Below are 72,089 nucleotides of genomic sequence, written 5' to 3' on the forward strand. Positions count from 1 at the left end.
GACATGATCTAGTGAGGGTGTGGTGTGTGCACCTACCTACACTAGTTGTTTCTACTAAACCTCTCTGGTAGTTGTAGTCAGGGTGTGTTACTCCCTTCAACCTACAACTACTAAGTCCAGTAGGACTTAAGTATTATAATCTATGTTATATGTACCTAGACAATATCTGTGTGATCTTTCAATTTAGTATCTTAAGATTACAATGGTATTACAACAGCAAGCTCAGATCCCACCGCTGCCACCAATGTGAGAAGTTGGCCTGATGTATGATGTCAATAGTTCTAGTGTACACCTTATATCAGTCCAAACAACCCTTATGGTGATTGGTTGTAAAGTCAACCTTATAGACCAGCTATCCTAGTGGTAGCATGGACAAGAGCAGTCTTAGGCTAAACTCTGAATGGCATGTGAAGCCAGCTGTGATACCATATATAATCCCTTGAATACCAAATGAAAGGACACCACAACAGATATATATATAAAATAAAGTGTATTTATTCTAGTCAAACCCTCAGCACTCTTTATGAGATTAGAGGTAAGTACAACACAGTCTTATTTAAGCATACATTAAGTCACACAGGTAAGTAATACAGTTAGGCCCTAGGGGCCACGCAAACCATATACTAAGTAAGTGGTATAAGGACCACTGTCACGGAAATAGGATAGGCCTAGGCCTAGGGAATCGCTGGGGCTACACTATACTACCAAAGGTTAGGCAGTGGGAGGCCCACGGGATTCAGGTGCAGAGTGGAAACACTCACGCGTAATGCGTAAAAGTCACTAGCAGTAGTACAGTTTAGAATTAAATAGATTTAGGACACTTCCGGAGTAGCTAGGAAGTCGAGACTGGAAAACTAGACACTAGGATAGTCACTATCCTGATGAGCACCGGAGTACCCAAGTTACCTAGCCCACAGGCTGCGGGTGCATAGGGGCGAAGTTGCGTCGGGTTTCGTCGTCGACTCCTATGGATGCCTGAAGAAAGATGCTGACAGGCAGTCAGTTAAGAGTGTCCGGTGGATCCCAAGGCTGGGATCAAGAAGAGAGGAGACCTGCAAGCAGAAGGGACAGAGTCAAGGTCACTAGCCAGTGACCACGTGGAACCAGGAAGGAACCAGGCGATGTCGTGAAGATTGCAGGTGAAGGTGAAGCTTGTCGCTGCAGCCACGAGGACCAGGAAGCGTCGAGAACGACCAGGACCAGGAGGCGAGCTGTCCCACGAAGGCTCTTGCTGTCGGCGGCGTCGAAGTTGGACTAGGACTCACCAAGCCTTGGCAAGCGGAACCCACGCAGAACGAAGGACTTGCTTCTGCTGCAGACCAGGAAGGTCTGGGATGCTCCTCTTTTTCAAAGGAGCAGGAGCCAGTCTGGAGGAGCCAAACCAGCGCTGAAGATTACGGGATGCGTCGTCACAAAGGCCACTAGCCAACGGGCAAGCAACCGGACAGACGCGGCAAGCAGGAACATGCAGAAGGGCCCCACGCAGGACTCGTGGAGTGTGGGGGGCTGGTCTTCGGTGCAGACGGTGCTTGGGGTTGGGGCTTCTCAATCCCCGGTGCACAACTTCGAGGGTGCCTCAGAAGCTGCGCTTGAAGATACTAGCCACTTTTCCCAGGTAGCCGGTCCCACGTCTCTCGTCGCCTCCACGGATCTCAGCTCTGCTGTGGATGTGGATCAGGGTCGGAGAAGTCTGGAAGTCAAGGCTCTGGTCGGGCTCTGCAGTCGGTTCCTCGTAGAACTTGGGCAAAGCAAAGGGTAGTCTCTTGATGGTGCCTGTTTGCACAGGGTAGCCACTCCTTGGCCACAAGGGAGATTCTTCAGTCTTCTTCTTTTGTCGAATGTCGAAGGTCCAGAGTTTCTGTTCAAGTTGCAGGTTCAGGATAATCTAAAGTCTTGAGGCCCAACTCCCACTCTTATACTAATCTGGGGGGCTGGGATACCTGCTAGGTCACGCCTTATGGGTGGGACCTGGGAGGGGGTGGTTACACCGACTTCCCTTTGTCCAGTTTCGCGCCAGAGCTGGGGCTGGAGTGCCCCAGCGCCGGTTTGAACTGGACTATGCAAGGAACACCTTGTGTGCCCCAGGCATGTCTCATTCCTTTCAGCCCTCCCTGCCCCAATACACTAAAGTCTTTCTGGGGAGGTGCTAGCACCTCCCCAAGCGGGAAACCTATTGTCCAGGCCTCCCTTGCCGGGATCACTCCCAGCAGCAGGAGGTCAGACTTGTGTCTGTGGCAGCAGCATCCATTTTGTGATGCTGAGGCTTTGGTTAGAGTTAAACAGCAAAGTAGGATTTTAACATGTCTCTCCCTCTAGAAGGGAGGAATAATATCCTCATCACCAGAAATGGTATGGGGGTATTATTCCAAAGTGTTAGACACCTTACACGACAGGTTTTGATACAGCCAAACCATAGTTACCATAACCGTTTAAGATTATAAGGCACTTTAAGAGTATATGGTAGGCTATATCATAGAACAGCTATAAGGACATGGTTCCGAAAGCTGCAGACAGGCTCAGCTCATGCTAGAGCACCATCTCACACGTTACCAAGCACTCTGCCTCCAGGATTGTTAAGGCCTGCCATAGGAGTGGCTGATAGGTACACATGTGTCTATTTTAAGGGTAGATATAGGTATACTATATCTAAGCAAGGGGTGATTACACGACCTTGCCCCAGCTGAGTGATCAGCCAGTTGTGTCTGATTGGAAGGCCAGACCAGGGGTGGCATAATACATGCTGCAGCCCCTGGGAGGCCTAGGGTACAACCTATGCCCTGGGTACCTAGGGTACACTGTACAGGGTCCAATAAGGTGATCCTTACCAATTGGTTATGTACCTAGGGTACATGGAGTCCATTTTAAAGAGAGAGCAGACAGCCTGAGACCCTGAATGGCAGGATCTCAGGCCAACTAAGTCGAAAAACCAGCTAGACACTAGGCAAAAAGTTGGGGGTAACCATAGTCAGATATCCACCTTCCTACACCCCTGCCCCCCTTTCCACTGCCCTCCATAGTCTGTTGTGCTGCCACGGCCCTTCCTGCCTGCTCAGTGTGGATAAATTGTTGCCTTTGCACCCTCCTACCTGCCTTCAATTTTCAGAGTCCGTGCCCCTGGCCTCTGCCTAAGACTAAAATAAGGACATATTTTCTGAGTTTTCAAATAGCGACAAAGCACTTTTAAATTATTTGTTATCTTTATGTTTTTTTATCCAGTTGACCACTTGATTAAATGTTGCACTTAGGGGAGAGGATGTGGTGTTACTTCCAGAACTGCAGACTTTGCAACTGGGGAACCAGGTTGGAGTTTCTGCTTCAGCTCGACATTCTGTGATTCTGGTCAAATCACTTAGTCTCCCCATGTCTACAACCAAAATGAATTTGTTCTTGTGTGATGTAACCAATGCTCATGTAAAGCACTCCAATACCTGACAAGTCTGCACTATATAACACTGCAAAAACACAAAATAATAAGTGTTTTGCACACTTCTGTCATTGGGCTATATTTGGGCTACATCTGGGTGATTTTGGGCTACATTTGGGCTCTTTTGTCTCCGGTGGCCATCTTGGGAGATTTATTTGTTATGAAGTTTCCTAATTTCCTCATGTATTGCAGTCTCCTCAGTAGGAAATGCTTTCAGTGTTTTACTTTGATTCCATCATGAAGGTATTCAGATATGTCACACATTTGCCATAAATTCTGAAAGTTAGCACTCTAGTTGCTCATTAGATCACTGTAGTAAAACTACTGTTCACCATGGAAGTCTGCTCCTGGTATTAAAAGTGCATGTTTCAGTCTGCATGTCAGAATTTTTTAATGAAATAGAAGAGGATTTGAGAAGTCACTCAAAATGTGCCCTCATTTTCTTTCTTCAGCATTAATCATCATTTCTATGGCAAAATGAACCCCCTCATTGTGTTCCTTTTTAAATTAAATGTTTTAAGTGTTACCAGTTTATTCCAATCAAGATGGCTTCAGGTGTGCCATACTTTTGTCATAATGAAGACAGTAAGCGCTCTAGTTGTTTTTAAGAACGCTCTGGGACATTCTGTCATTGGGCTATACTTGGGCTACATCTGGGTGATATTTGGGCTACATTTGGGCTCTTTTGTCTCTGGTGGCCATCTTGGGAGACTTATTTGTTATGAAGTTTCCTAATTTCCTCATTTACTGCAGTCTCCTCAGTAGGAAATACTTTCAGTTTTTTACTTTGATTCCATCAAGAAGGCATTCAGATGTGTCACACATTTGCCATAAATTCAGAATGTTAGCACTCTTTTTGCTCATTAGATCACTGTAGTAAAGCTACTGCTCTCCAGGGAAAACTGCTGCTGGTATTGAAAGTGCATGTTTCAGTCTGCATGTCAGAATTTTTTAATGAAATAAAAGAGGATTTCAGAAGTCAAAATGTGCCCTAGTTTTTCTTTCTGCAGCACTAATCATACTTGTTATGGAAAAATGAACCCCCTCCTTTTGTTCCTTTTTAAATTAAATGTTTTAAGAGTTACCACTTTAATCCAAGCAAGATGGCTTCAGGTGTGCCATACGTTTATCATAAGTAGGACTGTTAGCGCTCTAGTTGTTCTTTGGAACACTCTGGGAAGCTGCAGTAGAACACAAAGGAATCAACTGACAGTTTCTGCCCTTGTTGGATGTACATGTTTTACAGAAAATAAGCTCTCAGTTTAGCTTATAGATCCCCCTCCAAACCTATGTGGGAAAAGCATGAAAAAATATTTTTCTCTCAATCATGATATCCCAGCAGAAGGCTTTTTCACATGGTGAAATCACCTTAGAACATACCACAATTCCTAAAATGAGTATGGTACCATCAACAAATGATTTATAATGTAACTAAAGTCTTAAAACCTTCTATTAACTGCAATGCTTTTTAATGAGGTGCTATCATGTATATTGGTTCCAAGATGGCTGCCAACACTTCTTGGATGAAGTGCTGACAGCCAATCAGATCTCAGGATGAGATGTGTGGTTAGGCTCCGCCCACATATATATATGATTTTACTCTCGATTTTCTCAGGAACTACTGAACAGATTGACACCAGACCTGCAAAAGGCACTTCCCTGAGCTGAGGACTACCTCTCTGCCAAATTTCAAGTAATTCTGTTCAGCCGTTCGGGCTGTACCTTGGACTAAAGGTCCCTATGGAAAATTGCATGAGGAAAACGCGTTTTGGGACCCCCCTTTTTTCTCAGCCCCCGCTTGACGAATCCCCCCGAGACTTTCAGGGTCGGAGCGGAGCGGAGCGCCCCACCTATTTTGAAAATTTCACGAGGATTGGTCAACCGGCGCCAAAGTTATTCCAAATAGAATGTTGCGGATTTCCTATGGAAACACGGTCCTAACTATAACTATCTACTGGCGACCGCCAGTAGATAATATATATATATATATATATATATATATATATATGTAGCGCAAGGAAACCCTGGAGGTTTTCAGCGCGGAGTTCCTGCTTCTTACTTTGGGCTGGCTGCCTCACTCTAATGTGCCGAGGAATCCCTGGTGCTGGGCATCGTGCAACATTGTTGCTTGACGGTGAGGATTCTCTGCTGTGATACTGTTGGTGACTGTGCCTCTATGCCCGGTATAAGACTTCATTAGCTCCCCTCCTGTTAGACTATATGCCACATATCACTGCTTGTTCCTTTGCTGCGACCGGCGTTTGGTGTTCTCGGAGAACTTTGCATCCTATTGGCAACAATGTGGCAACATTATGTTACTCACAGTGAATCTAGCATAGCGCTTCAACGCACAGGAACTAAGAGGTGTTTGTGGAACACGCATTTGTTGTTTCACCCGACAGGAAACAGAAACATTCTTTGAAGGAGCGCAAAGTTATGTGTTTAATACTTTTTTATTTTGCTGTAACACCCACCCTGAACAGACTGTTGTGTACTGATTTTTCTGTTTCCATTCACATTGATCAGTTGGGCTGTAATATTGTCAGGATGTAGTTTTTTGCAATTGAGCAGCGCGTCAGGCAATGTTATTTCATTGAAAGGTCATTATGGCTTGAGATCAATACTGCAATATGCTAACATGTCCAAAATGTGTGTATATATTACCTACTGGCGGTCGCCAGTACGTAGTTATAGTTAGGACCCTGTTTCCATAGGAAATCCGCAACATTCTATTTGGAATAACTTTGGCGCCGGTCGACGAATCCTCGCGAAATTTTCAAAATAGGTGGGGCGCTACGCTCCTACCCTGAAAGTCTCGGGGGGATTCGTCAAGCGGGGGCTGAGATAAAAGGGGGGTCCCAAAACGCGTTTTTCCCATGCATTTTTCCATAGGACCTTTAGACACAGCTACAGCCCGAACGGCTGAACAGAGTTACTTGAAATTTGGCAGAGAGGTAGTCCTCAGGTCAAGGAAGTGCCTTTTGTAGGTCTGGTGTAAATCTGTTCAGTAGTTCCTGAGAAAATAGCATTTAAATCAATATATATATCTGAGCCAGCTTACGGTGCGCTTACCGTGCGCTTACCGTGCGCTTACCGTGCGCTTACCGTACGCATACGGTGACGTGCGCGAGCGCGATTCTGATTGGCTGTTAGATCTTAGTAAACATTCGAATCGGTCGAAACCAGGAAGCGGCGGCCGCCATTTTGTGTGTTTCACTCAGAAAAAAAAGGGTGATAACTTGAAAAGGGGGCAAGGAAGAGAGTTACAGACCCCCTAACATTTGAAAGGGGGTCAAAGAAGGACAGAAAAGTACAAAAAAAACATTTCTTAATTTAAAAAAAAAATCGCGGGGTACGCGTACGGTAAGCTTACCGTACGCGTACGGTAGAAAAAAAAATAAAAAAAGAAATAAAATTCAGATTTAAGTGTTTAGATATTAGGGGGCTCTAAAAAGAGCCGTTGTGTTTATGAAGTGATTTGATTTTTTAGTGGTACCTACAAGTAAGTGCCGACGCAGAGTCTAAGGTTCAAGAGGAAGACTCTGTTCCCTTCATCAGTGAAGTGTACACCATCTCCTCTATAAATGTCTTGCATGTCGTAACGCAAGTTGTTGTTGTAAATGGAACCCATACCATAGTCTCGGAGGAAAGCAGAAACAGATTTGTTGACGTGCTTTCTTGCTTTGTCAATCTGCGGACAAAATTGATTGGACCAGTTCCATTTTTGCCTTTGGCATATGTTAGAATACACAAAGGCAGTTTTAGGGAAAAGTGAAAACAGTTGTGCAAAGGTGTCCTTCATAAGCATTTCCAGACCTACCCCAGTCAAAGTGCCTAGGTCATTGCCACCACAGTGCACTATTATGAGGTCAGGGTGTTGGATTTGCATGAAGGATTTCACCAATGGCATCAATTGGTGCCACTTTAACCCTCTCTGACCAATCCATTTAATGTCTACATTTGGCAAAGCAAGGTCTCTCACCATACCTGTTTTCTCTGCATACTTTTCACTCCAGAAGACATAGCTGTGTCCTACAATCCACACTGTGAACATCTTCCAAGGAGATCGGGGTGAACTCAAGAGGTGTAATTCAGTAGAATGGTAAAAAGAAATGAAAGACAGTTTGGAAATGGAGGCATACATATTTTTTTTTTTTAAAAAGAACTGATTGGCTGTTTCATACCATTCTACACTAAAAACTAGGCTGTATGTGTAAATTTATAGAAGCATGTTTTGTATTGGTACAGAAAAATGTGTTACCAAAGAACAGTACTATGGATTTGCTGTTAGGTTTGAAAAGTCAAGCACTCCTGCTCTTTGGAAATGAAACATTGTGTGGTGAACTTCTGACCTAACTCTACACAGCAGTGTTTCAAGAGCAGTTGCTATGGTAGCAGGCAGAAGTCAAGTTGGGGGAAGGGTACTAGGCTGAAGTCAAGTTGGAGGAAGGGTACTGTTGGAAAAGGGTTGGTTTTCAACCAATAGAAATGTGTGATTACATTTGAAAAAAAGGGGGAAGCACTGAGATTTGAAACTAACATGTATATGTGTGGAAAAAGAGAGGGAAACTTTGCCATTATCTGGTTCTGCTGAGAGGAGAGAGGTGTACAGAACAGAGATCCTGGCTCTGATAATCTGCTGTTTGAGTGCCACATTTCTTTCACAACTAACTAATTTTAAAGGTGAGTTAAGAGTTTGAGAGGGGATGTATATGGTAAATTAAGAAATGAATAATAGAATTGGAATTCCTTTTGTTGAAGTTGTGTTTATCATTTTGTGTTTTGGGAGAAATTTAAATGTGAGGAACATGTAAAATAATATGGACTATGTTTTCACCATAAATTAAGGTGTACTGGTATAAATGAGGAATACTTTTAGGGTTTGAGGTTCCAGTCAGTAATGCAAATACATTCAGCATCACTGAGGCTGGTTGCCCTTGCTGGAGTGTAGTCAGTCACCCAGGTTACACATGTTGCTGGTCTCAGAAAGCTGTTTGGTATTGCTCTGGTGATTTTACATTTGCATTAGATGGAAAGGGGGAGCTATTTTTTTATGCAGAAGCAGACTCTTAGCACACACCCAGCTGCTTATCCTGTGGAATCATGCACAGTATTCACAACCGAGTGGGGTTTGAGGTTGCAGTCAGTAATGCAAATACATTCAGCATCACTAAGGCTGGTTGCCCTTGCTGGAGTGTAGTCAGTCACCCAGGTTACACATGTTGCTGGTCTCAAAAAGCTGTTTGGACATGTGCTTTTTTCAGAATATGAAAAGTGGATTCAAAATGTGTCAGACTGTAAAAGTACTTATCACTTGCAAAAAAAAGAGTAGTAAGTGTGCTTTCAAATTGGCAAAGAAATTTCGTTTTCTGACTAATATGAAAACATGACTCTGTGTGCAAAGAGTATTTACAGACAGAGATTTATTGCGTATTACTCTGGTACTTTTACAGTTGCATTAGTAGGAAAGGGGGAGCTATTTTTTTCTGCAGAAGCAGACTCTTAGCACACAGCCAGCTGCTTATCCTGTGGAATCATGCACAGTATTCACAACCGAGTGGGGTTTGAGGTTGCAGTGAGTAATGCAAATACATTCAGCATCACTAAGGCTGGTTGACCTTGGTGGAGTGTAGTCAGTCACCCAGGTTACGCATGTTTCTGGTCTCAAAAAGCTGTTTGGACATGTGCTTTTTTCAGAATATGAAAAGTGGATTCAAAATGTGTCAGACTGTAAAAGTACTTATCACTTGCAAAAAAAAAAGAGTAGTAAGTGTGCTTTCAAATTGGCAAAGAAATTTCGTTTTCTGACTAATATGAAAACATGACTCTGTGTGCAAAGAGGAATTATAGACAGAGATTTATTGCGTATTACTCTGGTAATTTTACAGTTGCATTAGTAGGAAAGGGGGAGCTATTTTTTGTGCAGAAGCAGACTCTTAGCACACACCCAGCTGCTTATCATGTAGAATCATGCACAGTATTCACAACCGAGTGGGGTTTGAGGTTGCAGTCAGTAATGCAAATACATTCAGCATCACTAAGGCTGGTTGCCCTTGCTGGAGTGTAGTCAGTCACCCAGGTTACACATGTTGCTGGTCTCAAAAAGCTGTTTGGACATGTGCTTTTTTAAGAATCTGAAAAGTGGATTCAAAATGTGTCAGACTGTAAAAGTACTTATCACTTGCCAAAAAAAAGAGTAGTAAGTGTGCTTTCAAATTGGCAAAGAAATTTCGTTTTCTGACTAATATGAAAACATGACTCTGTGTGCAAAGAGGAATTACAGGCAGAGATTTATTGCGTATTGCTCTGGTAATTTTACAGTTGCATTAGTAGGAAAGGGGGAGCTATTTTTTTATGCAGAAGCAGACTCTTAGCACACACCCAGCTGCTTATCCTGTGGAATCATGCACAGTATTCACAACCGAGTGGGGTTTGAGGTTGCAGTCAGTAATGCAAATACATTCAGCATCACTAAGGCTGGTTGCCCTTGCTGGAGTGTAGTCAGTCACCCAGGTTACACATGTTCTTGGTCTCAAAAAGCTGTTTGGACATGTGCTTTTTTAAGAATCTGAAAAGTGGATTCAAAATGTGTCAGACTGTAAAAGTACTTATCACTTGCCAAAAAAAAGAGTAGTAAGTGTGCTTTCAAATTGGCAAAGAAATTTCGTTTTCTGACTAATATGAAAACATGACTCTGTGTGCAAAGAGGAATTACAGGCAGAGATTTATTGCGTATTGCTCTGGTAATTTTACAGTTGCATTAGTAGGAAAGGGGGAGCTATTTTTTTATGCAGAAGCAGACTCTTAGCACACACCCAGCTGCTTATCCTGTGGAATCATGCACAGTATTCACAACCGAGTGGGGTTTGAGGTTGCAGTCAGTAATGCAAATACATTCAGCATCACTAAGGCTGGTTGCCCTTGCTGGAGTGTAGTCAGTCACCCAGGTTACACATGTTCTTGGTCTCAAAAAGCTGTTTGGACATGTGCTTTTTTAAGAATCTGAAAAGTGGATTCAAAATGTGTCAGACTGTAAAAGTACTTATCATTTGCCAAAAAAAAGAGTAGTAAGTGTGCTTTCAAATTGGCAAAGAAATTTCGTTTTCTGACTAATATGAAAACATGACTCTGTGTGCAAAGAGGAATTACAGGCAGAGATTTATTGCGTATTGCTCTGGTAATTTTACAGTTGCATTAGTAGGAAAGGGGGAGCTATTTTTTTATGCAGAAGCAGACTCTTAGCACACACCCAGCTGCTTATCCTGTGGAATCATGCACAGTATTCACAACCGAGTGGGGTTTGAGGTTTCAGTCAGCAATGCAAATACATTCAGCATCACTAAGGCTGGTTGCCCTTGCTGGAGTGTAGTCAGTCACCCAGGTTACACATGTTTCTGGTCTCAAAAAGCTGTTTGGACATGTGCTTTTTTAAGAATCTGAAAAGTGGATTCAAAATGTGTCAGACTGTAAAAGTACTTATCACTTGCCCAAAAAAAGAGTAGTAAGTGTGCTTTCAAATTGGCAAAGAAATTTCGTTTTCTGACTAATATGAAAACATGACTCTGTGTGCAAAGAGGAATTACAGACAGAGATTTATTGCGTATTGCTCTGGTAATTCTACAGTTGCATTAGTAGGAAAGGGGGAGCTATTTTTTTGTGCAGAAGCAGACTCTTAGCACACAGCCAGCTGCTTATCCTGTGGAATCATGCACAGTATTCACAACCGAGTGGGGTTTGAGGTTGCAGTTAGTAATGCAAATACATTCAGCATCACTAAGGCTGGTTGCCCTTGCTGGAGTGTAGTCAGTCACCCAGGTTACAGATGTTTCTGGTCTGAAAAAGCTGTTTGGACATGTGCTTTTTTGAGAATCTGAAAAGTGGATTAGAAATGTGTCAGATTGTAAAAGTACTTATCACTTGCCAAAAAAGCAGTAGGAAGTGTGCTTTCCAATTGGCAATGAAATTTCGTTTTTTGCCTAATTTCAAACCATGACTCTGTGTGCACACAGGAATTGTTTTTAGATATTTAATTTGTGAAGGTGTTATTCTGATTTTCACTTGTAGGAAAGGGGTACTTAGTATTTTAAGATTTGAAAAGATCATAAAAAATGTAGTAATATATTTAAATAAAATAAAGAATTTTTTTTTTAGTTTTTTTCAGGTATTGCTGAAGAGCAGTGAACAAAATTTAAGATGCCTACAAAATCCAGACTAAGGAAAAACCACAAAAAAAACTATATTTGAAGACAACTGGAGGACCTAAGTTAGTTGGAGATGCTCATGTTGGGAAAAAGAGAAAGTCTTCTGGTAAGCAGACAAAAGATTTTTTAAAGAACATCTTCAAAAAAAGGAAAAATGTACAAAAAGGTCTGTACTGGAAAGAATGTTTTAAATAGAAAAGAACAGGAAAAAATTGAGCATTTAGTTAATGCAAATATACCTTCAGAAACAATAAAGATTAACTTAAACAGAAAAACAGCGTTTAAAGAGATACATAGAAAAATGTTTCAGAGAAGAGTTATGTCCAATTTGATAAAGGATGTGAAGAAATATAAGCAAAAGGCTAAATTTTATAAGAGAAAAAAAGAAATTGAAGCCATTGCAGCTAAGGCATTAGAATTAAAAAGGAAACTATTCATTTTAATTTTGAATAGGATGCGTACATTAGATAAAATGGTTATTGTACTGAAATCACAAAGCAAAAGGAAAAGAGTAGTGAAAAGAACAAACTTTTGTAAAGTGTTTTTAGGAGAATGGATGCATAGTTCAAGTAGTGAACCTTTTTTTAATGAAGAGAGTTATTTTCAAAGTAATAGTTTGCTGCATGCAGTTGACACCAGAGGTCGTGCTTATGAAGTGAAAAATGGTTGTATAATGGAGAAGGAGAAAATGGTTCCAAGAGATGAGGTACAAGTGATGGCGGATGAGGCTATGGGGAGACGTCCTAAAGCCCCAGTGTACACTTGGAATTGTAGTAGTATTTGCACTGTGCGTCAGGAATCTATTGATAAATTTCGTGAGTTTCTAAGAGAATATAGTAAAAAAAGTGTAAAACAGAAGATTAAGGTGCTTCAAAGTCTAGATCCATGCAGAGTGAGAGAGAATACTGGTTTGCAGGGTCATTCTCTGGCTTGTCTATCTAGAAAAGTGTGTAAAAGTGTTTTTCATCATTTTAGGATGCTGGCTGTTCATCATACTGAAATGAGAAAGTTTGTGAGACGGTTGTATTTTGCTAAAAGTCCAGCAATAAAGTTAGATGAATTGAATAGGGCTCTGTTCCGTGGATCGGTATCAGATGCAGAGAAGGTTACTGATGAAATTCAGTTTTGTTACTTTGGTCCTGAACAAAACAGTGCAGAAAAGGACACAGTAAATGAGGAAGAAGTGGAAGAGAATGTAGAACCCTCTGTAAGTAAGACATTTAATGATCAAATAACAAAATTTGCAATAATCTCTAATGAAAGACCAAATATTACTTGTATTTGTTGCCGCAGAACTCATTATAGAAAACAAACTAGGAATGTTGATCTCTACAGAAAAAGTGAAAATGAAGATAATTATAAGTGGAAGGATTTAGCCACATATATATTTCTTGAAAATTGTTTTGAATTGGGTGAAGATCAGCGTATTTGTAAATACTGTTACAACAAGTTAGAGGAAAATAGAATGCCGACCAGAGCTGTACATAATAATTTAGAATTGGATGTTATTCCTGCCGAACTTTCTGAATTAAATACATATGAGTCTATACTTATTCAATGTGTTCATCCGTTCCAGACCATAGTGCGTATGGAGCCAAAAACTGGTAAATTACCTCATTCAGATTTACTGAGAGGTTTAAAAGGAAGAGTGGTGTATTTGCCCTTGGATTTGAAAAAAAATATGGAAACTATTGATGCAGATACTTTGGAAACTGAACCATTAGTTATTCTGGTTAATGGTGTACCTACAAAGAATAAGAAGATTTGGCAGGAGCTGGTAGATGTACGGAAAGTACAAAGAGCAAATTTGTATTTGAAAAGGAATAACAAATGGTATGAATCAATTTATATAGAAGAAGAAGATTTACAAGAAGACACAGAAACACCAACGGGACAAATTGAAAAAGTGGACAAGTCAAAGGAAGAAGAAATTTATGAACATTTTAGCATACATCCTCTTCATTCAAAAGAAGTTATGGGAGACAATATTGATCTGTTTCAGATGAAGAAAGCAAAAGGAACTCCAGTGAGTGTATGGGAGGAGAGCTTGGAAGCTCGATGTTTTCCCCAGCTGTTTCCTACAGGAAAAGGAGGACGATACGCTGAACGTCCAGAACAGATTCCAGCTTCTGAGTATCGGACTACAAGACTATATGCAGAAGATCCAAGATTTCGACAAAGTATTCCTTATTTGTTCCATCTTTTATTTGAAAGCGACTTGTCTGCATTATCATATGCAGTAAATCACATTTTAAAAAGTGGAGTACATTTACAAAATGTGTCTGCTAAGGATTTTATGGAGAAAGTGCAGCACCGAGATGATCATTTGGAAACACAACTGATCAATCTGATGGCTTGTCAGCGTGGGACAAATGAATATTGGTACCGACGCCATGGTGAATTAAAATGCATGTTACGAAATTTAGGAACACCAACATGGTTCCTTACTCTAAGCTGTGCTGAGTACGCTTGAGATGATTTACTGGATTTTCTACGAGAGGCAAATTCAAACATTAAAAACATCGAATACAAGACAGCAGGAGAACTGTGCTCATTGGATCCGGTTAATGTTTGCAGATATTTCAATCATAGATTGGAGGCTATGATGTCCTTCATCTGCAATAAAAAAATCCACCTCTTGGAGAAGTAGAGGATTTCTTTTGGAGAAAAGAGTACCAGGCAAGAGGTGCTCCTCATATTCATATGCTGTTGTGGATCAAGGATGCCCCAAAGTTTGGAACAGATACTGATGAAGCAGTGTTATCTTTCATTGAAGAATATGCAACATGTGCTATACCAAAAAGCACAGAAGAGAAAAAGTTAAAGGAGCAAGTTTTACGTTTCCAAAGTCATCGGTGTGGAAAATACTGTCGACGGAAATACAAGAGCAAAGATAAATACTACACTAAATGTCGATTTGGATTTCCTAGACCTGTTCTTTCAAATGGAAGAGTAAACAGTTTTATGTCATCTGTGAGACATACTATTACAAGAAAATCACCTAAGAATACCTACAACCTTAAAAGAAAAGAAGAATCAAAAAATATAAATGACTACAACCCAGTCATTTTATCCATGTGGAATGCTAACATGGATATACAGTATGTAGCTGACAATTCCATTGCTGTTGCTCGATATGTAACGTCTTACATTACTAAATCTGAAAAAACTGAATTGAAAGAAATGTGGGAAGAGATTTCTCACGAGAAGACTGTCAGTAAGAAGCTGTACAGTTTCAGTTTAAAGATGTTATCGCATCGAGAAATTGGATCCTACGAATGTTCAGATAGGTTATCTTCTGCAAGTCTCTACTCGAAATCAAGAAGAATAATTTGGGCAAGTTTAGGCCTTGCAGCAATGAGAAATCGGGTACTGAAATCTGTTGGAGAAATTGAATATTTGGCCGAGAATGACCCAGAAAGTACAGATATTTTGAAATCAAACATGTTGGACACATATTATCCCAAGAGAAGTCATCATCTGGAGAACATGTGTCTCTATTAAGTGCTGCAGAACTACATTTATTCACGAAAAGCCGCAGAAGACATCAACAATGGAAAATATAAAGTCATTGGTGAGGAAGGATGTTTGGTGAAGCAAACAAAAGGAAGTTTGATAAATCACAGGAAGCTGAGTTGCGACACTACTGACAAAAAGGAATTTTACTACTTGGCTCTTTTACAGCTGTTTAAACCATGGCGTACAGAGGATGAACTACTGGGAGAATTTCAAAGCTATGAAGATTCATTTAATGCTTGCAAAGACAGCATAAAATGCAGTACATTCACAACTTATGTGCAAATGTTAAATGAAGAAATTGAACAGGAAACTACAATTGCAGCTGAAGTAGCTAGAGACAGTTCTCAAGACAGCCAAAGTTCAGGAACACTCAGTCAAGATCCTCTAGGACAACCAATCGTTGAAAATGAAGCTGCAATAGCCATGAATGAAGTGGAAACGGCTATGAATCAAGCTCAAGAAGAATTTATAGACTTACCAAATTTGGAAAGACAACTGAATGAAGAGCAGCAACAAATTTATGAAGAGATCAGAAACAAAATTGATCACGGATTACTACATGAAAAAAAAGAGTGCTCATGCACATCATTTCATCCAATCAGGATGTATGTAAGCGGACAAGCTGGAACTGGAAAAAGTTTCTTAATAAAAGTCATCAGAAGCTACCTACAGCAAAAAACGGATTCTACTTTGTCTTGTGTGGTTACTGCTCCAACTGGGTTAGCAGCATACAACATAAAAGGAATCACCTTACATCGTTTGCTAATGTTACCAGTGGAGCATGAGAACAAAATACAATGCCACAAGCTAACTGGAGAAGCATGCTTGGAAGTTTCAAGAGTATTGAAGAAGATGCAAGTTCTCATTATTGATGAGGTGAGCATGGTATCAAACTTAATGCTTGCCTTTGTGCATTTAAGAATGCAGCAAATTCTAAGGACAGACTATGACGTGTTATTTGGTGGAAAACATGTCATAGTTTTTGGGAATCTTCTACAGCTTACTCCAGTTAAAGGACAACCAGTGTTTAATACTGTGACATATGAAGACACAAAGAAGTCATTGGGAAGCATTGGTAATGCAAATATTTGGTCCTTCTTTGAATACAAGGAACTTACTACTAATATGAGGCAAGCAAACGATGAAGAATATGGAAGTATTCTGAAAGATATCAGAATTGGACTACTGACTGAAGCTGGCACAAAAGCATTACAGAGTCGGTTGCTACATAATTTATTTCCAAAGGAAGAAATAGTTGCAGAGAAGATATACAAGAACATTGCAGAAAAGAAAAGTGTCATCTGCTTAATGCCAACTCTACGTGAATGCTCAATATTCAATGAGGAGCTTTTGAAATTGGAAAAGGAAGATATCAGGAAATTGGAAGCAGTGGACAAAATTCAAGATGGAAGAATTACTATCACATTAACAGGCAAACTGAAAAATAAATTGGATTCACTAGAGAAGAACATTTCCAAAACTGCTGGATTAGAAAAAAATCTATATGTTTGCATGAACTGTAGAGTATTTTTAAGGAGAAATTTGGATGTTGAAAAAGGTTTAGTTAATGGAGCTATGGGAAGAGTTGTGGGTTTTATTAATTATCAGAAAAAAGATGGAATTGAATGCTTAAAAATAAAATTTGATCAGATAGAAGAAGTTATAGACATTTGTCGTTGTACAGTTCGTTTCATGCTTGTGAAAGACTTATATGTACAAAGGAAACAGTTTCCGTTTTCTCTAGCATATGCTGTAACTATTCACAAGTCTCAAGGATTGACTGTAGATTGTGCATTTGTAAACATTGGTTCAACTGTGTTCAAAGAAGGTATGGCTTATGTAGCTTTGTCACGAGTGAAAACATTATCTGGTTTATTCATGATAGACTTTGATGATTCAAAAGTTAGTGCTGATACAAATTGTGTAAAGGAGTATAATAGATTAAGAAGAACCTATGCTCCTCATTTAGGTCAGTATCCTGTGTTGGAGAAACGTGTAGTTTCTCGTAAAAGGAGAATTGAGAATATCTGTAATGAGGATGTAGAGAGGAGGAAAAAAAAGAGGAGTGATGTAATTGCAGGCAAAAAGAAAAAGGAAAATGAAGAAGAGGTTGTAGGATGTCATTTTGAAAATAGCTCTGGTGTCAACTGCTACGCTAATGTAGTGCTGAATGTTGCATTTTATCTGGAAAGTTTGCAAGAGCAGATAATAGTAAATCAGAGAAAAAGATTCTGTTCTGAGTTGAGTCTCCTTTTTCAAAAGCTGAGTAATGATAAAACTCAAATAGAAAGTGCTACTGAAATTAGAAAACTTTTAGATGTATGTTCAGGACAAACACAGTTTTCTCAAAATGTACAGCAAGACGCACAGGAATTCTTGATGTATTTTCTTCAGGTACTGGAAGAAGAAGGGGTTCCCATTGAAAATATGTTTGGTGTCTCTTATAAATGGGAACATAGTTGTGAAAACTGTTACAATACATGTGGCTCTAATGTTGATTCTGAAAGGTTTATTTATTTAACATTGCCAGACAGTAAAACAGTCACTTTTGCTAAATTAATTAAAGATGCTAATCATAGCATGGAATGCGGTGAGTGTAAATCTGAAATGGTTTCAACGTTAATTTTAAAGGAATACGGACAGTATGTAATTTTAATGATGCAACGATGTAAAGCTGATGGTTCAAAATTAGATACTTTAATAAAGAAGTTTACAGGACAGCAATTATCAATTTCAGGAAAAACTTTTGTAACAGTTGCAATAATTTTCCATGAAGGACCTACTGTTACTTCTGGACATTACACAATTTATCTTAAATGTGAAAAAGGCTGGACACTGTGTAATGATTCCCAATTGATTTTCAAGCAACGTTTGCCTTTTGATTTAGCAAATTCCTATCTAATCTTCCTGAAACCAAAATTTTAGAGAAACTTGGCAAGATCTGTACAAAACAATTTTACAATTTTATTGGATTACCATTGGAATTTTCAAAAAAAAAGATTTTTCAAATTATCATTTGGCCTAATGGAAAGGTAACCAATTGTAATGTGGACTTTTTTAATTTTTAATGAAACTTTCGAAAACCAAAAATTTAGAGAAAATCGGTAACATCTGCACAATTTAAATTTTGGAATGTTATTGGATTACCATTGGAAATGTATTCAAAAAAGATTTTTAATATTACTATTTGGCCATAAGGAAAGGTAAACAATTGTATTGTGGACTTATTTAATTATTAATTAATCTTTCGGAAACCAAAATGTTAGAGAGAATCGGTAAGATCTGTACAATTTAAATTTTGGAATTTTATTAGATTACCATTGGAAATTTAATCAAAAAAGAATTTTAAAATTACTATTTGGCCTAAAGGAAATGGAACCAGATGTATTGTGGAGTTATTTGAGATATAATATTTTTGTGATCATGCTTCTGAAACAAAATTGTCAGACGGTATTTTATAGAAATAATTATTGTTATTAGATGATATTTTATTAGAATATTATGCATTTCTATAATGTTATGTTTAAGTAAAAAGAGATTGTGGGCTTTTTTAAAACAATCTTTGAGATTGTTATTTTTTTTTTGCCCGCTGTTAAGTGATGAATGCAATTGCTTTCACAATTTATAGTGAAATGCAATATATTCTGAAAACAGCAAAAAAAAGGCAAAACATTTTTTGGGGAAAATATGTAAATACGTGTACTGTGTTATATAATGATTTATGAAATATTAATACTTTTTTCTTTTTTTTCAGATTGTGAAAGAAAATTTTCGAAAAAAACCAACCATTTTTTCAAGTAATTTCAATTACATTTTAATTAAAAATTAAATTGTTGGGTGGGTCAGGTAAGTCAGAAATTAGATGGTCCCTTTCTTCCACTTTATCTCAAACAGATTTTTAGTATTTAGTTATTAATTCCTCAAGGATCTTGAGATGTGGCAATTGATTTTTAGTGTTTTAAAAAAAAAAAAAAATACGCGTACGGTAAAAAAAAAAAAAAAGTTTTAAATAAAAAATAAAAAAAAGTTGAGAGGTAAGGTTGGCTCTTAAAAGAGCCGTTGTGTTCATGCAGGGACAGAGGAAAGGAAGAATGGGAACATTAGCTGGTAGGACAAATGTGCTGGTCTATTTTGTTGTTAATGAGGGGAAGACTGGTCTCCCTATGAACAATTAGACCATGGCAAAATGAACACCGCATAGTAACCCTCGCAAACCGATGGTTCGTTTCCACAGGATCAGAAAAAGGTGAATCTGCCCCCACAGATGAAGGGCTCTGCTGAGTTTCCGAAGAAGAACTCGGCTGAGCTGCTGCGGATGTGCTTGGTTGACTTACTGAAGGGTTGCCTCTAGTATGTCGAGCATGTGTCCTAGGGTGTACATCGTGAAGGTGTCTCAACATAGTGTGATTCCCGAAGGAATACTTCTTGTTGGTATTACCTCGCGAAAGTACACGCTGGCACAGCTTGCAAGTCACCAAGGCAGCATTGACTTTTTTCTCACCCTCAGGAAAACTAAAATACTCCCATATAAAAGAGCTCTTCTGTTTTCTCCTTCTCTGCCTGATGGTGGTGCTGCTAGCCTCACTCTCAGTAGAAGAGTGCTGGTCTGCCATCGTATCACAAAGACAAGTCAGCTCCTTCTCCTAAGGGATCACAAGCAGAAATGAGGGGAATGGGTGTGGTGTAGGAGAGTTCTAGAACTGAAAGTAGTTTCAACCAATCAAAAGTTGTGTTTCATGATCACATGACCCACCGTGCGCGTACTTTACGCTTACGTTACGCTTACGGTGCGCTTACGGTGCGCTTACGGTAAAAGTACGCATGCGCGTAAAAAAGACACGTGCTCGCGCGCATGCGCATAACAGTCACTCCCCAACACTTCCGCGTAACGTGCGCGTGTAGCGTACACGCTTACGCGCCCCATACGCAGTACGCACGGCTACGCAAGTTGCGTAACTTTACGCAAAAAGAGTAGATAAATTACGAACATTACGTAAACCGTACGCTTACCGTACGCTTACCGTACGCGCACTAAAAAAAAAAAAAAAAAAAAAAACAGAATTTCTATGTTATACTCGTATATCTTACCTGTTTGGTAAAAAAAAAAAAAAAAAGAAAAATTGATAAATTGCAGATTTTTATTATAAAAAAACAGTGTTTTAAGAGAATAAAAAGTTAAAAAAAAAAACATGCTTTTTCTAAAAAAAAAAACACATTTAATATAAGAATTTATAATAAAAAAAATCATACAAAATCAATAAAAAAACCATGGGAATCACATATGTTATAGGTAACAATTAGCATTTAAAAAACCATACAAATTCACTGAAAAAACCATGGGTTTCACACACGTTATAGTTAGAAATTAGCATTTAAAAAACCTTACAAATTCACTGAAAAAACCATGGGTTTCACACACGTTATAGTTAGGAATTAGCATTTAAAAAACCTTGCAAATTCAGTGAAAAAACCATAGGTTTCACACACGTTATAGTTAGGATTTAGCATTTAAAAAATCTTGCAAATTCAGTGAAAAAACCATAGGTTTCACACATGTTATAGTTAGCGGACATTTTACTCATAAAAAACCATTGAAATTCCCCCGTTATAGTTAGTTAAGCTAACTATAACTCGCGCACCCGCAATCCACTGCTGATGACGTAACATATTACATCACTCATGACATGGTCAGTGACATCACTCATGACATCACTGATGACATCTCAAATGACATCACTGATGACATCATCCTTGTGACAGAGTGGTAGACCTCCTCTCACCCTAATATAACCTTTGATACAAACATTCAAAAATAGAGACTGAAATTTTCAAAAAAATGGACATACCAATACAAATTACAACAACCTCTTCAATAATTCTAAGATCCACATACACATCCACTCATTCACCAACAGTCCTGTACAGTCACTCATACGTGTACTCACTCATCATACGTACTCATACACCTATACATCCTGTTACACAATGCCTCTCATCTATAGAGTTACTCACACACATAGTCACTCATGCTAATAAAGAATCAAACATACATTAACTTGCATATACAGTTATACACACACCACCACACTTACTTCTACGGAAACTTACACATACTTACTCTTTTAAAAAATCACTTATAAAAACACATACTTATTCATACAGGAACTATTTCAATCTCTCACTCTCACACATATACACACTTATATACACCAATAGTCAAATATACTTCTTTAAAACATATTTAGAAACTCATAAAGACACAATTGAGACAGTCATTCACTCACTAACACACCCATACACACACTCATCCACCCATACAGACATGCACACATGCTGTCTTCAAAACATACAACCAGAGAGTCAATCATTCATGCACCTATGCACTACATAATACCCCCCACCAAACCATGCAGACACTCACACTGATACTCAAAAAACAACCTAATATCCTATATAAACACCCATGTAGCTACTCACCAACCCATGCAGACACTTATACACAAAGTGAGAGACTGATACAGATAATTACATATTTAAACATTACTCAGTAAGCCATGTAGTCACTAAGATACACTTAATCAGTCAGTTACACAATCAATTTTTCAAAAACAAATCATCCTTTTAGACACTTATATACCCATTTATTCTTCCATCGACCTTGAGATATACATATATAAAACATATTTAATTTTTATAAAAACACACATTCACTGGATGATGTCATCAGTGATGTCATTTGAGATGTCATCAGTGATGTCATGAGTGATGTCACTGACCATGTCATGAGTGATGTAATATGTTACGTCATCAGCAGTGGATTGCGGGTGCGCGAGTTATAGTTAGCTTAACTAACTATAACGGGGGAATTTCAATGGTTTTTTATGAGTAAAATGTCCGCTAACTATAACATGTGTGAAACCTATGGTTTTTTCACTGAATTTGCAAGGTTTTTTAAATGCTAAATCCTAACTATAACGTGTGTGAAACCTATGGCTTTTTCACTGAATTTGCAAGGTTTTTTAAATGCTAATTCCTAACTATAACGTGTGTGAAACCTATGGTTTTTTCAGTGAATATATATATATATATATATATATATATATATATATATATATATATATATATATATTTAAACTTCCTGCTCTTGATTTTCATTCGGTGAAATCAATGTCAGTACTGTTTCTATGTTCATGATAAGGGTGGCTTTAAAAGCAGTGTTTAATCTGATGACTCACTGATTGAGAAAGGTTGTCCGCAGCCGAAACGTGTCTCAGTGATTTTTCTGCTGAGTGTGGTGGGACCTCTCCTCATTAAACTGGCTGGAATGATGAATCCTCGTGTGCGTGTCCCCTTTTTCATGGTGAAGTTGGGATGTGCTATATACATATACATATATATTACCTACTGGCGGTCGCCAGTAGGTAGTTATAGTTAGGACCACGTTTCCATAGGAAAACCTCAACATTCTATTTTGAATAACTTTGGCGCCGGTCGACGAATCCTCGCGAATTTCTCAAAATAGGTGGGGCGCTACGCTCCGCTCCTACCCTGAAAGTCTCGGGGGGATTCGTCAAGCGGGGGCTGAGATAAAAGGGGGGTCCCAAAACGCGTTTTTCCCATGCATTTTTCCATAGGACCTTTAGAACGAGCTACAGCCCGAACGGCTGAACAGAATTACTAGAAATTTGGCAGAGAGGTAGTCCCTAGGTCAAGGAAGTGCCTTTTGTAGGTTTGGTGTAAATCTGTTCAGTAGATTCTGAGAAAATAGCCTTTAAATCAATATATATATCTGAGCCTGCTTACGGTACGCTTACCGTACGCTTACCGTACGCTTACCGTAAGCTTACGGTGGCGTGCGCGAGCGCGATTCTGATTGGCTCTTAGATCTTAGTAAACATTCGAATCGGCCGAAACCAGGAAGCGGCGTCCGCCATTTTGTCTCTCGCACTGAGTGTTGTTTATCAAACATGATGGCCAAAAACATGTTACGGGGCTGTTTTGACAACTCCCTCCCACATAGTCATGTTGAGGGAGTCCCCAAACATCCCCCAAGAGCAAAAACGGTTTTATTTTTTTTTCGGCAATTTCGCGGGGTACGCTTACCGTACGCTTACCGTACGCTTACCGTAAGCTTACCGTACGCTTACGGTAAAAAAATAAAAATAAAAAAAACACTATCCACACTTACCCCACCCCCTGTGCTTTTGGTGGCCGCAGGCCACCAAATGTGCAGGGCTTATTAATAGAGAAAAAAAAAGTAATTTTGTCAACATGAAATTATAAAATCGAAATAAAAAAACACTATCCACATTGACCTCACCCCCTGTGCTTTTGGTGGCCGAAGGCCACCAAATGTACAGGGCTTATTAAAGTTGATAAAAACCGTGCACGGAACGAACTGCGTTAAGTGGGCGCGCACGCCACAAATGGCGTAAAGTAACTTAGCATTTAAAAAACCGTACAAATTCACTGAAAAAACCATAGGTTTCACACACGTTATAGTTAGGAAATAGCATTTAAAAAACCTTGCTAATTCACTGAAAAAACCATAGGTTTCACACATGTTATAGTTAGCTGGACATTTTACTGATAAAAAACCAATGAAATTCCCCCGTTATAGTTACTGTAGGCAACTATAACTCACGCGACCGTAATCCTCTGCTGATGACATATGTGTCTTTATGAAAAAAAAATATTTGTAATATATGTATAGCTAAAATTTAATGGAAGAAGATATGGGCAAATAAGTGTCTAAATACAGTATTAGCATCAGCAGAGGATTACGGTCGCGTGAGTTATAGTTGCCTACAGTAACTATAACGGGGGAATTTCATTGGTTTTTTATCAGTAAAATGTCCAGCTAACTATAACATGTGTGAAACCTATGGTTTTTTCAGTGAATTAGCAAGGTTTTTTAAATGCTATTTCCTAACTATAACGTGTGTGAAACCTATGGTTTTTTCAGTGAATATATATATATATATATATATATATATATATATATATATATATATATATATATGTATGTGTGTGTGACCGACCACTGAAGTTATCAATCATTATACACGTCTCCATATAAAAACATGTGACAAGCCATTACGGTCTACCTCTGAGGTTGATATGTTGGAAAAAGAGATTTTAGATTTGAATTCGGCGCATGCTACCAAAAAGAATTATGCTATTTTAGAAGGGGTACTTGGCAAGTTTGAAGGCGATATTAAAGAGAGGATGGCACGCAAACTCAAGCATGATGAGATTGATTATGCTAACGGAAGGGTGTTTACTTTCGCTAAAAGATTCAACAACTTTGTATAAAATGATTTGCAGCAAGTGGAGAGTAAATCGTCCTTACTGTCTTGCCCTGGTACTTCATCCTCTAGTAACATCTCTACCAATGGTGAAGATGGTGTAATTGACGGAGCATCTGGTGTAAACCCTACTAATACTGTTTTACGGTAAGTTCAAAGAATTCACATGGGGAACAAAGAATCGAACACACGTCAAAGAGAGGACCCGCGAGGAAGACAAAAAGAGGGAGAAGGGGGAGCGGAAAATCAAAGAACAAGAGAGGGAATGGAGACTCGCTCTTGGAACAAAAACAAACAATGATAGCTAGCAATGCTGAAGAGAAACAGGTCATCAATCTGTCTAAAATTACTTTGTCTGAAGATATGTTATCTGTTCTTGGTAAAGGATTGAATTTTTGCCCTACTTCCAAATGTGACGTCAGATGTTAAGATTGACTTGTATAAATGTGTGCGTAACTTAAAGTTGAAAAAGTTTTTTGCTACCAATCCTATTCCAAATAAACAAATTGCAAGGGATGTTGTGGTGGGAGATCAATCAATACAAGATGTTCGGGATACTGCTCTGGTACTCTCAGTTACTGAAAGTGAACATGATCCTGTTACTCTGCATCAATTTTTGACTGATTTGGAATATTGCACTAATTTAAGTATTGATAGCATATTAAAGCCAAAATCCAAATGGACTCCACAACTAACTAGTGGCAATAACATTGTGGTCTTTTACAAAATAGTCTGTAAAGAACTTGACAAATGTGAAGAGACGATAAAGCATAAGAGGGTATTTGTACATACCAATAACCTCACACGGAATGAACAAGCTGCTCTTAGACAACTTAGCTCCAATGTTGAAATCACGATTAGGGAAGCCGATAAAGGGAGTAACATTGTAGTTATGGACAGGGCAATGTATGAGGAAGAAATTATGTGTCAATTGACAAATGAGAATTGTTACAAAAGACTGAATGTAACCCAATGTTTGGGATTAAGAGAATTATCAATTTAGAGTTGAAAAAATTGAATGTAAGGGCTTACTCAACGATGATGAATACAGATACTTATTGAGTGATAAACCGAGATTCCCCTGTCTATACACCCTTCCCAAAATCCACAAGAATGCCACTAGACCACCAGGCAGGCCAATAGTGTCAGGAATAGGGGATCCAACAGAGAAAATTTCAGAATTTGGTGATACCTTTCTGCAGCCCTATATGACCAACTTCTAATATCAGAGACACGAAATACATTCCGAATTTTCTAATGGACATTAATTGGGACACCTCTATGACTTTGGTGACACTAGATGTAGTGTCGTTATACACTAACATTAGACACAACAAGGGCCTGCGGGACTGGAATATTTTTTGTTCAAAAGACCTGTGGAACTCTTAGAACATTCCGAGATGTTATTCATGATGTCACGTGTGATTCTGGAGCACTATGTGTTTTTATTCAAACAGGACTGGTATCAACAACGATGCAGGACCGCGATGGGTTCTAGATTTTCACCGTCCTTTGCCTGCCTCCTCATGGGGAGGTTTGAGGCAGCGCATGTCTGGGGCCCATCGGGGGCTAAATGGCAGGAATAGATAGTATATTAGGGCAGATATATTGATGAGTGTCTACTCATTTGGACCGGAAGTGAGAGAGAACTAAAATACTTTTTTGAGTATCTAAACAACAATGAGTATAAAATGTCATTTACCATGTCATATAGTAAAGAGAGCATTGTATTTTTGGACGTAGAACTAATTATTGAAGATGATAGCATTAAGAGTAAGTTGTACAGAAAAAGTACATCCTGTAACTCTGTACATAACTCTACTAGTGCACACCCTAGAGCACAAGTAAACGCTATTCCATATGGCGAATTCTAAAGGGTCTGCAGAAACTGCAGTATTAATGAAGAATTTGTTAACTTCGCTAGTGACATGGAATTAAGATTCCTGGCCAGAGGTTACGATCAAAGGGTGGTACACAAGCAAGACAAAGAGCTACAAAATTGTTGAGGGTAGACACCTTAAAGTCCAGAGTGAAACAAGACACTGATGTGGCAACACCGATAAAATTAGTGACCGGTTATCATCCGTGGTCACACAAAATCTTCAATATATTAAAAAGACATTGGCATCTGTTGACATCTGATCCCAGTCTCTGCCCACACATTAACAAACACCCAGGCATCATTTACCGTAAGGGGAGAACTTTACGTAATAGTGTTAGCCCTAGCTATTTGAAACTGAGAGAAAATGATTGCACATGGTTACACACACTAATTATGGGCTCATATAAGTGTGGAAATTGTAGCATGTGCAAGTTTGCCCTACTGGACAAACGTGATTTTCAGTATAATGGATCAGACAAATTTGAAATTAAACAGCACATAGATTGCTCAACTAAGTTTGTGGTATATGCTATTGTGTGCAAATGCTCTAAACTTTACATAGGAAGTACCATTAGATGCCTCAAGGATAGATTATCCGAGCATTTTAGGGCTCTTAAGAACTTAGATTCTAGATATCAAATAGTGACCATGCCCTTGAATGTCCAGCACAGAGCACACAATTGTCATTTGTCTTTAATGGTATTGAGTTGATACCAAGTGATATTAGAGGTGGCAATAGAGAACTCAAAGTAAGATAATGTGAAGCCCACTGGATATTAAAATTGCATGCAGTAGAGATGGGCATTAACATTGATTCAGAGTGACAATATTTTTTAGGCACATAACAATGGGGGCTAATTAACAAATGTGGTCTATAAGTCTCTTATTATCTGTACTTGTTGTCAAGATAATGTGACCACAAAAACTTATGTGTATATTGATTAAGGAGAGACTTGTATGATTCTTATTTTTCTCCCCTGGTGTTATATGGTATACCAATCTACTCAAATGATATGGCATGTACTTGAAACTGTGTCACATGTGTGCCTCTGCTAGGATAATGTTATTACAAAAGAATCTTATGCGTACAACTGCTAAGGAGAGACTGGTCAGATGCTTACTCTTCTCACCAGAGGGTGTTTGGTATGCGTATCTATTTACTTGATATGGCATTTACTTGTAACAGTGTTATATGTGAGCTTTCCTCCTTATATCTGTCTGATGACACTTTTTCCGGGATGTGTTTTTTCCCCTCTTCAGTCTTATATTATTTTTTTCATCATTCTTATTCCTGTTTTTCTAATTCTGCTCTTGCTTCTTGATATGGCTGACATTGTGACCTGTAATGGTTAATAGAATTTTTTCACATTGCTGAGATTATAGATTGCTGAGGGCGCTGTATACACTTGCAAAGATAGAGTTCACAAGAGATTTATAAATGTAATATTATGAATTGATTTTTTAGATTACGGTGATTGTAGACCCAAGGGTGTTGTTTCTTACTTGATAGATTTCACAAGAAATATACTAGTGCACTAGTCAGTGTGAGTGACTTCTAAGATGGCGCTGCAATAGTACTTACATGTGCATTGCAGTTGAGGGAGGGTGTTTTCACTTCTCTCAAAGTGGTTACAATTAGTGCTCATTGCGTTGATTTGTAGCCTTGAGCTTGATTGCAAATGAGCGTTATATAGTTGGTAGATTATTATATATTACCCTGCTCCATAGATTATGCTTTTGAAAATTTTTTATGAGACTGATTTTTCGTCATATATAATAGTATGCGGGTATTTAATTTTTGCTTTCCTGTACTGGAGCCTGTTGAATAATTTTTAATAATTCTATATTTGTTTTCCCTCTGAGGGCGTTATTTTTGTATTAGTGATCTAGTGCAGATAAGTACAATTTATGGTCTCTTTTTTAGGGGTGTATGATATTCTAAATATACTGTTCTCCAAGTGTGCGATAATATTAAGATGGTGCCGGTTTGCGTTACAAGCCTATTCCCAATTTTGGGAGGCCGTTTTCTCTGTTTACATAGTGGAATTGTATAAAGAGCAACTACAAGATGGCGCCGGTGCTACATGCCAGGATTTGCAGCGGAGCACTCTCCGTCGAAGTTTTCATGATTCTCTCAGGTACTAACTCGTACTTTTCATAATGGATGTTTTGGGTTTTAACACCCGTCACTTGTAACTATAGCGTTATTTTACTCTTAGAAATAGGATGTTTTACGGATCTGCTATTGTTTTATTACTGTATATGAATAAGGTGTAGGAAAATGGTCAGAGGCAGACTGTAAGGGCTTGTAACATGTTTTTATATGGAGACGCGTATAATGATTGATAACTTCAGTGGTCGGTCACTGGGTAATTTCACACATATAGATATATTCACTTAAAAAACCATAGGTTTCACACATGTAATAGTTAGGTGGATATTTCACTCGTAAAAAACCAATGAAATTCCCCCGTTATAGTTACTTCAGATAACTATAACTCGCGCGCCCGCAATCCTCTGCTCATGACGTCACATATTACATCACTCATGACATGGTCAGTGGCATCACTCTTGACATCACTGATGACATCTTCCTGGCGGTCGCGCGAGTTATAGTTATCTGAAGTAACTATAATGGGGGAATTTCATTGGTTTTTTACGAGTGAAATATCCACCTAACTATAACATGTGTGAAACCTATGGTTTTTTAAGTGAATTTGCAAGGTTTTTTTAAATGCTAATTCCTAACTATAACGTGTGTGAAACCTATGGTTTTTTCAGTGAATTTGTACGTTTTTTTAAATGCTAAGTTATATATGTATTATTATTTTTTTTATATATTTATTTTACAATAAACTACGTATTAAATAAAAAAAAAAATTTTTTAATGGTTTTTCAACGTAAAAATTTAAATGTTTTTTTCTGCCTTCAGGGTCCTTCAGGGACCCCCTAACAAAGGCTAGGGGGTCAGGAACTCTCTACCCTGCCCCCTTTTCACGTTCGCCACCTTCCTTTTCCACTCTCGCACTGAAAACAAACAAAATGGCGGCCGACACTTCCTGATTTCGACCGATTCGAACGTTGACTGACATGTAACCACCAATCAGAATTACGCTCGCGCACGTTAGGGTGCGCGCACGGTGCGCGGCTATAGATATGTATGTGCTTTTCAATGCAATTTTCTCAGGAACTACTGAACAGATTGACTCCATATATGCAAAAGGCACATCCCTGACCTGAGGACTACCTCTCTGCCAAATTTCAAGTAATTCTGTTCAGCCGTTCGGGCTGTACCTTCGACTAAAGGTCCTATGGGAAAATGCATGGGGAAAACGCGTTTTGGGACCCCTTTTTTCTCGGCCCCCGCTTGACGAATCCCCCCAAGAATTTCAGGGTAGGAGCTGAGTGGAGCACCCCATTAGTTTTGAAAATTTCGCGAAGATTCGTCAACCGGCGCCAAAGTTATTCAAAATAGAATTTTGAGATTTCCTATGGAAACACGGTCCTAACTATAACTATCTACTGGCGACCGCCAGTAGATAATTGGGCCCTCGTAGGACAGAACTTGTGTTTGAGGATCATTCCCTGTTGAAGGAGCTACTTTGCTGAACTTTAATACATTGTACCTGATGGTGAGTGTCAGATATATTGTTAGCGAGACCCCTATTGATGAATACCTGTATGAAGGGATAGTGACATTGGTGGATAAGTTGGAAATGGTCTATTTACACCTTGATATAGGGTTTATTTGAGTATATGGATCACACTTTTTGACTGTGGAAGAGGATTGCATCCATACTTTTCCCATAGATATTGCTGCTTGCGGTAAGTTTTTATCATATGAGCACAGTGTATGGGTGGACTTGATGTTTTTCCCGCTCTCGAGATCATTTTAGGGATGTTATATTTCCCCATTTCGGGTACTTACTTTGCATCACTTTATATTATACTTTTTTGATGAGCACTTTGATTTACAATACCTAGCGGCGTAGTTTGCTTTCTTCCCATTCACCCTCATTAAGTTTAATTTAAAATCTTTTTCTTTTATCTTTTATCTTTTACAAATTTTATTTGGCTGAATCCTTGGTTCACTTTCAGGTGGCCTCTTTTTGCTTTAAATCTCTCGTCAAATCATACTATGGTGGAGGTTCTTCACCGCTTTAACAGACTATAATGGAATTCATGTATTTATTTATCGTAGCCCTGATGAAGTCTTGGGTTAACTCCTTAAGACGAAACACGTGTTGGCTCTGTGGCTATCTGTTTTTGAAATGAAGAACTGAAGCATATATTTACAAGACTTGGAATAAAACATCAAAGAAGAACAGTGGAAAAGACTACCGTGTGAACTTACATTTTGCGTGACTATATATGTGTGGCTCAAGACATTGATACTTTTCTTCAGAAAACGTGATTACCTTGTGTTTGTCGCATCAAAGAAGTAAGCGATCTAATCACTGTGGCCCTGCAGAAGCCTAAATGTTGGGCAAAACGTGTTGGCTGTGCTGAACTGTCCTGTACATTTTGGGTAGAAATTGAATAAAAGAATTACAACAAACAAGGAAAAGATCTCTTGTATTATATCTATGTTGCAAATACAGCACTGGGCTGTGTTAAATGTTTTTTTCTTTTGAAAGGTACCTCTCTATTCTCGTGTATATATTTTATGTGTGAAGTACTGGGAATTTTAAGCCCAGCGGTGCAGGGGAACACACCCTATGACTTCGGGTTCTTCCTGTTTCAGACCTACAGAAACACAGAAGGCCCGATTCACAGAACTAACTTAAGACAAAATCCTAAACTTACTACTTTTGGTATTCACAGAAGTTAGGATTTTGTCTTAAGTTTGTCTTAAGACAAACTTAAGACAGGCTTAAGACAGTCTTAAGACAGACTTAAGACAGTCTCAAGACAGACTTAAGACAAACTTAAGACAGACTTAAGACAGACTTAAGACAGACTTAAGACAGACTTAAGTTAGGATTTTGTCTCAAGTTTGTCTTAAGTCTGTCTTAAGTCTGTCTTAAGTCTGTCTTAAGTTTGTCTTAAGTCTGTCTTAAGACTGTCTTAAGTCTGTCTTAAGACTGTCTTAAGTCTGTCTTAAGTTTGTCTTAAGACAAACTTAAGACAAAATCCTAACTTCTGTGAATACCAAAAGCAGTAAGTTTAGGATTTTGTCTTAAGTTAGTTCTGTGAATCGGCCCCAGAGTCTTCTGGGTGATTTCAAAGATCAGTTTATTGGCTGCAGACCAATTACAGGTATCCTAGAAGTACAACAGCGTGTATGTTCTCAGGAGACTGCTAAAAATCACAGAAACGGGCTTCTCCTTAAATACAAAATATCCTGCTTCAGGCATACATTCCTTGTTTTATGGCATGGTCATTCATATATATACATTTCAAACGAAAAGGCAGAGTCATGATGACCATCCCACATTCCAGTTAAGCCAGCCCGCAATTATTTACCCAGCAAGGCTCAGATCCCACATCAGATATCGATAGGCCCCAATAAACATGAGCATCTCCTGTTTGGAAAACAAGCCATAAAGCAGGAACAGTCAGGTGTGAAAGAGATTAGCTGGAGGCTCGTGTTTAATGTAAAGGCTTTATGGTGTGTCAAGCCCTGATGCTAATCACAGGTGGCCAGAGGACGGGGAGCTCGTGAGACCGGACTGACCTGGGGCAGCGGAGCCAAGCTGCCCAGGTCACAGAAAAGTCAAAGGAAGGCACATGTGCTCTAAAAGGCCCGTATTTGCTTCATGATATGTAGCCTATGTGAGGGCAACCATAAGATGGCCACTGCTCTAAGATGGAACCCACGTAGTGATGTATAATAACGTATACACAGTGCATTCATAGCTAAAACGTTACACAAAGCACTTGTACATACCGCATTGACCATTCGCGGTTAGCTAATACCGGGATAGACAGGGGTAGGGCCCTGCCTCCTACGTGGTCCCAAATTGTAAAGTACGACAGACCCTCCTTTTGCCCTTACATAGGCAATAACTATACTCATTTCAATCCGAGTCTAGGTCAATATTCACGAAGTCATGGAGATGTTGCTGTAGCATCATCCTATTACTTAGCTCGTCCCTCGATACAGGTTTCCTTACACATAATGTAGCACAGAGGCCACATATTGCAGGAGCACACTGTATGCACAGACAGAACAGGAAAAGGATGGCTAAGATCATTCCAATGACCATCAGAACTTTCCAACCCCAGGCAGATATCAGTTCCCAGAACCACCCCACCAGTGACCAATCTCCTTTATCCACGTGTATGGATTCAGATATTTTATGTAGTTTGGAGATGGCTTGATAAACTGTTGGAGCGTTATCTGGTATGAAAATGCAACAACTAGATTGGATAACCTTACATACCCCACCGCGGTCTGCAAGTATAACGTCTAGAACCATGCGGTTCTGCAAAGTCATGAGGCGATCCGCTTGGAGCTCAGCTGTCAAATTACCAAGGGCACCAGCCGTAACATTAACAGTGGATTCAACCACACGAGTCAGTTGTCTCAGGTTCCTACTATTGACCATAGGTCACCAAAACGGCAGGAAACCCAAAAAGAAATCTCCCGCTTCCTGACCGGCAGTATCCTCCTTACTAATCACGCCTCTCACAACTCTGGTCTTGTGATAGTCAGAGGCAGCAGTAAATGTTGGCGGTAGCAAGTTTGCAATATAGCATGTGCCCGAGAAATCAGGGGGCAACCATGTATATGCTCGGTCATTGCAGATAAAATATGTACCCTTGGCAGCCAAAAACGCAGGGGAAAACTGTGACGGAAAGGTGTACGTTTCAGTACAGTCACTTCTCCCCAGTTGAGCTCTTGGATTCTGACCATTACCTTGTAAACAGAACCGACCTATGTGGGGTACGACCCAGATTGGGGATGAGATTTTTCGCTGTCTTTCACCCAGACTAATACTATACCCCGTCGCGTTCCACCCTACATAAGCTCTCAACTCTTCTTTGGGAATAGACGAGTATGCATCGATATCTCTGCTCATATCGGCAACTCCTTTCATTAAAGCTTTATTATTGGTGCTAGGTCTGATGGAACGCGGTTGTCGCGGGGAGTACGCATCTAGAGCAAAGAGAAACATGGTCTGGAATGCCCATGACGATCCATTGTAACTAAACGGCAGCACTAGATAAGGAATACCCTTATTAATGGTATGTGGCATTAAACCACACACCCAGCAATTTGTTGTATTCATGACTAGTTGGTGCTGGTGCAGGAGCTGAATAAATGAGTTGTTTACAAACTCAGACCGTCTAGCTTGTTCATGTTCAGGCAGAGGGTGAACAGAGTGTGAGGAGACAGTAGGAGGAGGTATAGGCTGTACAGTGGGTGCAATGGGCTCTTGAGAGGAGAAGAATACAAATCCTACAGTAAACACTACCATACTACATAATACAAACAGGCATAAAAATACAAAACGTTTGCTCTTCATTATTTTACACATTCTTGCTTTAAAGTTCATTTCCTCAGCGGGTCTCTCCATCTTGAAAAACTCCATCCTCTAATCGTGCCGCTCGCGGCGGGTGAGTATCTTCTGCTAAGGAGTACGCCTGTCAGTCCAGGGAACGCCCTAGACCAACCAGAACCGTTGACCTAACGTCTTCGGCCTGTACCCCAAAGTTTTGGCACCGTGACCCTGCGGCTGAACCCGGATGGTGGTTCGAAAAACAAAAATCAAGAAAGTCCTTCAGATGGGAGAGCTATGGTTATCAAAAAATAAAAAGGTAAAAGAAAAAGAATATTTATTTGTCCATAGGCCTTGGTCTTAGATTATAGTGGAGACGGCCAGGTACTGTTTGATCTTGAAACAAGAGTTCAGGCTCTGTGGTGTCCAATCGAATTGACGGTGGCACAGCTTCTTGCAAAATATCGTCACTCTGTTGTGCTGAAGTTGTGCCTTTTATGCGTGCATCACTGAACGGCACAAAACGAGGTACAGTGTCTGTTTCAGAGTCAGCGATACCCTCCTGGACCCACTGGTCATACGGCAGAGGCAAAGGTATCCTTTTAACGTGGGTGCCGTGGATCCAGTTCTTCTTCCCCTTTACTCGAACAGCTGATCTTGTAGACAGAAGTACGAGATGAGGGCCGATCCAACGAGGCTCATCGTTGCTTTTGCGCTGGAAATTTTTCACCAGAACCCACGTGCCAGGGTCGATAGGGTGTCCTGGAGCTTCAGAGGCCTGGGGGAGAGTATCGTGCACCTGTTGGTGTAAAACACGCAATTTAGCCGTCAATTCGTACAAGTAATCAAGAAGTACTGGATGTTTGATTTCGCTGAATTTTGTCGGTCTTGGCACACCCCATACATTGGCCGGGCGGCCAAAAACGACCTCGTAGGGACTAAGTCCCACTCGTGAATGCACAGTCATTCTGGTGGACAGGAGTGCTAAAGGCAGAGCGTCAGGCCATTTAAGACCTGAGCTCGCCTGGATTTTGGCCAGCTTGAGTTTTAGAGCGCCATTGTAGCGCTCTACTAATCCAGCTGATTGGGGGTGATTTGCAGCGTGGAACTTCTGCTTTATCCCCAACCCCTCACACACATCCTTCATCACTTGACCCACAAACTCACTCCCATTATCACTCCACACCATTCTTGGCATTCCAAACCTAGGGAAAAATTCCTTCGCAAGGGCTTTGGCTGTGGATAGAGCAGTGTTGTCTTTTAGGGGATAGGCCTCTATCCATTTTGAAAAAGCGCAGACAACCACCAATACATATTTCAGGTTGTTGCACCTTTCCATGTGGATAAAATCTAGCTGCAAAACTTCAAATGGATATGATGGAGGCGCAAAATGACCAGCAGGAGTTGGGGTTCCCCTACCAGGGTTGTATTTCAAGCATACCATACAATTCTTGACCACATTCTCTGCACACTTGGGAATTCCAGCATTCTGCCATACTGGAGCCAACAACTTACATATTCCTTTCGTACTGATATGTGCCATTCCATGTGCCATAGTAACCACTGGAAGCACATATGCATCAGGTAACAACCATCGCCTATGTTCTGACAGATCAATCCAACAACCATTCTCGTCCAACTTACCCATACTTTCTCTCCACTTGCTCAACTCTTTCTCTGTGGCTTCAGCTTGAAGGGACTTTACACTCTCTATTGTGTTTTCACACATTCCAACATTACCAATCCATCTTGCAGGGCCTGCAACATACATTCGAGTCTTTACATCTTTTGCTGTTTCTTTCGCGATTTCATCAGCAAACGCATTACCACGACCAACATCATCAGTGATTTTCTTGTGCGCACTGCATTTCATAATCGCAACTTGTAACGGTAGGGTCAGCGACTCAAGGAGATCATTCACCAACTTGCCATTCTGAATCTTAGCTCCATGCGAAGTCAGGAACCCACGTTCTTTCCACAATCGCCCAAAACTGTGCGCCACGCCAAAGGCGTACTGGCTATCCGTATATATGTTCACTTTCATTCCTTCAGACAACACGCATGCTCTCGTAAGGGCAATCAATTCTGCTGCTTGAGCCGAATTTTGTGGCACACGTGCAGTTTCCACAATCGTGTGCAAAGTCGTGATAGCATATGCAGCAGTCGTATCACCATTTGGAAGCTTAAAACACGAACCATCCACCCATAAAGTACCATCACACTCAGTCAGGGGAGTATCTTTAAGATCTACTCTCCCTTTCGTCTCTTCTTCTGTACTGAACAGACAATCATGTTGCTCAATCTCATCTAGGTCTGCTGGAATTGGTAATAGTGTAGCTGGATTCAACGTGTTGCATTCTCTTTATGTGTATATGGTTTGCTAACAGTGTCAGCTCATATCCAGATAATCGCGCACTAGTTAAGTGTTGTGTCTTGGTCCTGTTTAACAATGTGTCCACAGCATGTGGAACCATAACAATCAATGTATGATCCATCACTAGGCCAGCAGACTGTGGAATAGACATAGCTGCAGCGGCTGTGGCTCTCAGACAACTTGGTAATGCCCTCGCTACCGGGTCCAAGGTTGACGAAAAATATGCGCATGGACGCGGTCTGTCGCCAAAAGGCTGTGTTAACACTGATAATGCGCAACCATCTTTCTCATGAACATACAATGTAAAAGGCTTACTGTAGTCAGGGGTACCCAACACAGGAGCTGAACATAATGGATTACGCAATTCCTAAAAACTTTTCTGACACTCTTCAGACCATGGAATAGGATTCGGTGTGTCTTTGCATGTTAATGCTAACAAAGGTTTTGCCAACAAGGAAAAATTGGGAATCCAATGCCTACAGTATGAAGTAATGCCCAAGAAAGCACGCACTTCTCTCTGTGTTCTTGGCACACTCAACTGTGCAATGGCTTGAATTCGTTCTGGGGTCAGTTTCCTTCCCTCCTTCGATAAGAGGTGACCTAAGTAGGTCACTTCTTGTCGACAATATTGCAGCTTTGAGAGAGACACTTTGTGATGAAAGGTAGACAAATGACGCAACAATGACAAGGTAGCGTTTTTGCAAATCTTTTCAGTATCCGCGGCGATTAGTAAATCGTCAACGTACTGAATAAGGATAGCGCCACTGGGTAAAACCAGTGCATCAAGCTGCGTTTTTAAAGCCTGACTGTATATTGATGGACTCTCACAGTAGCCCTGGGGAGCGCGTTTAAAGCGGAAGCTGCGACCTCCTAAACTGAAGCCAAAAATGTCTCTGCTCTCCTCTGCAATTGGGATGCTAAAGAAAGCATTCTTTAGATCGATCACTGAGAACCATGCAGCGGAGGCTGGAATCATAGTTAACAAGGCAGTTATATCAGGGACAACTGGAAACTGGCATAACAATCTTATTTTTTTTTTTATTTTTTTTTTATTTTTCAAAACCTTTATTTTGCCATAGTAGTGTACACTGCTGTTTAGCCAACAACCCGGAGGCAGGCAGCCAATGTGCGCGGCTTTTCGCCGACTGTACGGAACAAAGTCATACACTGTTGAAGTCATGTAAATGAAGCAGCGTGCAACTTCAAAACAACTAAAACAAAAGAAAACAAAACCAAACTTGCCACGTAGCATCACAATCGTGGTACATACAGCTCCCTAGACAGTGTCAGACAGAATAATGACATCAAGTTGCGACCATCAACTACGCAGTATCCAGCTGGGGACCACATCTCAAGCAGTCCAGTCCAGAGGCCCATAAGACCCACCCTCCACGCAGCGGCACCTGGAGAAGGCAACCCCCGAGAGAACCACGTTCCGCCAACCAGGGCAATCAAACTCCTCATGTGCTTCCTGCATACACGACCAGGAGCACCGCATCACTCCCATGCACAACAATGTCCCCTGATCCATCAGGCACTCAGGCCGTCCACCTCCGATTCTGTGCGCTGATGTTCCCGAGCCCAACTCACAAAGGGCTCCCAGAATTCGCTGGGTCTGGAGGCAACAGGCATCAACTCCCAGAACGTGGCCAGCTGCGTGCATCCATACGTGACATCTGCCAGCCATCCCTTCACCGTGGGCACCCCCCGCCGCCCCCAATGGATGGCCACTCGCCTCTTGGCAAACAACAAGAGCAAAGCCTGCAATTTGCGCGTCTGTGGCGGGGTGGCTCGCACATACCCCAGCAGCCCAATCAGGGGAGAGGGAACCTCTGCACGACTCACAATCTGGTTAATCACTTGAAAAACTTGAGGCCAATAGCTGTCCAGTTTGGGGCAGGACCACGCGATATGTAAGAAGGAAGCTGCGGCGGAGCCGCACCTCCAGCAGTCATCCGTCTCCCAAAGTCCCATCCTTTTCAGGCTGATGGGTGTCCTGTAGAAGCGATGTAGAAATTTAAAGTGTATGAGGTGCAAGTTATAATTCGGCGAAAGCTCAGTGAGCTGCCCGCAACAGAACTCCCACTGTTCCTCCGACACCTCAGGCTGAAGCTCTTCATTCCATTTTAGCAGAGCGTTCGGCATCGCAGTGGGCCCCGTGTCTTGCATATGGCGATATATACGAGTAACCAGTTTGCGGGGCGACGGGGAGCCCACCACCGCCTCCAGAGCCCGAGAGACTGGTGGCTCGGCGGGGAACTCCCTCGAAAGCGCCCGGCACGCCGCCCGGAGCTTGTGGTACAGGAATAACTCAGAGAAGGGCACAGTCTCTCCGTCCTCCGGCGATGGGGGAGGCATGAACCTACCATCAGGGAAAAGGTCAGCGAATGTACGAAGATGCAACCTCTCAGCCAGGCCACCAGCCATCCCATCCGCAGCACAGGGCAGCAATGGGTTGCGCAGCAGAGGGAGCGAGGGGGCATAGAGCAGCGGAACCTGTGCTCTCCGACGCAGCTCCTCCCACACCCACCTCAGCAGCTCCGCCGTATCCACGTCCACCCCCGGGCGGCGAGCCTTTGCACAGATCGCGACACCCAGCGGAAGGGGCGCCATCGCATTCTGCTCCACCGCGACGTGGGGCTGAAAAGGAGTGGGGTGGGCCCAGAAATGTAAGAACTGTGCTTGTGCACAAAGTGCATACAGCTTCAAATCGGGGGCCCCCAACCCCCCCCGTCGGAGGGGCAGCGTCAGCGTCTCCCCTGCCACCCTGGCCTGCCCACCAGCCCACACCAGCTCCATCAGGGAGGAACGCAGAGTAGCAAAGAAGGGGGCCGTAAGCGGCACGGGTATATTGGCGAACAGATAAAGGAACTTGGGCAGCACAATCATTTTTGTCAGTGCAATGCGCCCTGTCAACGACAGCGGCAGGGAAGCCCACATCTTCACCTTTTCTCTGAGCCACATCACCGCCCTACCGAAATTGAGATTCCAGATCTCCTGGGTGTCCCGGCTGATCCAAATTCCCAGATATTTGACCTCCTCAGCTTCCCAACGCAGTGGGTATTCAGAGGCAACCACCTCGGTTCCGTCCGTGAGGGGAAAGACCACCGACTTAGCCCAGTTGATGGATATGCCCGCGAGGCCTTCAAAGCGAACGAATTCCCGCAGGACGGGATCGAGATTGTCTGCGGGATTAATGAGATAAAGGGTCACATCGTCCGCATAAAGCGAAATCAGAAGGCTCCTAGAGCTGAAACCAATACCCCTCGCCGTGTGGTGCTGCCGGATCCTAGCTGCCAGCGGTTCTATAGCTATGGAAAATAGCAGCGGGGATAGAGGGCACCCCTGCCTAGTTCCCCGCGATATGCTGAACGGGTCAGACACCCGGCCATTGACCCGCACCCGTGCGGTGGGCAAAGTGTACAGCAAGCGAATTTTCCGAAGCAGCAGCGCGCTGAACCCCATCCTCTCCAGTATTCGGAACAGGTAGGGCCATTCAAGAGTGTCTAAGGCTTTTGTGGCGTCCAAGAACACCACCGCGGCCTTGACCTCAGGATGGAGGTAATGTAGAGTGGCAAATATCGTACGTAAGTTGTGGGATGTCGCCCTCCCCGGTATAAACCCTGACTGATCTGGTAGAGCAATCATCGGCAGCATTGGTTGCACCCGGTTCGCCAACAGCTTAGCCAGTATCTTTACGTCGACATTAATCAGAGACAGAGGCCGGTACGAGTGCAAGTCGTCAGCGGGCTTATCCGGTTTCAGCAATGTGATGATCAGCGCCTCGCGCATGGTATCCGGCAAGACCCCAGTTCCCAAGGCCTCCTCGTACACCGCCAGCAGCCGAGGCGCCAGCTCGTCGACATATGCCTTATAAAAGGCCGTCGTAAGGCCATCTGGTCCAGGCGCCTTATCCGGAGGCAGGCTCCTGATGACCTGTGCCACATCCCCTGCGTCTATTGGGAGATCCATATATTCTCTATGCTTATTATTAAACCACGCCAGTGCAATGGAGTCCAGGAAGGACTCAAGCCCCTCTGGGCTCGCAGTCTGAGTGGTAGTGTACAATCCTGAATAGAACTCAGCGAACGCCCTTCCAATCTCCCCCTTAGTGTGTAGTAGTGTACCCTCAGCCGTGCGCAGCTCATGGATATACGACGCGGGACGCTTCTGCCTGGTCATATTAGCCAATAGCTTTCCCAGCCTCCCACCTTCGCCGTAACGGCGAGCTTCCGCATATTTACCGAGAAATTTAACCTCCCTCATGGCCTCTTCGTTATACTCCAACAATTTAGTTTTCAACCGCCCCGCCGCCCCCGGGTCCTCCCCTACAAACACCGCGCTCTCGAGCCGTTTTATGTCCGCCTCCAGCGAAGCCAGGGTGCCCCTTATTGCCTTCAATACACCCGCCTGGCGAGCAATACACTGGCCTCTAATGACAACCTTGAAGGCTTCCCATAGAGTCGCCATCGTGCTCACTGACCCCTCGTTACGCTCGAAATAGTCGGTAACATCCGTACGGATCTCTTCCTTGAAGGCCTCATCTAACAACGCGTGAGGTGGGAGCCGCCATGAGAATGCCCGGGGAGCTTCGCCCGGGAGCACTAGTGTTAACATGCAGGGCGCGTGATCCGAGAGCGAGCGGGACATGTGTTCGGCCTTCGACGTCCACAGCGCAACATCCCGCGACACCAGCCAGAAGTCTAAGCGGGACCACGCACTGCCCTGTGCCGATATGCAGGTGCCCTCCCGTAGCCCAATATGCCGACCACACCACACATCCACCAGCGCGCCGTCCACAACAATCTCTCGTATCGCCGAGCTCGCCAGCGGATTCAGTGCACGCGCCACCCCCTGTCTGTCGTCCCTGTCATTCATCACTGCATTAAAGTCACCACCCCAGATGACCGTGTCGCAGCCAGTGTTCCTCACCTTCCCCCACAGCTCATGGAAGAACACAGGAGAATCCACGTTCGGTCCGTAGACTGCCACCAACACCACCTGCACTCCACACAGAACCCCCTGAACCACAACATATCTCCCCTCAGGTTCGCACAGAACAGAACCCTCCCGCCAGTCCAAGCCCCGACGGATCAATATGGCCACCCCACGGGCATAATTAGAGTAGATTGCGGAGTAAACATGGCCCCATCTGGCGTGTCTCAGCCGCGGGGCGGGGGCAGTATGCAAGTGGGTTTCCTGCAGCATGCACACATCCACACAATGCCGCACCATATATGCATGTACCAGCCGTGCCTTTCTATGGTCATTGAGCCCCCGGACATTCCATGTAATGCAATTCAGAGTCGTTCCAGATCTGGACATTTTCATCACGTAACAACTGGATAGCACATAGACATGTGTATGTAAGCAATCTGCACTGAACTGACAACATATCTAGGGCAGAAAATCAATCATGGCATTGAACATTTAAACAAAAACTCCCGCCCTCCTCCCCCCACCCACTCCAACCCCCCAACCGGGTCGTGTAAGAACCCTCCCCTACCCCACCTCCCAGAAACCGTAAATGTACAGGGGAACATTCCCAGTGGGGTGTGGCTACACCGGTCACTGCCCTGTAATGAACAGGGTGGCCGGAAGAACTGCGGGGGATGCGAGCCTCCCAAACCCTGAATACAGTAGATCCGTGACCACGGCAGTGAGCAGAACCAGGGTACAGGGCACTCCCCTCATACACCCCCAAGTAACCCGGAAACATACCCTCAAGTGTCAGTATGTCCTTACATCAAGGTGCCCGCATGGGGGGCCACAATCACTCAATATCGCTAAGATTACCAGGCTCGGTCCCATCAGCATTCTTGGGTGTCCGACTCGCTTTACGACCCACATGTTTTGCAAACTTCATAGCTTCCTTAGCCTCAACGAAGATGTGGGTAGATCCATCGAAGGACACCTTTAATTTGGCTGGGTACAGCAGCGAATAGGGAACCTGCGCCTGCAGGAGGAGCCGCTTAGCCGGCAAGAACTCCCGGCGGGCAGCCTGGACGGCCGGGGTAAAGTCCGGGTAGAAGGAGAGCGTGTTGCCCTTGTGTGTGATTGTCCCTTTCTCCCTGGCTAATTTGAGTATCACATCCCGGTCTTGATAATTCAGGAGACGAGCAATTATGGGCCGAGGCGGCGTGCCGACTGGGGGCTTTTGTCCCAGCGACCTGTGCGCCCTCTCCACCGCAAACACTGACGACAGGCCGGGGTCAAACAGTTCGTGAAGGAGGTCGGTTATATATGTTTCCATTTTCGATATGGCGGTGGTCTCCGGCACCCCCGTAACGCGTAGATTATTGCGCCTCGAGCGCGCTTCCAAGTCCTCATTTTTGGCGCGAATGACGCTCAGCAGTTTGTCCATGTGTAGGAGTTGTCCCTTCGTCTCCACTTGAAACTCATGGAACTCCGATTGTCTAGTCTCGAGCATGTCCAGCCGCGTTTCATGTGCCGACACCTGGTTTTCACGGAGTCCAGCTGACTTGTGAGATTGTCCAACTTCGTGTCAATATTCCGGAGGCTGGAGCGCATCTCGAGCATCAATGTACGTAGATCTTCACCCTGATCTACGGGGGTTGAGTCCTGCCGCGCATCGTCCGGGGGGTCCCGCTCCGACTCAGCCTGCCTGGCTGAGCGTTTGTGGTCGAAGGTTAACTTCGCCTGCCTCGAATCGTGCTTTCCCATGTTCAGGGGGACGCGTCCGGCTCGCCCCACCAACCAACCGTCGCCACCAGAGACCAGGTCCTCCCCGCGCCGACCCCAGTCAGGGCCGCGCTATCGCCAGAAGCAGGATGTCAGGCGGCGACCACCTCTCCTCGTCCCCCGCCGTCGGGTCACTTGTGTCGGCCTCCCAGCTCCTCGCAAAGCCTGTGTCAGATTATCCCCGGGCTACAACCCAGGGCGGGCCAGTTCACAGCGCCAGGCCGGGCAGCCAGCCTCCTCGGCAGTGCAGCACAACAGGCACCCTCAATGGCTGCCTTTCCGCAGCCCAGCCTGTAGTAGTAGTGCAGCGACACAATCAGCGACCGGGTCCACCAGCCTGCTCAGCTCCCTTGCACGCCTGTCCCCCGCGTGGTTGTCTCTGCTCCCAGTAGGGCCCGTCACTCACCGCCGTCTTCGGAGCTCCAGCGACTCCAGCTCTGCACCACGTGGCCACCACCGGGTCCCAGCCACGCTCGATGGGTCGCCCTCGGGGGCAAACAGGGTCCAGGCAACAACAGGTAAGGCAGCAAATACCACGCCGGGCACACCAGGCGCCGCAGTCACCGCATGCAGGCCCCCGGGATCCAGACACACGACAGTGCTCCAACTCCGCTCCGGGCGGCGCGCCGATCACAGGCCTCCTCACGGGCCTCGGGTGTGCCGCCGTGTCCCCACACCTCCAGTTCCAGGAGCGCCGCGATCACACTTCACCTTCAGCGCACAGTCTCTGGGCCAGGCCGGGCGCGCTCCGCACTCCGCTCATCCGCCTTCACTGTTCCGGCCTGATTCCGCCGCGGCCGCCTCGGCCTCGAGTAGCAACCAGTCCCGACCTCGCCACCAGGATGGGCCTCCCACCGGGTCGCCCGCCAGACTCGCGGCCCGTGAACTCAGCCGGGGATACTCCTTTCGGGCTCCGCTCCCCACCGCAAGTGCACCACACCTTCCGGCGCAGTACCAGCTAGCATGGGCAGCCCACGCTCACCCCAGAGTGCAGGATAAAGTCAGGATAGTTTTCCGGCCGGCGGAGCTCGCTCACAGAGCGGCCATTACACTTCACGGCAAGCCACGCCCCCGCATAACAATCTTATTAACCACTCTAAGATCAATCACAAATCTGTAAACAGGTGGCTGTGAAGGGTCCGTTCGTTTTAAGACAGGTAAAACAGGACTATTGCAAACGTTGCCTCTTGTCTCTTCAATTACATCCTTTTTAATCAAATCACTGACAATTGCTAACAATGCTTTCTGACCTTCATTGGAGATCTTGTACTGGGGAATACGTGGCAATCTGACATTGGCTTTTAAAGTGACCACATATGGCGGTATTTCCAAAAGACCCACATCATTGGGACCAGTAGCCCAAAGGACATCCGGAAGGGATGACAATTCAGGTGGCATTGCATTTTTAGACAAATACATCGGGGAAATCACTTTCTTGCCTAATGTAAGTTGTACTCCTGAGGGAGAACAATATAGTGTTGCATGCAATCTTTTTAGCAAATCTAATCCTAGCAAATTTTCACCACAACCTGTCGTTAAGATGAGGGGTGCTTTTAACTCGCAAGGTCCAACAGAAAGTGACATAGGACTAGAAATCGGATTCCTAACTGGGGCGCCAGAAAAACCTACTGAAACATTCATTTCACCAGACAAAGGCGCGCCAGGGAGTTTTGAATGCATGATTGAACTCTTTGCAGCACCAGTGTCCAGCAGAAAGGGCTCCGTTACATTTGCTGTAGTTACTTTAACATAAGGTCCGCTCTGATCCACTGGCACTGAAACAACTCCCTCTCTCTGTCTACGGCTGTCCTAGTAATCATTATCTTCTACATTGTCATCTTCTGCATAATAATCATTATTGTAATACTGAGCTGTATTACCAGTCGCGTTGGCTTGCTGATCAAAGCTATTTATGGTATTTTGAGGCGGAAGAGGACGCGCGTTCTGGGGAACATTGCCACGCCCTCTGCCTCTAGGAGCTTGCTGACCACCTCTACCTCTTGCGCCATACGCATTACTGTTACGCTGCATTAATTTAGGGCAACTATATTTAAAATGACCTTCCTCTTTGCAATATGAACATTGGTTGGGACCTACAGGGATTCGTGGTTGATAATACCCATTCATTTGCTGACTATTCTGAAATTGTTGGGGTTGCTGATAGATACCTTGTGTTTGCCTATAATTATTCTGTCCTCCACGTGGTGGATAAGCCTGCTGCAAGAGGACCTTTGTTTTCAGTTCTTTCGTTTTTTTATCTGTTCTATCCTTCTCATCTTTGTCTCTATTCTCATAATACTGTGCAGTAGCCAGTATTTGCGCTGAAGAGGAAACAGCCCAGGAACTTTCTGAGTCTTTTAATTTTTTACACAACTCGGGAAGTAGATTCTGCACAAATTTATCAACAAATAACCGTTGGCCACCTTCAGTGCTCATGTCTTGACCACTGTGGTCGATAAACATTTCTTCAAACCTGGTGAAGAAATCAGACACTGTCTCATCTTTCTTCTGCTTACATGCGGATAATTTATCCCAATTTACGCGCATCGCGGGCATTATAGTTTTCATGTAGGTAATAATTCGACCAGGGAGTTCTGCTACTAAAGGGTCAGGTTTCGCGCCACCAACTTGGCCAGCATCTGCAGCAATGATATTACCCCATGTGTTACCCAATTCTGCAGCGTGATCTACATTACGAATGGATCCCCATAAAGGCTGTGGAACAAAATTCCCAAACAACATGTCTATGTCAGCCAGATTCATTACACATGATTCTGCAGTTTGTGATAACTCCTTATAATAACCTGTAGGGTTTTTACGGGGGTCAGGCAATGTCTGTTTAAGCGCTAAGACCTCAGAACGCTTCCAAGGGACATGCACCCAAACACGCTGAAAATGTGCTGGAGCAGCAGCAATACCTTGCGCGGCATTAGCCGCAACGGCTTCTTTCCATAACGGAGGGACTTCTCTCATAGGGTATTGTCGCGCTTTTCCCTTCTTCCCCACAGGGAATTCCTGTTCGAACAATGATTGCTGACAATCCCCATTTCTGAGGGACAGTAAAGTCGCAACTGCTTTATCTACATTGGGGCCCACAATTATACCTGTTTCAAAATCAAATCGCACTCGACACAATTCCTGCGGGTTTGGGTTTGCACCATTATCCTCCAATTCCTCACAGAGGAATTCACACATCTTATCAAAGACATACCTCTGCTTTGGGGCATCCCATTGGTGAAAAATGTTAACAACTGATTCCACATCATAGAGTGAAGGGAAACCAATCCACCTACGCGCCAGATGATCTAACACCTCTTTCTCGTCGGGACCAGGCAGCTGACTACGCAATTGTTTACGCTGTAAACCAGGAGTCGCACTCGATGACCCAAAGAGAGGCGACATTAAACTAGTAACTACATTAGCTAGTCGTTGTCGTGCTGAAGGAGAAGTTGAGGCGAGAACGGGGGGATAGACAGAAGGAAGAAAAACAGATTCAGATACAGGTACCTGGGTAGTGTAAGAAGGAGCGCCAGGGGAAGCCGCTGGCGTGCTAGGCAAAGTCGCAGGAAGCGCGGGGGTAACAGGTAACAAAACTGGCGGCTCTTGAGAGGGCTGCACTGCAGGGATAGGAGCCAGCTGAGGAGGAGCTGGCGGCTGTGGGAAGGCTTGCGGCATATTTACTGGAGGCTGCGCATTTACAAGCTGTGGAGGTGCGGTGGCATTTTGCGCATACGGGGGTGGCGAACTTAGCAAATGGGACATTAGGTAATCTTTCTCTTTTGTCTCATCTTGCACAAGGGGTGACCAAACAGGGTAACATTTATCAATCCCTAGTTTGCGCTGTCTGTGCAATTGCTCATTCATTTGTTCCTCCTCATTATCTTTAAATTGCACAGCTGCTTGCATCACTGACATACCTCTTTCTCCCTTATTTCTTTTCGCTAGCTTAATTTCCTTCTGTTTGGCTTCCTTTCGCCATAGGTGGAAAGAATCAAACATCGCCGGCCGGGCTTTCTTTTTAAACAATTTAACTTCCAAATTATCTAAGATATCTGTATCGAAACTACCATTTTGGGGCCATTTTAATACACCGTCCTTTCTGGTGTATCGGATCCATACTTCATTATATGCAATGGGGCCCACGCCATGTTTTACATAAAGCTCATAAGTTGGAGTTCCAATTGGAGGAACCAGACATGAATCCTCTAACTGGAAATCCCTTCCACAACTCAAACAAAATAATCTTCCAAATACACTAGCACCAGGCATCTTTGCTCACTAGTCTAGTTCCAAACTTCAAAGGATTATCGATTACAATAGTCTCGTGAATACACGAGTCCTCTGGCTTTGGGGTTTGCAAACTCCAAATCAAAATAATCCCGAAGGATACCAAATTCAAACTGGGAGACGCTCCACTTATACTTAACTGAATATCGATGATCAATGGCGTCACCAGAAGACTCTCTCGATTGTTTCGCTCTACCAAAATCGTCAAGGGTCCAAAACAGGGCGATTAATCAGGGCAGCAGTCCTTCGTAGCCGTCGGGACGCGGAGAACCTCGCAGAAAAGACTTTCGGACCACGTCGACATGCAGGGGTCGATGAAGTGGCGGCCTTCCTCCAGAATTTCCACACGAAGCTCCTCACAAACCTCTGGCTTGGACCGGTACCGCTGAAATCGCGCTGAGTTGGGCGCCAACTGAAGTACTGGGAATTTTAAGCCCAGCGGTGCAGGGGAACACACCCTATGACTTCGGGTTCTTCCTGTTTCAGACCTACAGAAACACAGAGTCTTCTGGGTGAAGTCAAAGATCAGTTTATTGGCTGCAGACCAATTACAGGTATCCTAGAAGTACAACAGCGTGTATGTTCTCAGGAGACTGCTAAAAATCACAGAAACGGGCTTCTCCTTAAATACAAAATATCCTGCTTCAGGCATACATTCCTTGTTTTATGGCATGGTCATTCATATGTATACATTTCAAACGAAAAGGCAGAGTCATGATGACCATCCCACATTCCAGTTAAGCCAGCCCGCAATTATTTACCCAGCAAGGCTCAGATCCCACATCAGATATCGATAGGCCCCAATAAACATGAGCATCTCCTGTTTGGAAAACAAGCCATAAAGCAGGAACAGTCAGGTGTGAAAGAGATTAGCTGGAGGCTCGTGTTTAATGTAAAGGCTTTATGGTGTGTCAAGCCCTGATGCTAATCACATGTGGCCAGAGGACGGGGAGCTCGTGAGACCGGACTGACCTGGGGCAGCGGAGCCAAGCTGCCCAGGTCACAGAAAAGTCAAAGGAAGGCACATGTGCTCTAAAAGGCCCGTATTTGCTTCATGATATGTAGCCTATGTGAGGGCAACCATAAGATGGCCACTGCTCTAAGATGGAACCCACGTAGTGATGTATAACAACGTATACACAGTGCATTCATAGCTAAAACGTTACAAAAAGCACTTGTACATACCGCATTGACCATTCGCGGTTCGCTAATACCGGGATAGACAGGGGTGGGGCCCTGCCTCCTACGTGGTCCCAAATTGTAAAGTACGACATGTGCTTGATGATTCATTAGAGAATAGTTTTAAAAACACATAAAAATGATTGCAAAATGATAATGGCGAAGGGAATGAAGCAAAATATAAACAGCAAAGGAAGGAAAAGATGACACCATCACTGTAGCTGTCTCTGGCGGTCTGTACTGTGCTGTCAGTCAGTGCTTAATTTGAACTGGTATTTTCCGGTGCTGGGCACTGTCACTTAATTAAGCGAATGATTAATTCAGTATACATTAAAAATGAATATTACGTGCCACCCAAGCCATTCTTTGCATTGGGAGCCTGAAATAGTCCGAATTGTCACACTTGTACGAGTGTGATGGTTAGTAGTTGTGTTGTTACAATCATTGTAACACAAAAAGATATTGGCAGCATGGCAGCGGCAATGGCCTCCTGAAGAGAGACCTGGCTCTTATGTTTTTACAAATTAAGCACTGATGTCAGTTGTGCATTGGGAGCCTTCAGTGCTCTTCTTGTAGGTAGCCCCCCGGCTTCTTTCAGGATTAGGACAAACCTCCAGACAGGATCTTGATGGAAATGGATTTTATTTTTTTGAGTTTTATATAGCGCAAGCTAGAAACGAAGATATCAGGTATCAGAGCGCTTTACATGAGCACCAGTTTCGTTACACAAGGACACATTCATTTTTTGTTCGGTACGGGGAGATTAAGAGATTTGCCCAGAATCACAGGATGCTGAGCCGATTCCGAGGCTCGAACCCGGATCCCCAGTTCCAAAGTCGGCAGCTCTAGCTAGCCTCACGGATACATCCTCTCCCCAAATGCCCTAGTCATTAGTGACAATTACTGCCTAACATCTGAATCCTTAACGGCTGGACACGGCGAAAGGAATATTTCCATTGTGTGCGAAAGTTGTTTCCATGACGTCATTGCTTGTGACGTCATCCGTGGAAAAGGATGACATGTTTCTTGATGTTATGTTTTGTGTTTCACGTTCACTAACTTATGATTTTAAGAAATGGCATGATGGCGCAATGCTAGAAGATACGAATAGACTACGGATACAAGTGAATTTCTTTTACCTCTGCAGTAGTGAGGAAACGTAATTAGTATTTTGGTAAAACCATCCTCACATCACATAAAACCATAAATGAACATAAAACAACCTTTGAACATAAAGTTAAAAACCACTCGTGATAGCATACACAAAAGAAATAAAAAAAACATAATAATTTATTTGACTGTATAAATCTTGTATTCTACAGCAGGTGGCTCAGCACAAAAGCTAGAAATCAGTCGGTGCTGGAGAATGTGATTAATACAGACGTCATTAACGTTTTTGAAGTAGATCGTGTGACCAATGCTCCAAATTGCCACGAGCCCTTTGAAGCACAGAAGCTATCTGTATATAGCAAGCCACAGCCGCTGGAACCCCCCTGCCCAGAGCTAAACCCCCGATTTGCAAGTTTTCTAAGCTTGTGCTTGCAAGAGAGGCGGCAAATAAGGGTGTGAAGTGATTGCAGGCTGGGGCGTAGCGCCTGGAGGTGGCCAAAGGTCTCTCCAGAGGGTTAAGCTGACAATGCGTCTAAAATGGCGTGCTCTGGGAGTGGACTAGGCACATACTCTCATTTATGGGGATCTGGCGTAGGGGCAGCGCAGCAAGGCACCCTGTTGCGCTCCCTTACGTCAAAGAGAAAGGCAAGAATGCACCGTATTTATGCAATACCGCGCATTCCTATACTTTCCACCTGAGCTGGCGCCGTATCGGCAGCCTTGCGCCAACCCAGGCACCCTTGCACCATGGAGCAACTGTGCCAGTGTTGTTGGCAGGATTCTGGGAGGATTTCTCCTCTTTCTATGTGTGCTGCAAAATTGCAATTAAAAGCTCTCTTTAGTGGTGAAGTCGAATTGTTTTCATCTTTTCATCACAATTCTGAAAATGTTTAGGCTGATGGCGTTTTCTTGTCCCAACCACTTTGTGTCTGCTGCCTGTGTACTGGGCCACAAGAGAAGGTGTAGTTGTCAGTTGGTCGTTGTGTATAGCTTCCAGTGAGACAAAGGGAAGCTAGTTGTATGCAGGATGGACCACTCTGAGTTAACGAGGGGGAGGAGCTGTCACCTACCACACTTGCACATCACAAAGGCATTGACTGAGCACTCTCACAAAGGGGTTTGACATTAGTCTGTTGTGACCCCAGACAATCTGGGGCCAGGTCACGGAGGCTGGAAATTCCAAGCACCTCTGGGGGTGGAATCCAATGGAAGCTTCTCCCACTCCAAAGCAGGCCCAAGGCATAAATATTGGACCTCAGACACCAACTCTTCAGTACACTTCTGGACCTGTGGGTCTGCTGTACTGACTTTCTGCCGTCTTGCCTGGGTAAGAAGGACTGGACCTGCATGTCTAAACCCAGGACTCCAAGGGCTAGTTAGCTGCGTTCCTGTTCAGAATCCTCAGGGAAAGCACAGGCTTCCCACAACCTTGAGCCCAGCACCTGAACACTAAAACCTGTGAGTCCTACCTTGCAAAGTGGTGCCAACCCTGTCCTGGACCCTTGGAAGTGGGCCAGAAGGTGCTCTGCCAGTCCATCTGTGGACCCAGTAGAACCAACACATCCCCTCTGCTGCACGATGCAACCCCGAGCAGAACATAAGAATCGTCTCTGCTGCGTGGACTTTCCCAGCGAAATGTTTTCTCATCGTCCTTGCAGCCCGCAGCCCTATTGGAACTTCCACTGCACTACTCATCCCCGGCGCAGGTCATTGCAAGCCTCTTATCAAAGCAGCCTCGATGACGATGCAGGACTCTGCATCACCAGCTCCGCAGCTTCTTTGAACGGACGCCGAGCAACGCATCTCCAACTAGGACCTCGCACCTCTTGTGCAATGCATCCTCGACACAGGATTACGCAACTCTTTGCAACCACAATTTAAGGTACTCTAGTTCAACGGGCCTAACTGGGTCCCTGTAGCCAGCCTGCGCTCCATCATGGCTGGCCTGACCTTGTGACTTTGTCCCACTTTAGCAGAACCATATATCCACAGTTGGAACTTTGTGCTTTTTGGTGCTATTTTTACATAAATCTTTAAAATTGCATATCTCCGATTCTACCTATTGGATTTTTTTGTCATTTTGATCTTTAATTCTGTATTAAAATCTACTCTATTTCTCTAAATTGGTATAGGGTTTTTCTTGTGTCATTTTTTCACTTCATTACTGTTTACAGTGCTGTATAAATACTTTATGCTGCCTCAAAGTTAAGCCTAACTGCTATGTGCCAAGCTACCAGAGAGGTGAACACAGGCTAATTTGGGGTTTCCTTGTGACTTCACCCTGAAAAGGATTGTGGTTGCTGCTTCAGTAAGGTTTTACCCCAACAACCAGTAATCCAATTTCTTACAGCCAGAATTGACCGATCCCAATGCTCCAGCATTCATTTACTCATGGGTCATCACTCTCCCCTCTCTTTTGGTGTTACTTGTAATTTGCGCTGATGCTTTTTGCCGGGTGGCACTTTATGAAACAAATAAAAGATTAAATATCAACAAGAAAGTGGCAAAATGAAAATAGTTCAGTATTTTCCATCTAAAGCTTCTCCTTTTGAATTCAGTATTTAATATAATGACGCTTCTGTGCTTTCTACCAAACCTTCCTACCAGGACTATGTAAATGCTCCAATGATGTTGATATTTGTTTATAGAGCGTAAGTAACATTATTACCGAATTCAATTTTCATCCATGCATAAAATTAGATAAACTTCTATTTCTTTGGCCATTAGAGATTATGAATGTATAATGAAGATGTAAATAACTGGGCTCATCTTCATTTAAAGAGGCAGGGTACATTGGGGCCAATTAGAAAGCATTCAGTCCAGTGAATTAAACATGTATGGTGGACTAGATATGGGAATCAGTGAAATTAAAGAATTCATTGACCATCGGTGTAGAGAGATAGGCCTTTAGAGACTCGGAATTTTCCATAACTTCGGTGAGATGTGTAACGAGCTTGTTATAACAAGCCTTAATAAAGTTGTGCAGTAATTCACAGAGCAATATGGTGAATAGAAGAACTGCTTGGTGTATAAAAGGGGTAAAATTCCATCGGTCAAAGGGCCAGCAGGTCACAGTGGCAATAGCCCCACCTAGTTGATTACAGAAAAAAAATCAATAACCCTTATACAAAAAAAAATAATCTCACTGCTTGTTAGGGCCATTAAGTGTTTCTGGTTTCTGAAATGACACAAACTGCTGCTCTGGGAGTTCGTTTCAGAAAAACAAAAAGAATGTCTAGCAGTCCACACAAACATACTGCCTGCTTGACGTTCATCTGTGCACTCATGGTGTTTGCTACATCAGCAGATGCACCAAGGGCACAGAAATCCATGTCCGACAGGTCAGCAGTCAGCCAAACTTTAAAAGAGGACCAACCCCCTGTCCTTCAATCCACTTTACTTGGGTCCTCTGCCAACTTCACCACATACTGTGATTTTGGGGAAATGGTTTAACTGCCATGCGCCTCATGTCCTCCTCAATTGGAGGTGACTTAGACATAGGCTATAGCTTGGCACAAAATGCTATAAATTCTGTGACATTTAAAAAACATTAATGTCCGCATCGCTATTATCACCTGTGTACATTGCAGTAAAAACAAGTTTCCCCCACTGCTCTATGCACCAGCCCCAAGTTATCATTAAAGACAGAAACTAGTGAATTATGACACATGAATAAATAGGGCAAATCTGGAAGGATGGGTCAAAAGAAGAAGATAATTCAACCAGTGAAAGGTTCATTGATGGAGCCCCTACTCCACTCAATGACCACTTGATACCATCATCTCCATATCGGGCAAGGGTGACGCGTCCTTATGGAACACTAGGAGACATGCCATGCGATGGATCATTACCGGATCATCTGAATTCAGAAACATGCATGTACTTCATAGGATAGTTACTTATTCATAAATAATCACAAACTACTTGTCATGATAGGACTTTATCACCTACGATGTGCTGTCGCGATCCATTCTCACTTCCACCTTGCTTACCTCTTGGAACCCTGATGAAGGAATCCAGCCTCCCCATGCAGCATTCATATGTAGGCCACACTCAAATCATACAAAAATCCAATGCATTGATTACATTCTTAAACTAAATGGTTTTCTATGGAATATCTAGATCTGGATGCTCCATCAAATAAATAAATATTCCCAAGTGCCGTCTTCCAGTGCAAAGGACATCATAAACAAAAAGCAGGTATTGGACTTCTGCGCTCTCCGCGTTCTTCTTTTGTTGCCTTCAGACCTGTTAGAGTGCCAAGAGGTCACAGACCAAGCTCATTACAACATAAACTAAGGGCCCGATGTTCAAAGTGCCTTGAAGATTACAAAGGTTACTATTTGCAAAATCATATCTTAGGTTTTGTGACCACAAAATCACAGTTTGTGTGGTGTTCTTTTGTCCGACAAAGTCTAGACAAAGGGGCCTATGTACTAATAGTTCATGAATCGGAGCAGCGAGGCAAGTTGCTGAGCTGCTGTGCATGGGCGGGAGACAGCTGAACAGCAACCAAGATATGGTGCTGTGCAGCTCCCGCTATGGGCTGGTGCACCTGTGGCTGCCCAGAGCGAACGCAGGCACTATAGCCCCGTGGTGCAAGGGTGCCTGTGTTACGGGGATACCTCTCTGCTCAACAACAGTCCTTAGAGGCATATGCCTCTTTCCATGTGTGCTGCAGAATGTAGGGCACATGGCGAGAGGACGTAATGAGGAGAAAAGAGGATGTTTCTCCTCGCTAAACCTCGGCCTTGCATTACTTTGCGTTGGACAGGTGTTACATGGGTGAAGCATTGCCGTTTCCATGCATCTGCCCATGTATTTTGATGCAAACGCAGATTTACAAAGAGTTTGTACACAAGGGTTGCTCCAAAATGATGCAGAGCTAAAAGAATGGTGTGGGTGGCAGGTAATTGTAGTTTTTAATCTATATTGAATTAATATTTGACTTTTGTTATCATCTGAAAAGGCGCCACCTTGTGGCAGACTGTCACAAGCTCTGGTGTGCTCAATTTAAGCACTGGTAAGAACAGAAGCTAGGTAAGGGAACGAATATTGCAAATGTTCACTTGACAACTGGAAATGCAAATGAGAACTTCTAGAAGCAATCTGTGGTGAAACTGCAAAGGTAGGTGTTCCACATCTGAAGGCAGTATTGGGCCAGCCATCATGGCAACATGGACGCAAAACCACCCAATGTACACATGAACATGTACATATTCAGTGTAAATAATATTGTCCAAAATGTATCCGAAAAAGAAGTGAATGGACAAAATAAGCCTGGTTGCAATGAGAAAATTTTAAAGCAAAGTATTCGGACAGAGAATTTAGGAGAAATGAGCTAAAGTGGAACACCCTATGCACTGGTGCACTGCGGCCCGTGCAGGTAAGAGCAGTGAGGCAGTGGGGCAGAGGGAAAATTAACTATTTATTTAATTTTCCCTTGTCGTCGTCCGTCGATATCGCCCCACCCGGCCCCACCGCTCTTACCTGCAGGGACCGCGGCTGATTCTGTGAATCTGCAAAGCTCCCACACAGGTTCTCACTTACAAAAGCGATGAAGTAAACACAACTGTGATTAAAGGCAGCAGTGGAATCAGACAACAGCGCTGCAATATACTCCCTGCATGATGAGCTCAAGCTGATGTTGGTGGAAACAATCGCAATAATCAGGGTGCTCAACAGCAGCAGCAGCATCCTCGTTGTCATGGCAACACAATTTATAAACAAAGCGATAAAGAAGGTACAAATAGGCCTTCCCACCTTACCTCATTGTTGAACGCACACATCTGAGCATCAGTCTTTAGCACGGACTGTAAAATAAACGAATAAAGGGCCATTCTCTGAATAAAAACATTGTGTATTTAGCAAAGTGCCTAGTACTGGAGCAAGCACAAGAAAGGCAGGCTTGCAAAAACAATCCACTGACGTAAAATTATTAGTGTTGTGATAGATACACCAGGAAACAGCTGGATTTTAAAGTTTATTGGCCAGAAAACTATGTACGGTCCACTGGAGGCCAGCAAAGGACGGTGGCCCTAGTGCAAATAAAGAAAACCTTCGCAGGGCAATATTCAAAGTAAAAAACACAATAAAGGTTTATTCAAGATTAAGAATCATTACAGAAGGCAAAAAAGAGTTAAAATCAGCAGTAGTGCCTATAATAAACCAAGTGCGAGGGGTCATAACACAAGGGAATGAGCCATAATTTAAAATATAATTCAGTTACGGTCAAGGATAAATCTACTTAGTTTGTAAGTCAAGCGAAAGAGATAAATCAGCAGGAAGTCTAACATGGAAATCATCAGTTAAAAAGAAAAAGTCTATTTTTAAAGTCGGATATCAGTTTGACATGGACACTGCTCGGTGTGAAGCAAGGAAAGGTCCTGGCATTAATCAAATAAACAGACTGTCAAGGAATCTGCCTTCTAGGAAGCAAGCAAAAGGTCTGGAGGTCTCTAGCAATTTTAAGGAAAGTCTGGCACACATCACAGAAAATGACATTGCACTATTGAAGCGAACTAGACAAGAAGCCATTTTAAAATGAATAGAAAATACAGTTATGGCTCTGGCAGAAACAGCCTTGAATATTGCAACATTCAAGAACATCTTAGCATGGTTTGTTGCTAAGGCACGCAGATAGAGCCAATATGAGACAACAACTCCATGAAATGAGTTTTATTTTGACTATTTTATGAAAAGGAAAAGCACAGAAGAGGAAAGAATGTGCATGTTAGAAACTTTTTTGCGCAACTTTAAAAGCCATTAAATGCCATAGGGGCATATCAGCAACGAGGCGATATAAAATTATCGCCGCTTTTGCGTCCGTTTTCGGGCGAAAAGCGGCGATAATTTTATAGCCTAATTAGCAAGGTCACGCTATTGCGTGAAACTTTGCATTAGTGCCCGGATTCTTAACGCCCAGCTTTGCATCTCTATTGAGATGCAAGGTGGGCGTTCCTGACCTGACATGACTGGAGAAATGTCGCTAGGGGACATTTCGCCTATCATCTAGCCCCACGCTATGAAGCATAGCGGCAAGAAAAGTAGCGATAACCCCTGTTATCGCTACTTTCCTTACGCCTGCTTCAGGACTGACTTAGCCATGATATCCTATTGAAAGTGGATATCATGGCTAAGTATGTGAGGCCCTATCATCAAACTAACGCCAAACTTCGTGAGATTATCGTTGGCTTTCCAGCGATAATCTCACGTTTGGCAGTTAGCGCTAGGATTTTTATCGCTTTTGAGATAAACGTTGCTAATAGCACGCTATCTCAGCGATAATAATCCACGTTAGCCGGCGATAATTATCCTAGCGCTAGGTGCGCTTAGCGATAATTATCACCGGTTGTTGCTGATATGCCCCATGGTTTCTTCAGCTGTCAGTGCATACAAGTCAAAGGCCCTGCAAAATACATTTTATGGTGTAATTATGCTAACTTACATCAGTTTCTTATTAATAAAACTCTCTGGCATGCCTTATCTCTGGTTTGGAACTCTAAGATTTTGACATTTAGCCAGCTGGAAATCAATCTAGCTGTTCTTCAATTTCACAGTAGATGACTGGGTTGAAATACAAGTTTTTGTGTTTTGAAGTGCAGGGTTTGTTAGTACCTGAGGAGAAGCTGCAGTCTCCACAGGCCTGTTAGTGACAGGCATACTTCCTTTCATAATGTTTTTCCTTCCATGAGTGGTGCATTGCCTTCTCTATATGCAGCGTCTCATTGGAGATGCGTTCAAGTTAGACAAAATTCTTCCCACTGGGCGACTGGAGTTAGCTGAAGTGAAAGCTATGTCATTGTTGACTACGGAGTCTTCTGTACGCTTCTCTGGGTATTGGCAAAGTGGGCCATGAAGGCCTCGCAAAGGAAGAGTTGGGCTAAAAACATTATAAATGTGAGTAGGCGCGGGAGAGGTGGACTTGTGATCCATCCTTAAGGTGCTTCGTTTCCTCTACTGTTTTTTTATCCATCAAGGCTTTTATTTTTTGCTCACTATGGTAAAATAAACATCTCAGACATTCCCTAGGATGGTCTTGCAGAAGACAGGAGGCCTACTGCATCCTTTGTCTCTGCGCCAGACCTGCTACTGACGCGCTTGCGCTCTGTTTCCACGTGTTTCTATTCTCTTTCTCTTGCTGGTTCATGATCCTGCTCTAGCTTCCCTAAATGAGGAGTAAATACAAGGTATGTTCCTTAATTAACGTTTCAGTAGTTGTTCCTGGTGCTGGTAGCCGCCTTCTTAGTCCCAGAATTGTGCAAGAAACTGAGCACATGGCAGCTTACGTAGAGTCAGCCATGGCCCGGCCCACGCCACACCGGATACCCTCCCGGGTGAGTTAGTTGCTCTACAAATTACCTGAGTACAGCATATCATAACATAATATGACATCAGATCAGTGCTTTAAAATGGACTCGTACTGTCCAGTACTGAGTACCGGCACTTTTTTATTTTGAGAGTGAAAGTACTGGCACTTCTCAAGAGAAATGTAATACTTTTAATTGGAGAGTACCCGCACTTCTATTCTTCCATTTCAAGCACTGCATAACATGACATAACATAGTGCAACAGGTGGGTAAGATGCTGGTCTTAAGACTGGGACTTTTCTTACAACTAATATCACCCTCGTTGATCATGCTTCTGCCTAGTCTCTGCTCGATGAGTTTACTTCTCCCCAAGCATTTTAGGAATTTTTCTTTGGCCTCCATTGTTGATAGCACCAGTGACATCAACATTGTGCTTTGGGATATTGGGATCAGAAGTTGGGGTCACAGGAGGTAAAACTACTGAGGGGGCAAAGTCTGGAGCTCTCTTCTTTCCTCCTCTAGTTCAAGGCATCCTAATTAGCTTTTGTGTTAAGAGTTTGGAACAATAGGTTTACCAGAGATGCTTGTTATTACAATGCAAACAATATCATGGACCAGTATTGAAACTGCCCATCAGAGAACTAAGGGACACGCACTGAGGTTGGTCTTCCAGGCCGTCTGCTTTTATGACCTCGTCACTGCTTCTCCCGCAGCTGAACGCTTGTTGTGAAGAACACAGAGGAACCGATGGTGGGGCTTCCACTGGAGCTGCTGCGACTTTCGCTCACTAATGGTAGCAACAGGCAAGCCCGTGCTTAGTGGACGCGCACACTGCCGGCTGGCCTGCCCTGTATCAACATACAGGAGCGGGCACCAGGAATGAGCCCGCGTGTTTTGTTTATGTGTCACATGCAAACCAGTGCTCGGTGGACGCACACACTGCCCTGTGTCCATGCAGTGGAGCGGGCCCCAGGAATGAGCCCGCGTGTTTTGTTTATGTGTCACATGCAAACCAGTGCTCGGTGGACGCACACACTGCCCTGTGTCCATGCAATGAAGCGGGCCCCAGGAATGAGCCTGCGTGTTTTGTTTATGTGTCACATGCAAACCAGTGCTCGGTGGACGCACACACTGCCCTGTGTCCATGGAATGGAGCGGGCCCCAGGAATGAGCCCACGTGTTTTGTTTATGTGTCACATGCAAACCAGTGCTCGGTGGACGCACACACTGCCCTGTGTCCATGCAATGGAGCGGGCCCCAGGAATGAGCCCACGTGTTTTGTTTATGTGTCACATGGAAACCAGTGCTCGGTGGACGCACACACGGCCCTGTGTCCATGCAATGGAGCGGGCCCCAGGAATGAGCCCGCGCGTTTTGTTTATGTGTCACATACAAATCTGTGCTCGGTGGACCAGGGCCGGCTTTACTGCTGGTGGCGCCCTGTGCGACAATGTTTGTTTGCGCCCCCCCAATGACCACCTCCACCACGGATTCTCTCACTAGCACCCTTTAACAGTGACCAAGTCTCCATAACCACACTCTCTCAGATGCATAGAATTAGTTACATAGCGCCACTCATACCAGTGTAGGGTGTCCGAGTCACATGCCATCCCTACCAGTAGGCAGTATAGTTTAAGAGTGCTTGGTGTGGAGAGGCACAAACTCAGAGTTGAAAAAGAAACAGAATAGTTGTGAGTTTTCTTTAATAATAATAATCGATTTCTAGCCAAATTAACCCTTTTTGCAACATTAATCAATGTTCTAATAATGTATACTTTGCAGTCTGTATGCAGTTCTAGGATGAAAGTTAATAGCTCACTATTCTATATTAGGACTTCAAGTTATAAATTGCACGTAACAAAAGGATGTCTCTTTTGAAAGCAGTAACCTGCTGAACTGTTTACATCATACCCACTCTGTAATCTACTTGGTACACGTTCTTTGCAGCAGGCATATTAACCCTCTGCACTAACTTCACCTAAGTCAAAACCTCAAGTATACAAAATGCTGATCTCTCTCCAGAAAGATAATTAATCACACGAGTTATCTTGATATTTTTATGAGGCCTGGTAATTGCCGGGGGAAAGAAACGCTGCAGCAGGTGCTTCAAAAGCATAATAAACTTTCAAACATGGCGCCCCCAGGAAGCCAGCACCCGGTGCGGTGGCACCGGTTACACCGCCCTAAAGCCAGCCCTGCGGTGGACGCTCACACTGCCCTGTGTCCATGCAATGAGCGGGCCCCAGGAATGAGCCCGTGTGTTTTGTTTATGTGTCACATGCAAACCAGTGCTCGGTGGACGCACACACTGCCCTGTGTCCATGTAATGGAGCGGGCCCCAGGAATGAGCCCACGTGTTTTGTTTATGTGTCACATGCAAACCAGTGCTCGGTGGACGCACACACTGCCCTGTGTCCATGCAATGGAGCGGGCCCCAGGAATGAGCAGGCGTGTTTTGTTTATGTGTATCATACAAATCTGTGCTCGGTGGACGCACACACTGCCCTGTGTCCATGCAATGGAGCGGGCCCCAGGAATGAGCATGCGTGTTTTGTTTATGTGTCACATACAAACCTGTGCTCGGTGGATGAACACACTGCCCTGTGTCCATGCAATGGAGCGGGCCCCAGGAATGAGCATGCGTGTTTTGTTTATGTGTCACATACAAATCTGTGCTCGGTGGTAAGTTGACCAACCCTCCGTAATTTTCACAGACTGCCCGTAAATTAGCCCTAACGTCCGTTGCCTGTCATAGAGGTCGTAACAGGCGGCATTTGTCTGTAATTTTAGCTTCTCCATACAGGGCAAAAGTTAATTCCCACAATTGTGATTCCCCAGCTGACATGGAAGACAGTGGGTCCGCTGTGCTGCATTCTGGGGGGAGGAGTCAGACCACTAAAAGAAGCCTGCTTTCCCAAAGAAATGCAAATGTGTGCAAAAGTAAAGGCTGCTCTGGAGCCGGTGTAGCCATGAATTGATAGAGTCAAATGGAGCTTCCCGATAACAAGATATTTTCTTTTTGAGAGGTACTGTACGGGTGTATTAAACTAAAGGGGGTAACTGTTCCTCAAAAGAAAAATCAAGACCAGGTAGGTAAGAGTAGATCACACATAAAATAAGTTAGTGTGAGCGATAGGGGAATTTTTCCTATAGTCTGTAATGCCCTCACACACCCTAGCAGGTGTCATGCTTCATCATAGGGCGATGCTCCTCGTGGGGGTGGCGCTGCAGTCCCTCACGGGCCCCACTGGAGGGCTCTTTGACGGAGATCTTTTAAAAGAAGATTGGCTGAAATCAATGAAGAATTGAACGAGCACAAAGAATTCCTCACTAAACAAAAAATCTCTAAGTTACAGAAGGACATGAAACGTTTCAATAAAGAAAAAGTTTATCCTTACACAAAAGAAGACCATGTTTTTCTGAACTGTGACACAACCTCTGATGAAGGAAGTAGTAACCAATCAATAAGATCAGGTTTATTCGGCAGCGACTCAAGCTATGAAGGAAGGAGAAACACCCCACACGTCAGAGGGGCACACAACCAACAACGCCCCCCTTTCCGCAAAACCGGCCCTTGCTGCCCTCCATTGGCTCCCCATCAATGAACGGGTCCAGTTTAAGGCGCTATGTATTGCCCATAAGGCAATTTCTGGCAAAAGATCTCCTTTGATGCGTTTTCTTATCCAGCCCTACTCCCCTAATAGAATGTTGAGGTCTGGAAACAAACGCCTACTTACGGTCCCAAAAATCAGAAGAGTTTGTAGTCGGGGGCGACTCTTCTCGTATAACATAGCAAAGCTCTGGAACCTTCTGCCTCCTCATGTCCGCCTAGAGGACGATCATCTATCCTTCCGGAAGAAATTAAAAACTCATCTTTTCCCTTGAGGATGGCTCTAAGTGGGAAGTGCTGCCAATAGCGCTGGGATGCCTTCGGGTGAGCACGCGCTCTATAAATGTTACTTTCATTTCATTAATTTCATAAGGACTCCTGCCCCGCCTACTTTCACTCTCCCGGCACACGTAACGGTGGGGTAGGTTGTACATCTCACAATCAGGCGAGAACAAGTAAGTCTTAGCGAGGCAGCGCTTTCTACTATGACCCATATTCTTGGCTTTTCATACGACTCTTGATGTGATGCCTCTGTGTGCCTTTGTCCCTTGTTTACTCTAGTTTCTTAGCCGGATTTATCTTACGGTGCTGTTGAAGTCCGCTCTTCGACTAAGAGGGGTAGGCGTCACTCCTATCACTGTTGCTTTCGCCTCCTGTTAGTCACTTTTACTACTTGTAAACAACACTAGGCGTTTCTAACTTCCTCATTTTTTCTCACAGTGTCCGATGAACCCCTGTGTAATTCACCTTGCTGCTCTGACACGCACCGGTTTTCTGAATCCTAGTGCACCGTGTTAGGCTCCCTCGGTCACACCGCCCTGCCTTAATCATAGAATACATTTTCCTGGGCCAGGCAGTATTGCATTTAGCTAAAGCCTTAGCTATTATCTGCCTTATGCTGGCACTGGGTGTGTGCACTCCTTATGCCATTTGTAAGCTATATCTGAGCACTCCTTTTTAGTTTTATTCTTGTAAAGTGATTAGAACAGCACGAGAATCTACTTACAGGTCACAACTGAGAGGTGCATGTTATGTGAGTTTTGTTGTTCACGCATCATTTTACAGAACATGGCCACAATCAGTATCGAACCAGCTGACGTAGTTACTTTATTTGTTTGTCTTCTCTTTTCCTTATTTTATCTTTTCCAGGTTGGATGCAGGTTCTTTTAATGAAAGCACCTATCAGCGCTTAGACGCATCTCCCTTTATTTTTAAGGTATCATTGATTCAAAGGCCCCTCCTGGAATCTCATTGCTTTCTCAATTACTTCTTTTTCACTGGTCCTGGCGAAGCGCATTGGATCCCTTATGGACCATTATAGAGCTCGAAACATGTTGACCCCATTACTAATTTTCTACACTATCACACTTATTCTGTGAGCAGCAGTTAGTCACACACCTGCCCTCTATATATTTTTTCCAAAGAGGCACTCCAGAATCATCCCATTTTAACTTACAGATTGGACCCGTGAATAAAAACCTCGGTTCTGGGTCCCATTTAGTAATTTTAACGCACTCACTTCTTTCCAAAGCCCACACACACTAATGCACAACTGCGGCGACTCCTTTTAAAAGATCTCCGTCAATGAGCCCTCCAGTGGGGCCCGTGAGGGACTGCAGCGCCACCCCCACGAGGAGCATCGCCCTATGATGAAGCATGACACCTGCTAGGGTGTGTGAGGGTATCACAGACTATAGGAGAAATTCCCCTATCACTCACACTAACTTATTTTATGTGTGATCTACTCTTACCTACCTGGTCTTGATTTTTCTTTTGAGGAACAGTTACCCCCTTTAGTTTAATACTGTTCTCTTGGGAGCCTGGGTACTGGACCTCCTACCTCTAACTACGCTCCCGGTCCCCAATCCTTCCCGTGTGAGCACTGTACAGGTGTGCCAAGCTGAGCTGTGGAGTGCGTACTTTTAATGCACAGTTGCAAAACATGTTTGCAGTAGGTATAATCTGCATATTACTGAAATCTATAATTTAGAAGCACTTTTTATCTTGAACCTAAATGTATATGTGCATTTAGTGGCATTCTACATTACACTGTGTGTAATGCACATTTAAAAGAATGGCTTAAACATTCACAGTGCTTTCAGGGACCTCCTAGCACTAAAAATACAGAAGTCACTTATCCCTGCTGCACCAAACAGGATTCCATTCTGTGGACCTCTGGTTACACACATATACATCGGGAGTGATCGCATTAACCAATATGTTGCTCTCTTTAGCCATGCCTTTCATTCCACTTAGTCGCTCGCTGACCCCGCCCCCATGGCAGTATCCATACCTTTTTCCTTTTTTAATGCACTTCAACCGTTGCATGGAATAGCTTCGAGGTGAGCGAGCCAACTAATTAACAAGGCGAGCCGAGCCAAGCGTCTGGCTCTCATCTTAGAGCCTGTGCACGAGCTAAGCCCTGATATGTTTGCTATGCAAATCATTTAGCAAACATCATGTAAAATATGATAAGATTCAAGAAAAGTGTATTTCTTTAACATGTGAAGCATTGACAATAATACATCACATTACAGCATATTAAATAAAGCATAATAGGTTTTTGTACAACTTGTATTCAGAATTTGCTTATCTGAAAGTTCTTTCCTACGCTTTAATGGAACAAATATTGGTAAAGTAAAATATTTGCCTAGTATCACACAATTTGAGTAGGAAAGCCGCAAGTTATCCCGGTTTTCTAATTTAACTTTGTAAAAATCAATCAGGAAAAGGGTATTTGTCTTTCCTTATGTTAAGGCTTTGTTTTACTTCTTTGCGCATTTTTCTTCAGTTTTTTTATAGCGTATACTTGACCTAAAGTTACTGGTGCACTTTACAGGGCCACCACTTACATTACACAAGTCACATTCATTGTTTAATAAACAATGATCCGGCACTCTACTCAGTGATACATATGTTTATAAAAGACAAATTTTCAGAAACAAATCTGCAGGTCGTTGTATAACTTCTTTATTCAAAGCCATTGCTTTTCGTCCTTACGGACTTCTTCAGGGCAAAAATATTCTTGTTGCGTCCCTTTTCGATCGTGGATTTTTTCGAACGAAAAAAAGGCGTAGAAATTGCGAAGTATCAATCGCTTCCAATAACTCCCTCAGTAGGAATGATGAAATAACAAATCATTAGTAATGGTGAGCTCAATGTTATCATCCATTGTAAAACAACACCATTTCGGTCCTAGGCTGCAAACGTTGCGGCCATGTTTCGTGAGCCGGAACGTTTGCAGCCTAGGACCGAAATGGTGTTGTTTTACAAGCTACGATAGGTATAAATACCATACCTTTCTCACTGATGGATGATAACATTGAGCTCACCATTACAGCGTATCACTGAGTAGAGTGCCGGATCATTGTTTATTTATTATTGTCTTTGTGGAGTATTCCATAGGAGACGTAGGGGTATTGCTCCTCAGATCCCTGGACAAACAAATTACCGTAACCCAATTAGGTGATAAGTGCAGTCGTATTTGGCCCATACCCTGTGAGTTTTTGTATTATCATTTCACATTCATTGTTTATAAGCATGGGGAGAGTAAGTGGTTTGCCCTGAATCACAGGATGTTGAGCCGATGCAGAGACTCAACCTGGTTCCCCAGTTCCAAAATCGGCAGCCCTGACCCTAACACCACATCCCGGGTAGAGGAAAGGAGGCAGGAAGAAGCCACTTGAAAGCTTGTCTCGTTATGGGGTTGAGGTTCCAACAGGACCTTGAGCTGAGCCAGAGCCAGGCTTGGTCAAGGGGATCAGGGCTGGACTGGCCATAGCGGGCACCGGGTGTTTCCCTAGTGGGCCACAAGGGTGGGGGGCAATTTCGGGCCCCTGGGGGCCATTTTTGTTAAACGGACTTTGTTTGCAGCATCGCTGCAAAATCAGCCCCTGTAACAAAATCAGCCAATACCGGCCGTGGCAAGCAGCTCTGCCGCACCCAGGGGGGCCGACCGAGCTCTTTGCCAGGGCCGGTTTTGGTTCCCAGTCCGGCCCTGAAGGGGATTGAGAAAAATAATGAATCTAGCCAGTGGCTTAAGTGCACTATATATTAATGGAAACCGGCGTTCAAATCCCAGATTTCCGGTATAGCTAAGTTGTGTGATCTTAGGCAAATCAATTTATTTAATGTGTCTAATGTACTTGATAGGGACATTTGAGAGCACTTTAAAGTAATTCAGTTTCAGATGGGCGTAATCACTTGTATGTTTTATTAGCCTGGAATGTTTCACCATCCATGATGTAAAGGACACCAGATAATTTGTTCACTTTGTTTACTCCTGGTGTAGTCAAGAGGGAGGGTTAACAAATATTTTAAAGTTCATGCTTAGAAACTTTCAATTCAGATAAATGCCAATGCAATGTTGTGTTTTAATGCACCAAACTGAAACACTACTATATGTTTTTTTTTTTTTAAGATTGTGATGTTGTATGCCAAAAGAGGCTCCATAGCATGATTGTAGCCAGGTATGTAGCAAGAGATTCCATTATAGAATTACAGAAAAATAGCGCTGGGCTATTTATGAAGAGTTAGCACACAATTTCTAAAAAAAGATTTCTAACAAATTGACCCATATTAAGCTGTCCATCCCCACCCCCCCGCCCATTTCCGCTGCTTTAACTATCAGCGTGGGGAAGCACAGCAATGAACCCTGTGGTGCTTAGAATAAAGTGTTCTAGAGGAGAAATCATGACAGTGTGTCGGAGATAGGCACCCGCAAACCACTGCCTTGAGTAGTCGTCTAGATGTGGCAAGAACAACTACTATATACAAACAGCGAGTGCATGTGTTGGGTGTGGCTTATGGGGGAGAGTATCATCCTTGGTACACTCTTTAAAATCCTCCACCAAAATTTCCTATACCTGTGCAATAAAATATTTGATAAGACCAGCTCATTCCTCCCTGTGTAACAGGGTACCCTCAGACTGAACCAAGAGAGCAAGACCGGGGTCCAGCTTACGATAGTCAATGGAAGCGAATCCTTCCAGGGCAGTGTAATATTGTGTTTTGCTAGTAGAAGAGCCAGGTTGAGGAACTTGGTCAAGGGTTTCTCAAACTTAAGGCGGGTTAATATGCCCAATAGGCCTGCTTCTGGAGAATTCATTAGTACACTGCCCTTTGCGGTCAACAGCACCTCCAGAATTCTCTGCCAGTATGAAAGGAGTGTGCGGCAAGGCAAAGAATATGAAGCAACTTGGCATCTAATTGCATACAGCGTGGACATGCAGCTGTGACTGCCGGGTATATTTTGTTAATTCAGGCAGGTGTACTTAGACTCAGTTCTGAATATTAAATGTCATCTATTTTACACAGGAGCTTAGTGGGGATACTTTAATATTTTAGCCCAGTCCATATCGTGCAGAGGTTTGGCCGTGTCAGTCGCTCAGTACGAAGAAAAGACCTGTAGCGGTTCCCATGTTGCAGGAAAGCTCTATACACCCATATTATCAGTTTACAGCCAGTCCCTTCGGTGTGGAGCATCTGGTACATTTCATGTGGGGATGGGCTAGGGGACGGACATGAATTAGTGTATTTAATGATGGTTTAAGGTGCTCGTAAGAAACGAATTGACCTGGGAGAAGATTCTAGTCTGCCATAAGGGTTTGGAAATCTAGTAGCTCACTGTCAACAAACAAATACCCCGATTTTGAGGGGCCTGCAGCACGCACTGATGGAGTTTTCCTGAATGAAGCCACCCTGTGCTAATGGGGAGGCCCAGCAAAGGTTTTGGAGGAGCATAGACTTTCTTTGTGTGTGTGAGTTTAAGGGTTCTAGTAAGTCAAAAAAAAGCTGTGAGGGTTAACCTCAGGGGGCATTGGGTGGAAGGGTCAGTAGGACACAATGAGTAGTGCAGTAAGCCCTCCTTAAAGTCTTTACGTGTAAACCCTGTCTTCTGCGGGGGTGGCCAGAAAGCCAGTACGCCACCAAGGGAGCTGTGTATGTAAATAATAGCATTCGAAGTCCAGAAGAGCTAATCCACCAGCAGTCACAGGTAGCTTTAGAGTAGTAAGAGCTACCCGGCGGCTCCCTGGTGCCCAAATCAAACGTGGGGCATGTGGAGGTGTCTGAAAAAGAAACAAGGGATGAGAAGGTGAAGATTTTCAAAATAATACAATAACTGGGGTAGCACCGCCATCTTCCCTAATGCCACGTGTTTCATTACTGAAAGTCGAAGAGAAGTAAACTGGGCTAGGTATTGAAAAGTAACTGATTCCCCATTCAATCTGGGGTCTAATTGTATAGAAAGGGGAAAACACTATCATATGTTAAAGAAACACCTCTTACATTATAAAATTATTATCATAGTCTTACATTTTGCTTGTGTAATTTAAATCCTACATATCTTTGGATTCTGCATGCACTTTGGCACTTAGGGATGAGCCAGATCACTGGTTCAGTCTCACTCAACTGCAGATCCATTTTAAGACATGGACAGAGTGGGCAATTGCCCAACGCAGCCCTCCGAGGAGTCCGGGCCCTGCTCACTCTTCACAAGCACAGTCAGCAGCTTATTGCACCAGCAGAGTTTTCCAGGGTGGTGGGTGCTGCTTGTTCACCCGCTTGACAGAGCTTCTTCTGCTTCTCTTCTCTCTGCTGAGACAAATCCCCAGGTACACAATACTTTCAGATACTCATGGCGGGCCTCTCTTGTCCCACCTTGTTCTTCTCTTCTTTAAGCCTCTAGTTCTTAGCAATTAACCTTTACATCAGTTTACTATAGTCTCCAAATATGTTCCTTGTTAGACTTGCTATTGTGCCTCCTTTAATCTCCTTCAGTTGCATAGGCACGCTCAATGACGGAGACACATCGGTTTACCAGGATTACACAGTTTGTTCCTGTGTGGAAGCTGGGATTCAGACAAAGATCTTATGGTGCTTAAGTAATGAGGTGCAGATTAACTACATAGCGGGAAGGCAACTTGCTGCATGGTGTTGCGTGAAAGAGAGACATCAGAAATGCTCCATATTTACAAAGATATGGCACATTTCTGCTACCTCCTAGCGCTGGTGCACTGTGTTGCCTAGCGCCAATGCAGGCACCTTTGCACCATGCAGGATGTTTTTTGTGCATGAAGGTGTCACTCCCTGCACAAAAACAATCCTTAAAGGCATTTTCCTTTTCCTTAGAAGCGGCTGCCACATGCAAAAAGTCGTGAGGTAGGTGGAGGTGGTGTGGGGGGGTCAGGAGGGAGAATGCGGGGGGATGAAGCTGCCGGCCACCTCATGCGTTGCCCCTGAGTAGTTTTCTTCCTTCTTCCTTGTCCCAGCAGGCACTGGGGCAGCATCAGACTCCCTGTGCAATCCCAGCACTGCTCTCATGCTATGAGAGCAGTGCAGAGATTGGCCTGAGCGGGCTGCTTTGACGTTCCACTCAAGACAGGGAATCTGTGCTGGTTCTCCACCCCGGCTGTTCAATACAGGAGAAACCTAAGTGTGCATGTGTTGGGCTGTCCTGAGACAGCCAGCCAAACACACATGCGCACTTAGAAGTGCACATAGCACTCCTCCTCCCCCTCCCCCTCCCATACCCTGGACCCGCCACTACCTACTCACGCTGGCCCAGGCAGCAGATGAAAAATAAAAGGATGATAGAACATCGCTTTATTTTTCACCTGCTGGGCTCTGAGCCAGTGGGCGATGCTCCTCCGTCATTGCGGAGGAACCGCCCAGCTTTTTCTATGTGTGATTTGAAATGTCACACACAGGAAAAGGAAGTAAAGAGGAGAAATACAGAGATTTCTCCTTGATACGCCTGGGTTTGGGAGGCATACCAAATTGATGCATTCCCAGGTTTACAACTGTTTGTAAATCTGGAAACACCCCAAAATCCATGGGTGGATGCGTGGGAACGCCCACACTCCACCCATGGAACGCCTCCTGGCCACAAGGTTATGCAAGCAAGCGATATGCGCTGCCTTGTGTTACCTTGGATTTACTAAATCAGCAGAGGGACGCAAGGTGGCTTTGTGTGGCTTACTACATCCAGTTAAGGGCTTGTGCTGCCTTTCAACGCCTTGAATGATGCAAAGGCAATGTAATCTCTTAGTAAATCTGGTACCACATTTGCTTCTCAGCGCTACTCCTCAGTCTCCTTAACCAGGTAAACGCAGATAGGTGAACAACCTGACATGGGGGGGGGGCAGTATCCTGGGGGCACTGCCTCAACGGTGCATATTTTTTATAACGGGGTTTAAAAAACGTCGTATTTTGGTAGATTAATATCTCTGTCCTTGGTGCACATGAATACATATTCTGGGGCACTGTTAGAAATATTGTGTATTGGATGCATTGATGCATTGAGACTTACCATCTGCCAATCCTTAAAATCTATCAGTTAGCCAACAAAATAGCCGATAAATGAGTTTTTAAAAAACACTTTCCGACACCTCTCCCCCTCTACTCGACAAGCGTTTACAAGAGTACCATTAGGACTACAGAAATGACTGATTAATAATGCACGTGACCAGAGCCACCTGAATTATGCGATGATGCCACATAACCACAATCTGATGCATAATTTGTAATTTCCAACATAAATACTGTTTCTAGCTCTAACGGGTCCAAAATAAACATGCAAGAAGCCTGACAACTTGGCGCTATGCGGTGACAGACACTTTGAAGCAGTTACACAGTCCACTTTCGCTTGCTGATTGCAGTACTGAAGCAATAAACGGGTACTCTTGTGACGTGAAACTGTTACCCGGGCAGTAATAATGTGTTTAATGAGAAAATAGCAAAATAATACAGTCATGGCATGAGCCACATTACGCCGCATATTTTGCCTTTTCTTCTTGCATAATTTAGTCAAGACATTTTTAACTGAAATATCATTATACTTAATTCCCAATGATTTCAATGTTAAGATTTTAGTTGCCCTGCTAAAAGGAACATTGCACGGAGGTGGGGGTCACCCTTGCCGCCCTCACTGAGAGAGTGGAAATGCGGCATGGACTGGTGCCAGAGGGCAGAAGAGATGGTGTATAACGGATGAGGGCGTAGCAAAAAGTGGGAACAAATATGGTCTCCATGGCGTAAATATAGACTGGGGTTGGGTTTGGGAGGCTGCCAACCATAAAGTCATAGACAGGAGACAAAGAAGCTCAGTCTTCACTGGGGGGCGGGGGGGGGGGGGGAGGTTACCGGCTCTGTGTGCACATTGATCTGGTCTATACCTATTGAAAAGAATGCTGTTAATGACCTTCTGTTCCACTGGGAGTCAAATGTCTTCAGAATGCATTAGCAACTGAGGGCATACTGTCATAATCTTGATCGTCTGTGGTTGTTTGAGCAAAATGTTGATAAAAAGATGTTTTAAAAAAAATTGATTTTAGTTGCCCAAACAATAAATATTACCTTTGCTTCCTTAGTCAATCCTGCCACATAACGTGGTATTCCACTGCCGCATATTTCCTATGGCCCTGCACATGGCCAATGATATTGTGACATTTCTGCCAATTTTGGGCTATTTGAGAACCACAGTGGCGTTTACTTCTACTGACGCAACTGGTAGCATTTGTAGTATTCAGCAGTCAGTATGGGGTAAAAAGGGCGTTGACAGTACACACTTCACTGGTAGTACACAGTGCAGAGGGTACCACAGGTGTGCATCCGCACAGCCCGAAGAAGTGCGCCCCTTCACTCATTCCGCTGCCACCTGTGCTTCTCACAGATAGATCCCTTCCTACCCTCATCCCTCTGTGTCTGGCATGTTTAAAGAGAGCGACGACCCTGTGAAAGCGCTGATAGATTACTGCACATCTTGTTTCACAATTACAGAGCGAGTTCTGTTCAGGGCACAAGTGCTAAACACAGAAGTGGGGGGACTAACCAAGTTAGGCAGTATGCAAGTGACGTCATGACGCATGACATCACAGCGCGATATCACCGCGCGGCATCCCAGGAAGTGGCATCACTACCCATGACCTGACAGGAAGTGACATCACAAGGATCACAAGGAGTGGCATCAGATCTTAACACCTCACAACTATGTTTTGCATGTCTATCATGAGTACATTTGAGTGCATTAAGAGATTCAACAAATGGTTTGCATTCGGGTTGTGCCAAAAAAGTGACGCATTCCCCACGCAAAATGTGGACCTCAACTTACATATTAATTTTGTAAAAACTGCACAAAGAAATTGACAACAAGGAGCAATGTGGCAGTAAATATAGTCTGTTTAATTGGTTGCAAAGTCTGCATTTTTAAATACCTTCTGGGGTTAAGGCACCTGCTGCGGAGATCTTTGTGCGCCCCGTAAATCCCAAGGAACAATAATAATGCTAAGGTAACTTTGGAGGGTAACGCTTTTGCTGGAGAGATCTGTGTTTTCTCTAGTCCCAGTTTGAATCAAAGTAGCATTGTGGGCTCATGTTTCTCCTGCAAAGCACATCATCTAACCTGCAGATGACAGATTTTTATTTTATGTCGCTAGGTAAGTGGATTACCGTTTTTAACACAGATCATTATGTTCCTTGCAGTTCATAAATTGTAATCCTTCTCATATAGCAGAGCGAGCTGATGAATACAGGCCCCAGCTAGGCCCGCAGGACACAAGGGTTCGCTCTCCTGTAGTGGAATCTATAAGGAAGTTGGCACGGAAACTGCAAAGTACAAAGACAGCATTTATTAACCCTTAAGGGTGGTCCTACAATCCACACAACACTCTTCAGTATTGCATAGAGTAGCACAAAGAACATTCGTACATGGTCCCCTTTTATACACAGTAGAGGGGCTC

The sequence above is a fragment of the Triturus cristatus genome, chromosome 6 (genome assembly GCF_964204655.1).
Source record: "Triturus cristatus chromosome 6, aTriCri1.1, whole genome shotgun sequence".
Classification (NCBI taxonomy): domain Eukaryota; kingdom Metazoa; phylum Chordata; class Amphibia; order Caudata; family Salamandridae; genus Triturus; species Triturus cristatus.